The 67,527-nt window shown below is 47.2% G+C and overlaps 9 protein-coding genes and 4 non-coding genes across 16 annotated transcripts in view; 9 read left to right on the top strand and 4 right to left on the bottom strand.

Moving 5' to 3' along the window:
• Nucleotides 1-1,955, top strand: part of LOC117838458 (uncharacterized) — a 4,439-nt gene extending 2,484 nt beyond the window's left edge. Inside the window, exons 5-7 of the mRNA XM_034718499.2 lie at nucleotides 1-11; nucleotides 742-806; nucleotides 936-1,955. The exon at nucleotides 1-11 is cut by the window's left edge and continues 108 nt beyond it. Coding sequence (XP_034574390.1) covers nucleotides 1-11; nucleotides 742-806; nucleotides 936-1,648 — 789 coding nt within the window. The 3' untranslated portion in view covers nucleotides 1,649-1,955. The remainder of the gene's footprint in view (nucleotides 12-741; nucleotides 807-935) is intronic.
• A 217-nt stretch (nucleotides 1,956-2,172) lies between these two features.
• Nucleotides 2,173-4,099, top strand: LOC117838459 (large ribosomal subunit protein uL15c). The gene is made up of 3 exons (XM_034718500.2): nucleotides 2,173-2,657; nucleotides 2,858-3,009; nucleotides 3,718-4,099. The coding sequence occupies exons 1-3, from the start codon at nucleotides 2,219-2,221 to the stop codon at nucleotides 3,937-3,939; spliced, it is 813 nt and encodes a 270-aa protein (XP_034574391.1). The 5' UTR covers nucleotides 2,173-2,218; the 3' UTR covers nucleotides 3,940-4,099.
• Nucleotides 4,100-8,278: 4,179 nt separating this feature from the next.
• On the bottom strand, nucleotides 8,279-10,565 carry LOC117839347 (3-ketoacyl-CoA synthase 6). The gene is made up of 2 exons (XM_034719657.2): nucleotides 9,589-10,565; nucleotides 8,279-9,445 (listed from the first exon to the last, which is right to left on the bottom strand). The coding sequence occupies exons 1-2, from the start codon at nucleotides 10,297-10,299 to the stop codon at nucleotides 8,672-8,674; spliced, it is 1,485 nt and encodes a 494-aa protein (XP_034575548.1). The 5' UTR covers nucleotides 10,300-10,565; the 3' UTR covers nucleotides 8,279-8,671.
• A 9,709-nt stretch (nucleotides 10,566-20,274) lies between these two features.
• Nucleotides 20,275-23,472, top strand: LOC117838198 (homocysteine S-methyltransferase 1). 3 transcript variants are annotated; one of them, XM_034718127.2, is made up of 8 exons: nucleotides 20,275-20,420; nucleotides 20,574-20,780; nucleotides 21,743-21,799; nucleotides 21,987-22,192; nucleotides 22,327-22,456; nucleotides 22,576-22,779; nucleotides 22,914-22,985; nucleotides 23,074-23,472. In XM_034718127.2, the coding sequence occupies exons 2-8, from the start codon at nucleotides 20,628-20,630 to the stop codon at nucleotides 23,221-23,223; spliced, it is 972 nt and encodes a 323-aa protein (XP_034574018.1). In that variant the 5' UTR covers nucleotides 20,275-20,420; nucleotides 20,574-20,627; the 3' UTR covers nucleotides 23,224-23,472. The 3 variants fall into 3 exon arrangements, with proteins under 3 accessions (XP_034574018.1, XP_034574020.1, XP_034574019.1); XM_034718129.2 differs by having other exon boundaries at nucleotides 20,312-20,414; XM_034718128.2 differs by lacking the exon at nucleotides 20,275-20,420 and having other exon boundaries at nucleotides 20,432-20,780.
• A 226-nt stretch (nucleotides 23,473-23,698) lies between these two features.
• Nucleotides 23,699-30,981, bottom strand: LOC117838197 (uncharacterized). Its single transcript, XM_034718126.2, has 14 exons — nucleotides 30,581-30,981; nucleotides 29,765-29,951; nucleotides 29,343-29,674; nucleotides 28,629-28,831; nucleotides 28,493-28,541; nucleotides 28,116-28,197; nucleotides 27,470-27,827; nucleotides 27,304-27,396; nucleotides 27,175-27,223; nucleotides 26,964-27,086; nucleotides 25,651-25,755; nucleotides 25,485-25,576; nucleotides 25,234-25,387; nucleotides 23,699-24,342 (listed from the first exon to the last, which is right to left on the bottom strand). Exons 1-14 carry the CDS (start codon nucleotides 30,593-30,595, stop codon nucleotides 24,061-24,063), a joined length of 2,124 nt encoding a protein of 707 aa, XP_034574017.1. The 5' UTR covers nucleotides 30,596-30,981; the 3' UTR covers nucleotides 23,699-24,060.
• A 7,187-nt stretch (nucleotides 30,982-38,168) lies between these two features.
• On the top strand, nucleotides 38,169-42,232 carry LOC117839986 (glucan endo-1,3-beta-glucosidase 3). Its single transcript, XM_034720438.2, has 3 exons — nucleotides 38,169-38,514; nucleotides 40,519-41,775; nucleotides 41,878-42,232. Exons 1-3 carry the CDS (start codon nucleotides 38,448-38,450, stop codon nucleotides 42,054-42,056), a joined length of 1,503 nt encoding a protein of 500 aa, XP_034576329.1. The 5' UTR covers nucleotides 38,169-38,447; the 3' UTR covers nucleotides 42,057-42,232.
• Nucleotides 42,233-43,976: 1,744 nt separating this feature from the next.
• LOC117841189 (small nucleolar RNA U31b) lies at nucleotides 43,977-44,061 on the top strand. Its single transcript, XR_004637215.1, has one exon. It is a non-coding gene; the product is annotated as a small nucleolar RNA U31b (small nucleolar RNA).
• A 95-nt stretch (nucleotides 44,062-44,156) lies between these two features.
• Nucleotides 44,157-44,260, top strand: LOC117841236 (small nucleolar RNA Z103). Its single transcript, XR_004637257.1, has one exon. It is a non-coding gene; the product is annotated as a small nucleolar RNA Z103 (small nucleolar RNA).
• Nucleotides 44,261-44,361: 101 nt separating this feature from the next.
• LOC117841238 (small nucleolar RNA Z103) lies at nucleotides 44,362-44,466 on the top strand. The gene has a single exon (XR_004637259.1). It is a non-coding gene; the product is annotated as a small nucleolar RNA Z103 (small nucleolar RNA).
• Nucleotides 44,467-44,547: 81 nt separating this feature from the next.
• On the top strand, nucleotides 44,548-44,651 carry LOC117841239 (small nucleolar RNA Z103). The gene has a single exon (XR_004637260.1). It is a non-coding gene; the product is annotated as a small nucleolar RNA Z103 (small nucleolar RNA).
• A 3,463-nt stretch (nucleotides 44,652-48,114) lies between these two features.
• Nucleotides 48,115-50,720, top strand: LOC117835790 (G-type lectin S-receptor-like serine/threonine-protein kinase At2g19130). Its single transcript, XM_034715111.2, has one exon. It carries the CDS (start codon nucleotides 48,198-48,200, stop codon nucleotides 50,643-50,645), a length of 2,448 nt encoding a protein of 815 aa, XP_034571002.1. The 5' UTR covers nucleotides 48,115-48,197; the 3' UTR covers nucleotides 50,646-50,720.
• A 236-nt stretch (nucleotides 50,721-50,956) lies between these two features.
• On the bottom strand, nucleotides 50,957-59,714 carry LOC117836752 (uncharacterized). Of its 2 annotated transcripts, none has more exons than XM_034716238.2 (11): nucleotides 59,270-59,710; nucleotides 57,913-58,170; nucleotides 57,563-57,805; nucleotides 57,288-57,437; nucleotides 55,503-56,929; nucleotides 54,449-54,522; nucleotides 54,178-54,259; nucleotides 53,974-54,105; nucleotides 53,747-53,853; nucleotides 53,191-53,345; nucleotides 50,957-51,401 (listed from the first exon to the last, which is right to left on the bottom strand). In XM_034716238.2, exons 2-11 carry the CDS (start codon nucleotides 58,135-58,137, stop codon nucleotides 51,165-51,167), a joined length of 2,832 nt encoding a protein of 943 aa, XP_034572129.2. In that variant the 5' UTR covers nucleotides 58,138-58,170; nucleotides 59,270-59,710; the 3' UTR covers nucleotides 50,957-51,164. The 2 variants fall into 2 exon arrangements, with proteins under 2 accessions (XP_034572129.2, XP_034572130.2); XM_034716239.2 differs by having other exon boundaries at nucleotides 51,124-51,348; nucleotides 59,270-59,714.
• A 3,870-nt stretch (nucleotides 59,715-63,584) lies between these two features.
• On the bottom strand, nucleotides 63,585-64,343 carry LOC117835789 (uncharacterized). The gene has a single exon (XM_034715110.1). The coding sequence runs from the start codon at nucleotides 64,341-64,343 to the stop codon at nucleotides 63,585-63,587; it is 759 nt and encodes a 252-aa protein (XP_034571001.1).
• Nucleotides 64,344-67,527: the final 3,184 nt, after the last annotated feature.

Genomic DNA, 67,527 nt, shown 5'->3' with positions numbered 1-67,527 from the left:
CACTGGCACAGGTATGTATATGCATATGCACTTCATTGCATATTTGGTGTTACTTGCCTACTAGGTAAAATTAAGAGTGCATCTGATTGACCACAGAAATCTAAGATAACAGTGGATGTTTTCAGCAAAGAACAGTGGCTTGATTCTCTTGGGCTAGGGGCAATATTTATTGCCCAATAGAATACAATGACAGACACATACTGGCACATGTTTGACATAGGCTTTATACATGCAATGAGGCAACTGTTGATCTACATTTTAGTGGCAGAAATAGTCAAGTTCGAATTGAGTAGTTGTCTAGCCATTTCTTAAGTCATTTATTCATACAGGAATTCGATGGATCCTCGAAAAAAAAGAAGGTCAAGGGTTAGGATGTATACCAGGTGTAGACATCTAGACTCAGTTGGATCTTAATGCATCTGAACTCTGAAGTCATGGTCTCCCCCAATTTTGTAACGGAAGAGGTCAAGAGAAGCAACATGATTGAGCTTTGTCACCTAACTAAATAAAGCGTTAGCAGGATATGTATGGAGTTATTGGTTTAGGATAATAGTTCAGCTGTAGTAATTATAATAGATATCCCGATTTGGATAACATCAAGTCCAACAACTATATTTGGGTTATATCAAAAGTATAATAACAATTTGGATTTTAACACCTTATCAAATAAGGATGTGTCAGTTTCATGCTTTGAATATTTTAGACTATCCATATTAATGTATTTGGATGTTTGGCTTGCAGACACAAGCAGCAGTGCTCGGGTAGCTATTGTAGAGTTCAAGAATCATTACCTGGAGGTCCAAAAGGTAATTAACTTCAGGCCTACGTGTTTAAATTATAACATCATATTCTGTTATAAAGTAAGTCAGTTTGCAAATCTAAAATGTGAGCTCTAGTGGAGTTGCTAAATTGCTAATTGTTTCTGATAATCTCAGCGGAAGAAGCACTCACCGAGGGCAAGGCTGACGAAGCTGTCTGCAAAAGTTGGCACTTCACACATACATCAGATCAGGGCAGAAGAAGCAACAAAAATGAGCGGGAAGATGCCTCTGCTGGGTTCCTTCATGTTACTGATAATGCAGTTGGCTGTTCAGGACTGGATTCCTCTTCAAGAGATAGGTCTAACAAGAAAATCAAATTTTCAAAGGATGTTTGCTTTGACCTTCAAATGGCAGAAGCTGTTCATGAGGCACCAAAACGTCCACGAACAGCTGTACTAGAGAACCAAGAGTGCAGCAGACGGAAGAAAAGGAAACAAAGCAAGCTGGATGGTTCATACTCGGTAATAATTGAGTGGTTGAATTACTATTGTTATAGTGAGTCGGATGAAGATGAGGTGCCATTGGTCAATAAGCGAACAGAAAGAAGACGACGGCAAAAAATACATGAAATTTCTATAGCCAGGGAATCCCGCAATTATGTTGAGTCTGGACACTCAACTTCTCACACAGGTGGTTCTTGCTTGCAAGATCCAGGGGACAACAGCAAACTTGAAATTGTGCCAGCTTCTCAGCCTGAAGAAATATCCTGGCCAATTCATTCGGTGGGTAGTAATGGAGTTGCTGGAAATCAAGCTGGCCATGAATCTGTGTCTTCTCCATTGGATTCACCAATTAGAGGTGAAATTGTTGACATTTCAGATGGTTGAGTGCAAGAGTTTCTTGTTAGTTCATTATAACTGAAGCCTGGATATAGTACAATGTTAATGGTTGTAAATACCAGTGTTTTAAATCTCCGGCTATGGGGTTTAGTAGTAGGAATATAAAACAGCTAATAGTGGAGCTAAATGATGCTGCTTAAATTGCTATAGCCGGAGATTTAAAACCTTGGTTTGTGTTATGCACCTTTCAACTTCTAGACGGTAGACATCGCAGACTGCTGAAGCCGTCCTGTGCAGCATGTGTCTGCCTTTGTACATGAGTTTTCTTTCCATTAATTTATACCTTTGTATATAAGTTCTGTTTGTTCCTTTTGCATTTCACATTTTCACCGCTTTTCCTGGTTGTAAACGTTTCGCAAGGGTAACCCGTAACCCATATCCGTTTGGAACGCCGTTTTTTTTTTTTTGGAGAATTTCTCGCGTTCTGGGTGGGCCAAGGCTATTTGATGAGCAAGCCCAAAATAGAAGGGAGAGAGGCCCATGGCGTCCTTATTATCTCTGTCCCAAACCGCAATTATCCGCTTCTATCCACACTCGCTCGCCGCTCCAACGGCAGCCATGGCTTCCATCACCCTCCTCTCCCTCGCTCCCACCGCCACCTTCCTCCACATCCCGGCCTCCACGTCCACCTCCTCCCCCTTCGCCGCCGCCCCCGGAATCCTCACCAGCCGACGGCCTGCGCCCCGCGCCCTCCCGCTCCGCGCGCGCCCGCCGCAGCGCGTCACCGTCGTCTGCAGCGGCGCTGCGGCGGCAGCCGAGGCCTCAGATGCCGCGGCGCCCACGGAGAAGTTCCGGCTCGACAACCTGGGCCCGCAGAAGGGATCCCGGCGGCGGCCCAAGCGGAAGGGGCGCGGTATCTCGGCGGGCCAGGGCGCGAGTTGCGGGTTCGGGATGCGTGGGCAGAAATCGCGCTCGGGGCCCGGCGTCCGGCGCGGGTTCGAGGGAGGGCAGATGCCGCTCTACCGCCGAATTCCCAAACTACGCGGCATTGCCGGCGGTGAGTTGCTCGATTCAAGCTTCCCTTAATCCGCTCAATTGAAGCCACTCTCTGGTACAGGCAAATACTTGTTCAGCGTCGACATTGCCCATACTAAATTCAAGGCACATAATCCATTGTGTTACCTGATGCGAGTTATTTTTGTGGAAACGGCGGTAATTGAGAAGTTGCCTGACGCGAGTTCCACCATGCCTTTTCAGGAATGCACATTGGGTTGCCGAAGTATGTGCCATTCAATTTAAAAGACATAGTGCGTGGTGGGTTCAAAGATGGTGACGAGATATCACTGGAGACCCTGAAATCCCGGGGTTTGATCAATCCATCAGGCAGGGAAAGGAAGCTTCCACTGAAGGTATATATGATGATTACTCTTTTGTTGCTTTCTTAAAATTTGTTTTGTGGAATGGTATTTGTGATGCGAATTAATGCATCCCAAAATACGAGTGCCTTCAACTTTCAAGGGTTTAGTTTAGCTCTTGGCCAGTGAGAACAACGTGTTGTCCGAACCTGCTGTCCAGGATGACCTTATTGTACCCACGATTTGAAGCAAAGAATCAAAGTGCAGTCAGAGTTTTATTTGTATTTGTTGTTGGAGCGAGTGATCAGTGTTCTTATTTTTTTACTTCTTAAATGTTGCTGTATCTTTCCTGAATTCACCTGTGCTATTGTTTTACTTCTTAAATGCTGCTGTATCATTTCTGAATTCACCTGCGCTAATGGTATATACAAAGTTTAGTCACTTAAGTTAGAAGTCATCTGCTAGGACTTAAAGTCCTGGATCAATTTTTTATCTGCTTGTGTTAGATGAGTAGTTGAGTACCCCTTCTAGTGTTGAATGGCTTTGTTGGCACAGTTTGGCAATAGTCCCATTGGCTATTTGTAGGATCTACAATAACTATAGTCTTCCAATATCTGCTAACATTAACATGAAGTAGTATCTGGATTCTGGACTTCCAGCAAACACATGTGCTATAACATTACTCTAGTATTTTTACCTGGTTACTTTTGCAATCGGATTTTGTTTGGCCTGCATGCTTACTCTTTGTTCAACTGTCTGTAGATTTTAGGAGATGGTGATGTATCAGTCAAGTTGAACATCAAGGCTGGAGCATTCTCAGCAGCGGCTAAAGAGAAGCTCGAGGCAGCTGGTTGTAACCTGACTGTACTGCCTAAACGGAAGAAATGGCTTTCACAGAATTATCTGAAGAACCAAGCCCGTGCAGAGGAGTACTTTGCCAAGAAAAAAGGCAGCGCTATTGAATCTGATGGCGCCTCTGCATAGATTCCTATATGATGTACTTCTCTTCTTCCCTTTCCTTTAGCATATTCTTATTGCTCTCTTTTTCTCTTGGTTATTCGTATATCATGAATTTTGTATCTATGCGATATGTGGTTATTTTCTGCCCCTTTTTGTGAAATGTGAACAACATCGCTGTGTGATATGCCCTGGTGCTTCTGGAGATCTTTTTCAATGAAAGCCTGTAATCATATGTGTAAAAAGAAACCCATAGATCAGGCTGAATGTAAATCCACTTCCAAAAAGATAATCTATAAAACCAGAATCCTTGCCCTTAGATTTCTAGATGCCTGTGGCTTGATGGCATTAGCTCAACATGCATTCAGCTGTCCATAACAGCGAATGCTAATGCTGATGCACCTTTCTCTCTGCTTCTATAAGTATGGTTGGCTTATACTCCTCTGGTGTTATGTCCTGATCAATGTATTTTTTTTCAAAGAAAATACATTTCATTGAGTTAGAAGTCCCTTTAGTAAAAGAAATTTGTATTATCTGATCATAAAATAAAAGGAACATCATTTTGGCATCTTCATTGATACCTTGATGTAAACCAGTCTACTTTTTAATCCTGCATGTGCACCTTTCATGATTTCTGGACAAAGACAGGCATGCATGCTGCGCTGTTCATCTTCTAACAAAAATATCCAGTTATTATACAGGGACATACCACACATCATTCGGTGTGCATTTAACAATTCATGAAGACTACACTTCAACATAACTGATCCACAATGATGCGTATTGGAAGAAGCTACTTTAGGATGGTGCTTATAGGTCTATAGATTTATTGAGTTGCCTGTTAATTGAGAATGTATAGCTAACATGTTCCATGCAATAGTGATTTTCTGTAGCACCTCTGCACTATATCACTATGGTAGGGTCTACAACTGGTACTTGTTTGACTTAATCTAATTAACAGCATGTATAACACGGTCACTCTAGAAAAGAATTAAGCCTTCCTTTTTTTTTTGAAGCCTCATGGAAATAGGGTTATTGATGAATTATAAACAGTATGCTTGCACAGCCACTGGGATACTAAGTTTTTCTTTTCAAAACGCAGTGCATTGCCGACGCTCACATACACGCATGCACCCTCACCCACTATGAATAATCCTTACCAGTTGAACGTGAGTTCCCTTTGGGATATTAAAGTTGTGGTTCCGTGCCTTTGTTTTCGTAAGATGTTATTGATATCTCCATAACCATTGTACTGATCTACTACAGTACTCTCTTTTGTTGAAAAACTTCTCTGTTATCCCTTTCCCTTCTTGACATTTCTAGTTATTTACTAGTTTATCGGTCTGTTCTCTTTTTCATTTGCTTAAATAACTTGCTGAATTATCTCTCAGTCTGTTCTACCCGAGATCCTGTTACTCATCATTTCTTTAGGAATCATTTTTTTGTGCTGTCCAAGTCAAAACTGGAAACAGACCTCCTTTTAGAAAATGCAGTTAGTCATTACTTAAAGTCAAACCATCTAATAAATCTGTTCCACTGATTTCCTATTAATGTTGTATCGATTTATGTCAACACTTTGACCAGTATTGGTGTTTATTTAATCCTTAACAGTTTAACACCAGATTAACAAACTACGAATCAACTTTGTAACACATTTCTTAAGCAGTTGAAGTCTAATATAGCTGCAAGTATTTGAATATGTATGCACGGACCTGTGGAGACACTTTGAAGTTTTATCAGAAGCATCCTTCTGAAATCTGAAGTCTGTGTTGACTGATGGATGCAGTACAACGGTACTAGAAACAGATAATGCTGGGAAATTGCAGTGCAGTTACAGGGATATCATGATATCGTATTGAAATCATACTGCTGAACCCATGCTTATCAAGTAAGGTTTCCTTTTGACTGCATGTGACAAATTGTTTCTTTCCTTGTCAGTGCGTCATGCTGGTTTGGTGTCAAACGAAAAATGTTGCATGCCACTGACGAGGAGATTCCCCAGCCAAAAGGGACCATCTCTTTCTCATGAACCTTGTGTGTGAGAAGGTAGAACACGAATGCTCACTGCTGCCACGTCCAGCAAATTTTGCGGCAGGAAGTTAGCATTCGTTGCTTATGCTTGTCAACTGTTGCCCAGAATCTTTTTATAGAAAAACCGGGAAAGTTAGCTTTTTGTTTGCTTAGGCACAGTGATCTTTGCACAGTAGAAGCTCATCATCATCATCATCAATCCAAGTGTTGCTCATGCTTGTCAAATTTATCGTGCAATGCGTGTGGTTCACAAAATTGAATTCAGTGTTGATCGCGATACTTCAAGGTGGAGAAATGATGATCTGGTTTCTAGCTTGCTCTCACGAGTTCATCATAAATGGGGCGCAGAAGTACGAGCGGTTCATCGCAGAGTCTCGTCACGGACTCACGGGCATGGCACCATCAAAAGTACGTGCCGCTGAAGCAAATTAACGTTTAAGAGTTCGGTACTGCACTGCAGCTAGTACCTACATTGTTGACAGCTGAGTCCCTCCGTTGACAGACACGGCTGGAGAATTCGGATGAGAAGATGGGAGAGGGGAGAAAATGTTAGTTACTAGTGGCATGAACCATGAAGCGATGCGTTTACCGTTTTATTCACTGTCACTGCTGCTATTTCGGGGTCCGAAATTCGTACGGTTGTGCTCATCCAAAGTTAATGCTTGACAGCGCTGTTTCTCCGATAGGAGTTGCTCACCGAACAGTGTGAATTGAGTACTCCTACGGGTCCTGTCCATGTCAACCGATCCCGGCCTGGCCCGGCTCTACGTGCCACACCACCACCGCCGAGCCGAGCGCCGGGAAAGGGGTCTCGTCGCCCCGGTTGCCCGTCTTCCCTTCCCCTTGCCAAGTTGCCAGCACAGCCTCCACGGCCCCCGTCCAGCAGCGGCAACAGCGACGCGCTCGCTGGCTCCGCCCGCCTCATAATAACTCCCGCTCCCTTTCGCGCCAACCGAACAAACAACACCCCCGGCCGTGGCGCGGCGCGGTGCGGTGCGGTGCCAGGCGGGAGAGAAAGAGGAGGAAGAGGCTGGCGGCTGGCTCGGCCGCCCAACCAACACCAACCCGGCGCCAGCCAACGCATTTAACGCCTCCCAACCGCGACGCGACGGGAGCGAGCGGCCGAGGCGGTGCGCTAGAGCTAGCTGCCCGCCGGGTGACGCTACGCTACCCCCCACCCCACCCATGGCCCTTGCCCCCACCGTCTCTTTTTAGTATTATTAAACTTGCTCGGCCCTGGACGACGAGCGAGCACCGGCCAGCGGCTAGCCGATTGCGGCAGCGCCGTGGCCACGCAATCGGCTAGCCGCCGAGGCCGAGCCTCCTCTCCTGCTTGGCACCTCCCGTGCGATGGCCGGCCGGTGCCGGTCGGCCATTAACTGCCACCCCAACCCAACCACAGACACCACGCGGCTTGGTTGTCACCAGAACACAGCTGCCCGGCTCGCCTGCCAGTGCCAGCCCGTGCGCATGCGCACCCACCCACCCGCCGTGCGCCTCGCAATCAGGACCCGATCAGCCCGGCACGCGACATGGATGGCACGGTGAGGATGGCCGCGTGCCCGAGCGTGACGTGAGGCCGCCCTGCGCTGCGGGATGCGCTTCAGGCGAGCGGAGCTGCTCCTTGTCATGAATGCAGAGGAGCTCCGAGATGTTGTGAGGTGGAGCAGGAGCCAGGAGCACTGGAGCAGAGGTGACCCTGCCCTGCTATTCAAGGAAGAACCTGTTCCGGGATGGTTGTCGCCATGCCAACCGCATCCGCATTGCATTTAACTTGGGGTTACCAGAAAAGAGGTTGGACTTTTCTTGGTAGTACAGCAAATTCGGACACTAAAAGGGAGGCTCAAGGGATATAAAACGCATGTGCAGCCACATCCAAGTCAGGATCAGAAATCATTTCCATTATTATTCTTCTCGTGTAAAATAGGTGCACGGAGTTGTACCAAGTGATGAACTGATGGCCTTAAGTTTGCCTCACATCGGTCATGCAAAAAAAAAAAACTTCCAGTATCAGCGTGAAGAACAGCAACAAAAAAACTCTGACAAGTAACCATTTGAATTTGAACTGCGTAATCGATTTAATCAGCGTGCAAGCGCCAAGTGGTCCTAGTGAATATATGACCCTTTTTGTTATAAAAAATCGATAGATCATGAGTAGCTCGTGTTCGCGCTTATAAACAACTGGCAAGCAAATGCCAGCAGCTAATAAGCATTAATCAGCAGCGCTATCTCCCAACAGCAGCTCCACGTGGCAATCTCAATGATACTCCAACGCATCACTTGATCCCAGTCGATATCACATGATAGACTATTTCCACAAGCAATTGACAGGAAATTAGCAAGCGGGGATGATTGGCTCCAATAACTATCAGGAGAATGCATGTATCCCTTTCACCTGTTACAACATGGATTACAATTTACAAGTGCTCGGTTCGTTCCCATCCAAGTTCAAAACCACCCAATCCCTGGCATAGGACAATTTTGACAACACGCATCCAACAACAACTAATTTAATCTCCTGTGATGATCATCCCTTGTGTGACACATCCAGCGACCAAAGTATGGATCTTTACCCTTTTCAATAGCCAAAAAAAAAACGAAGAGAAGAAGAGAACGAAGAAGAAAGAACAAGAAACAGGACAAAGCTTCAGATTTTTAAGCGAAATGCTTCGCGGGACGTACAGGTACAGTACGGCGGTGGCGGCGGTCGAGCTCGCTCCCTCATCGGTCACAGCTTGACGACCTCCGGGATGTCGACGGGGTAGCGGTCGATGCAGTCGTCCCATGGCCCGTTGGTGGGCGTCTTGATGCTGCGGAGGCACTTCCAGACGGCGCTGTTGCACTTGAACCCGCTGCCGAAGCCGATCTGCCACACGCGGTCGCCGCGGCGCATGCGGCCCTTGGCCTCGATGTAGGCGAGCTCGTACCAGAGGGAGCTGCTCGACGTGTTGCCGAACCGGTGCAGCGTCATCCGGGACGCCTCCACGTGCCGCGCCGACAGCTGCAGGTTCTTCTGGAGCTCGTCGATGACGGCGCGCCCCCCGGCGTGGATGCAGAAGTGCTCGAACGCCAGCTTGAAGTCCGGGATGTAGGGCTTCCACTTCTTGTTGATGAGCTTGCGCCCCACCAGCCGGAAGAAGAAGAGCAGCTGCTCCGACATGGGCAGCACCAGCGGGCCGATGGTCGTGATGTTGGACTTGAGCGCGTCGCCGGCGATGGCCATGAGCTCCTTGGACAGCGAGATGCCCGAGAACCCCTGGTCGTCCTCCTCCTGGTACACGCACCGGTACGCGCGGTCGTCGGCGCCCTTGTGCGTCCTCACCACGTGCACCAGGCGGTACTTGGCGCGCCGGGCCTCGCGGCGCCGGTTCGACAGCAGGATCGCCGCCGCGCCCATCCGGAAGAGGCAGTTGGGCAGCAGCATGTCGCGCCGGGTGCCCTGGTAGAAATTGGGCGTGATGATCTCCGTCGACACCACGAGCGCGTTCGAGTTCGGGTGCACCTAACAAGTGATCAATCAATCGGACGATTAGTTCTGTGTGGTTTTACTCACTTACTCCGAGTCAAGCTTTATTAGTGATAAAGAACAAGCAAGATCAGCTCGGAATTGAGTATGATTCGTTGATTAATATATCTAATTATTACCTGGAGCATGTCGCGGGCGAGGTCGATGGAGATGAGGCCGGCGCTGCACCCCATGCCGGAGAGGTTGAAGCTGCGGATGTTGCTGCGGAGCTTGTACTTGTTGATGATCATGGCGGAGAGCGAGGGCGTCGGTGAGAAGAGGCTGCAGTTGACGACGAGGATGTCGATGTCCTTGGGCTTGAGCCCCGTGCGTCGGACGAGGTCGTCTATGGCGGAGAAGATGACGAGCTGCGCCTCTGCGCGCGATGCCTCCATGCTGGGGTTGGGCGGGATGTAGTGGTTGGCGGGCGGGAGGCACGTGTCCTCCCCGAGCCCGGAGCGCTCGAGGATCCTGGTCTGGAAGCGCACGCTCTTCTCATCGTCGCTGATGAGGCGCGTGTGCTCCATGAAGGTGGCGAAGGGCACCCGGCAGCTGGCGGGGGGCTTGTAGCAGGAGTAGTCCACCAGGTACACGGGCCTCGGGCGCGACATGACGTAGACGGTGCCGACGAAGACGACGAGGAACGCGGAGCAGAGGATGTGAACGAGGTCGAGCTCCAGCGACCGCCACAGCGTGAGCAGCTCGCCGGGGCCCAGGCGCGCCAGCTCCAGCGCCGTCGCCGCCATCACCGGCACCAGCAGCAGCGTCAGGAAGTGGTTCACCAGGTACTGGTACCCCAGCTTCACGTACTTGAGGTTCACCGACCCGGAGAACACGCCGCCGCCCGGCATGGCGCCCCCCGCCCTCGCGCGGCGCGGCTCACTTCACTAGTCGATCGATCACTCTCCCTCCCTGCCGCTCGCTCACGGCTACCCCTGCCTGGCGCCTCTGGCCTCTGCTCTCCGCAGGGAACTCGCGGACGCTGCTGCAACCGCGTGCCGTGCGTTGGGCGCAGTGGGAAGCTAGGGAGAACCGGGGCGCTGCGTCGCGGTGTTTTGTGTGGGGGTACGTTGGCCTGGCGAGTTGGGGTGTTTGTTTGCGGAGGAGACGTGGTGCCGTGGTGGGGTCTTAATATAGTGGGCGAGCCGGGAAAGGGGGCGCCCGTAATTAAATCCGGGGCAGATGGGTAGTTTAAATGAGAGCCCGGCTACCGCCACCAACCGGAGGAGTTAGGGGTTGGCCACTGGGGGCGGGGGCCTGCCTGCCTCCGGCTCCGGTGCTCCGGCGCTCGCATCCGCCTGCAGCACTGCAGCTTCGGGCACGCGCGCGCACGGGGTTTTGGTAAGCAATTTCGGGAAAACAGCGAGGATTTAGCGAGGGGTGAGGAGACGACGGTTGAACGTACGGGTGCGTGACGAACTGTAGCGCACGCGAGGATCGGTGTGCGACGATCAAGTGGTGGGGATGGGTCGATCAGGTTGTCGTCCCGGTGCGCGGAGGAAGCCGTTGGTGGGCAGGAACGGGAAGGTACTCTACGGCTTTCGCGGCTTGCCTGGCGCAGCTTGGACCGGCAGTTAATGGCGATGTCGATCGGCCATTTGCCAACGGCCAAGGGTACGACCGCGCACCGTGTTGTTGGTAGCATTAGCAAGGCCGCACTGTTCCGTCCAGGGAGAGGGAGACAAGTGTTGGTTGTGGTTGTGAATTGCGCCACTCCAAATTGTTATCGTCAAAACTCAATTGATGAAAAAAGGAGTAGCTAAATTTCAGAGAGAGCAGTCGAATTCCATCAGCTGCCAGGCCATTTGTTGGAATCCTTCATGATCATGCCGTTGCCATGCTAGCGGGAGTAGCGAACTGATGCGGACTGGTTGAGCTTCAGTGGTTTGGGAAAAGGAAAAAGGCACGAGAGAAGGGAGGGAAAATCGGTGATGAGCAAGGCTCATATGAAGTAATCGTTGCATCTGAATCTCACACCAATCATACCAAGTACATAATCAAGGTACAGCCGTTTGCTTGAGATAAAGGGGGCAGAGAGGTGCAGATGAACACAGCGCATATTTCCCACACATTGTGGCCGCACCCAAAGTTGGATCAGGCCTCTCAGCCTCTGCACAATTCATAAAAACAAGTAATCAAAATAGTACTTAGTACAATCTAATAAGGGGAAGGGAAATTTGTCTTTCTATAGTTTCAAAAATAAAAAGAAGGGGGTCCCTTCTAGAGAGATCGGAGCACAGAGCATTGAGGGAACTGGCAGGACTCCTGCCCTCCGTGTCCTTTTACCTCTAGCAAGCATCACAGTCTGCAGTCATGTAGTACATCCGGGTCAGTAGTACTTCATATGACTGCGGTTAAACTTTCTTGTGCATGTACGGCAACACATGCAATGGCTGGCCTGATTTGGCTACCTTGCTCGTGCCACCAAACCGGGTCAGAACGATGCGATAGCAACGGCTTCAGAGCTTCCACATGTGCAAATCAATCCTCTGCTGGTACTGGTACCTTCTGCTTGCACAATTAAAGCCCTGCTGTGCTGGATCAAGATGAACGCTCCCGCCCGATTCTCGCACAATGCACAGGCAAAGCACTGAACTGTTTCCCCTCATCTGGAGAGGTTAGAGGATTGAGAAATGGCGAGATGTCGTTCACCTGCCCTGGAAAACCATCCTCAGCTCGTTCTCAAAGCCAAAAACTCATGATCAGGCTGGTTTCTGGAAGCAGCAGTAAAACTTCTCTTCTTGTTGTTGATGTTTTTTTTTTGTCTGTTCACGCGTGCTGGTATATAGGACAGATTTATAGATGGAGCCACTGCAGCAGTCGCGTGTGTCGGGTCGGCATCACAATGCACCTGCAAAACCTTGAATGCTTGGCCTCAGCTCGATCCGATCGATTCGCTGTAGCACGATGCGCTGCGTGCTCCGTTTGGACGAAATCTGTGTCACTGGCAAGTTGCTCCTGCTGGCCAGTCATCTTTTGATGGCTTCAAGTACGCGTGCTTTGCAGATTTGGAAATGCAACCCTGATATAGCACTCCTTTTCCTTGTACAATATAGAAATGGAGTGGTTCAGACTTCAGAGGGCAATGCTGGAGGACTGAACGAAGAGTTAGCTATGAGGAAGGAGTTGAGCTCGCAAATAAAGGAGTACGTTGAGATCCTGACAAAAGCCGTTCCATGACCTAAGCCAAATTCAAAGCTTTTTGGAAGTGCAGGTGCTGAAGAATGATAGATGGAGAAAGCGAACAGCTGCTCATCTGTACTAACCACCCTATCTCCCAATTTCTCGGAGCAGATAAACACACAGTAGCAATGTGGTCCGCTTCGGGCCAGTGCAAGCATTAACGTACTAGTCTGAAATGGGCCAATCAAAAGCTCAGGACCAGGAAACGTTTGTCTACGTGGTGTCCAAACCGCACTGTGACAATTGAATATTTACGTGCCTGCGTCAACAGTCACTTTGGCCATGGTTTGGACTTCAGACTTCAGAAGAGAATCAGAGTAGACGAAACGAACCCCAGCTGTGGCCGGCGCTGCTTTTAGTTGAGCCAAAGCTGATAGCGTCACCAACAGCTCAGGCATGAATCTTTGCTTTATTTTTTTCTCCAAAAGACCAAAACTATAGGACAATATTTCAGCCTCGTGTCTTGGTTTCATTGTTGGCAAATAATGGCGCAACATTTGCAAGAACAAGAATACAGCACGCCTGCTCCCCGCGTGGAGGAACAGTAGTATGAGGTGCAGTAGCCGCCGAGATCGGATTTTCAAGGTCAGGACGCGTGGCGATGGCGAGGGCTGTCTCTGTTTGGAGTTGGGGGTTAGGAGGCGTCATGCACGAAGCTAACGCTCTGAACGCGTCGTCCGTCTCATCCGTCGGCCTGGTGTGTATGTACGCCATTGCTGGGCAGTCACCGTCAGACCTCATGAGATGAGAGCTGTACCCACACCGCCATTTATGCGGCCTGCAGGTGCTATCCTGTTTGGTTGACGTCTCTGCCGTGAGGTGAGCCAGCAGCCGCCCTCGCGTATGATACGCTATATCTGGACCACTGCACCTGTTTTTTTAAATTTCCTTCCGAACTGTTCGTAGATAATGTTATATGCTACTTTAACAAATAAAAATAAACTATTTTTATTTAAAAGAGTTATATATGACAATATTTTTTTGAAAAAGGGTATACAAACCAATAAAGGTTCGGTACAGAGGGGGCTTAGACGACGATGCTAGGGTTACTAGCTTACAGATGAGTACCTAGATCAACAGTTTATATATGACAATAGTTGGTTTTCAGGATGAATCAAATAACATCACTTTTACGTTATAATTTTTTAAAATTAATAGTGAAAATTAAGAATGTTTATCTTAAAATGGTAAACTTAGAAATGCTTATATTTATGGATATTTGTGGATAGAAAAAAGTACGGTGGACTGAGTTATTTGGGCAACCATCAGCGTATAAATGGCAACTGCTAATCCAAACCGATTTTGGCGTGCGTAGACGTTGTGTGTTACCTGCTCTCTCTCTCTCTCTCTCTCTCTCTCTCTCTCTCTCTCTCTCTCTCTCTCTCTCTCTCTCTCTCTCTGCATCTTCCCCAGCGAAGTGGTTATGAATGGCAATCGGGACAAGCCCATACATATGTTACGGATGAAACATATGCATGCGGTTATCAGTTAAGCATGTCTTAACGCGCGCTGTACTAATTTTGCATGAAATATCCTTCAAGCTCATGCGAGATTTTGGTTGGATATACTTGTTTCTCGTGATTTCACCGACAAAATTGATCGCGAATCTGTCGAACCTCATTAGCCGTCAGTACAGTGCTATCAGCGTCCGCCATACCAGCAAGACGACGAAGTGACTCTGACAACACAGTAGTAGCAGACCAACTTCAACTTGACAACACCAAGGGAAGCAGCTTGACTTGCTTCTAGAAACGAAAGGAACGGCAATGAAAGCCTTGACTTGTTTGTTTGATGGGAGTCAAACATGAGTAACAAGCCTCCCCACGTGGACGTGGAGACATCAGACTCGGAGTGAATTCAGGTCAAAGTTTGGCTGACATTACATTCGTCAGGCTTATCCATCTGCATACGAATGGTTCAACGAACTCAACTGTGCGTGCAGTGCACCCCCATTCGCAGTTTCCTTTTCATACGCGTGCACTCGCGGTGCTACGTGACACGGCCGTCAGATCAGATTTTTTTTTTTTGAAAAGGAGTCAGATCAGAATCAGATGCTGCCGGAGCTGCACGACAGCGACTACACACGAAAGAAAAAGGCATCTGCCGGCCGATCCCGCCGTATCCGTCCGCCGCGATGAATTGCAGCCTGGTCCGGGTGTGGTTGGGCATTGGTGAGTTTGGTCGCCGGTAGGGTGATCTAATCGATCCCAAGAAAAAAACACTTCGACGACGCCTAGATTCTTCAGTTTTCAGCTTCACGACGGCACGCATCGATCGCCTCGGCTGGTTATAACCTTAAGCCGTATCTGGCAGCAAGTTAAGTTTGGTGCCGGATCAATCATCAATCGTGCATTGGGTCTTGAGACCACGCACGCACTGGCCGAGGTAGCTGTGTCAGCGAGCCCAATTGCGTTTGATAGCTTTGAGAGACCTGCTGCTAACAGCCGGCCTGATCAAGTGATCATGCAGTCTTGTACGAAGTATATGCATCGGCTCTGTGTTTGCGTGCTCGGGACGTTTCTTTCAGGAAACGGGGTGGTGTACGTTGGGTTGGTGGATGGGTAGATCTGCAGAGGCGGAATGAACGCTCACATGCATGCATGTTCTATTGGAAAATTTGGGCGAGTGTGTATCTGTTGTAGAGCTTCGCTTTCAGCATGTGATGGTTCTGGTCGATCGTAGTGTGCACCAGTTGTTCAATTCGTACGAGAGATGTTTGTTTTTTTTTCTCACCTAGTAGGCCGGGCTATAGCTAGCTATAGATATATGTATAGTTGTGGTTGAGTCATTTTACCGATCAGATTTCGTACCCAAAAAAAAAAGAACATGGGTCACAGGCTGACATGGTATATAGCCTTGGCTCTTGGGAGACCCCGGCTGGTGATCATCTTACCGTGCAAACACAATTAACAGCGGCATCTGGTTCCAAAACGGTTAGTAGCTAGAGATAATACAAGTGCCATAGCTCGCTCACTCTCTCGATCTTACCTCGTCATCTGACTATAAACACATATGTTCGTACGAGGAGTTCTACGTCAAAGGCTGGTACGTACAGTATTCAATGTTTTCCTTTTCTCAAGACTTATACAGCTACCTGTATTTCAAGATCTCCGCATCTGAACTCTGAAGTACTCATAAACTGGACTTATTAGGAGTACCACCGTCCGTACGCACGAGGACATCAGGAAAACGATGCCTTCCAGACCTGATGGCCCTGCATTGCTTCCGGTAGCTGAGCACTTACGAACTGCATGACGATGCAGCTAACCAGAACGGAATCGACGTACGGCTCTACACTCCATATGGATCAGTACACAAAATAAACACTAATCATCAATCGTTGTTCAGAGAAAACAAACACTGATCAAATTAAAACAAATCTATCGACTTTCCTTCAAAAAAGAAAACAAATCTATCGACTAGGTCGATCGGTCTCAACTCACGGCGTCGCTTTCGAAGAGCTAGCGCGCGTCAGCTGGATAGAATAGATGATGTTGCCGCGGTTAGACCCAACTGTTCAACCAACCGTTTCCTAATCCGTCTTTAAGATGTCCAGTAATCATCGCGTGCAGGTGAGCCGACCTAGACCGGCCGATAGGCCCTCGCGTACACACGCAAAGCAATCTCTCTCGCCTTGTGGCCGATGACAAGAGCTTTCCACCACATTTTATACGGAAAAAAGTCCTATTTACTTAAGGAAGAGTCGAGTCCGCGTTTCCACCCTAGACTCGAAAAACCGTCCATTTTGACCCCTAAAAACCAGACATATGATCTCCTCTATCCGAATCAAATCTGATTTTGTCCGACGTGGCGCCACATCATTCTTACTACGTGGCAATAGTACGGTGGACCCACGTGTCAGCCTTTATCCTCTTCTTGTATTTCTCTTCCCGTCTTCTCTCTCCCCCTCCACCCAGTAGCTCACACCGGCGCTCCCGCGGCGGCAGTGGCAATGCTACCGGCGTGCCCCACGCGCCTACCCCTCAGATCCCACATGCGCCGCTCCTCCGGCGTTGCGCCGCCGCTTGCCGCGCCCCACCCGATTTGACGAACTCTCCCGCCGAGTTAACGGCCCGGCTGGAGCACACTGCGCGGACGCGCGGCTAATCTCCCTCAGGCCAAGGCCGAGGTAGGCGTACCTGAGTGAGAAGAGGATCCAACGCAGCAACGCGTGTCGGAACCCTCCTCTTGAACAGGAAGAGACACGGGAGGCTCTCATGGTGGTCGGCGCTGATGTCCCGGACGACGTCGGGAGAGCCTGAGCGATGCTGCTCGTACAAGTATCCGAAAGCACGCTAGCATCCCAAGTTCCAATTTCCTTTCGTCAATGCACCAATGTCCAACTCTTTCCTCGATCTGTTCATCTCAGTAAGCAAGAAATTCACCAATCTCTTCAAATCAAATCCACCGAAGCATGTCCCCCATGCCACTCCTCTCCCCTGAATCCGTCTAACACAAGCACGTAGCTCTCCCTCAACTTCAATCGTCAAGCAACCAGCAGCTGATCCAATTTCACCAACTAGCATTGTTGCATCTCACCGAATCGCACATGCAACAGCAGCTCGCCGCCCGCCGTTGGGCCGAGCTAGGAGCTAATGACTAGCCAACATCAAGTCGGATACGTTGACGTGTCCCCGGAGTAGCTCGAGTCGCCAATGTGCCTGGGGCATCGACTGTGACGGACGAACCTCGTAGTACCTAGTATGCCGTGAGCTTCGAGATGGGGCCGAGCATTCCTCCCGCGTCAATTGTTGTTGCCGCCGCTCCCGCGTCAATTGTTGTTGCCGCCGCTGGCACTTGCAGGACCAGCCGCCTAGGTTGCAGCTCAAAGCGGGTTAGAAGAATCGAGAAAGCAGCATGCCGCCATGAGTGGCGGTGGAGGAGCATCGAGATGGCCAAGCGTGCAGGTGGGGGAAGAGAAGCGCAGGGAGGAAGGAGAAGTGATAGAGGCTGACAGTGGGTCCTATTGCCATGATGTGGCACCACGTCGGATAAAACCGGGTTGGATTCCGGTCGAGGAGGTCACGTGTCCGGTTTCGTGAGTACGAGGAGCCAGAACGGACGGTTTTTGGGTGGAAACGGAAACTCGGCCGTACGTACGCGGGCTACCGGCTCGTCAGCGGTTTCAATGGGCCAGTCAACCAGATTTGGAGGCCGGCCCATTAACGAATATGTCAAGACATGGCCACCAGCCCACCCAAGGAAATTCAGCATTGCGATTTGTGATGCTTATTAATCATCGTCATTCAGAGGCGATGACAGTTGAGGGAGACGATGAAGCCTCAACGCAGCTATGGCTAACTGCATATTAATAAGGACAGAAACCTAATTGAAATAGAAACCGACTCGGACCTGCTACGGGCTGCACATTAACTGATCATCGTTAGCTCCCCCTCGGCTCATTCATTACCCTCAATCGATGTTGCTTCTGAATTTGAGGCCACAAATACGACTATCACAAGTGACTCTGGAAGAATCTTGCAGAAGTCTAAAAGAATCTTGCAGGAGTGATTTCAGTGCAAATGCTAGGTCGTCGATGCTTGTCCTTTGGGTTTCTGAATACCTTCACGGCTTCACCTCCCACTTCAAAGTGGAGGAATTACGCCCACGTTACGATTAAGCTCCTGCTAGCTCACTTTTCTTTTTCAATAGGCTTGCGCGTATAGTTCTCGAGTGAGCATGGGGCAAGGCAAACAAAGGTTTTGCGTGGTGGGGCCTGACCTGAACGAAGGAGCGGGAAACCTCACCAACCGATGGGCATGGACGCAACACAGACGACGGGCGCATTTGCTCGCCGCGGAGGCGGAGGGTGCGCTGGCTGGGTTTGACAAGCACCAGTCAAGCCGCAGCGATCGATCGGTTCGGGGCTCCATCACATCGCGTCCCCGCTGGCAGAATTTATGGTGCAGGTCAACGAACGAACGACCCACGAACAGGCCCGGCAGGAGCAGGAACGACTCGTCGAGCGACCGGCAGCGAAGGAAGAAGGGTCAAGGGTCGCTGTTGTGCGTTTCGCTTCGTCCAAGGTGCGGTTGGGCGTTGGGGGCCTCTTCATTGCGAGATGCGACGGCGGCAGTGGCAACAGCCTCGCCATTGCGCCGTGACATGCGCCGACGCCGAAAGTTTGTCAGCTCGTGGCCGGCCGACTGGAAGAGAGCAATTCTGATTCGAGATCTGGAACGGCCGCGTACTCAACCGCTTCATTGTCTTTCCGTTCGCGGTTAGAATCATCACCACGTACGTCATCTGCACTCGTGGTTTTCTGCCGCCGTTGTCCGTCGCTGCTGATCTCGGCAGGCGGCCGCCGGCCGGTCTATGTTCGCGGCTGCAGCGGGGGCGGCGCGGCGGATCTACGGCACACGGAAGCAAAAGGCCCGGCGTGTTCCGCAGTTGCCGACGCGCGGCGCGCACGGGTGAGAGACGACGACGTACGACGGCCGTTCCGGCACGTTTCCGCAGCCGCGGCCCGTGGAGTCGTCGCCGACGGATGACGTGCGTGTAACCGCACCGCTGTTGGGGGATGGGGGGCGTTGGGATCGGATCGGCGGCGGCGGTTCTCGGCGTTCCGCACGTGAGAATTTCTTGTCCTGCGCTTGGCACGGCAGAGTGGTTGGGCAGGTGGTGGTGTTGGCAATTTGGCAGGGACGGGAGGCGGGCCTATTGGCATAATGGGTCCGAGACGTTTCGGCCCAGTTGGTTTGGGTATATATTCGATCTTCCATTTCCGGCCTAAAGAGAAAGGCCGAAGCAAAGTCCAACCAAAACAGGACTTTGTTGTTGGTCCAAAGTCCATGCCTGCTGAAAACTTTTAAGTCCAACCCAAGAGAGAACTGAAAGTTCCGAGTTCCGACTGTCTCGTGGGCTCGTTGTTCTAGGGGTAGGTTCAGTTGAGCGTTGCCCGATTCGTAGTGTGGAATGAACCGATTACCAACCCTTCACTCTTTGGTGGTTGCACCGCGCCCAATTCTTGGAGTGGACTGAACTCGTCGTCGGTCCAACGCGTCACGTCTAAGCAGGTGTTTAGTTGATTAAGCTATTAGTTCGTATCGTATCGAATCTTCGGAGGATAATTAGAAGGACTAAATATAAGTTAATTATAAAACTAATTACACAGATGGAGGATAATTCGCGAGATGAATCTATTAAGCCTAATTAATCTATCATTAACAAATGGTTACTGGAGCAGCACATTGTCAAATCATGGACTAATTAGGCTTAATAGATTCATCTCGCGAATTAGGCTCCATCTGTGCAATGAGTTTTGTAAATAGTCTATATTCTAATTAGTATTAAACATTCGATGTGATAGGAGTGTAGGGAACCAGACGGGACATTCTTCTTGAAAACATTGGCCCGGCTGCACTTGCAGCAGGAATTTTCAAACTCCGGAGGCTCAATTCTTGCTGTCTGCATCTGACTAAGATTCCTGAACCCAATAAAAAAAACGGTGTCCCATAATCTTTTCTACAAATTCAAGTCGTAGCAGTAGATGGAAGCATCGAATGATTGAATGCACAAAGGCAGACAGGGTCTTCTCTGTTGTGCTGCCTCACATGGAAATACAGCAGATCGCATCAGGCAGACTTTTTTTTTTTGAAAAAAGGACATACTACATTTGATGGCCCTTAACTCCGTGCTACGCCTATATCTGTTAGCGTTACTACGCATTTGCGCTGCGCTGGTTCAATTCAAACTTGAAGCAAAACCATCGTGGATTCGTGGTCCTGGACATCAAAGCTGACCTGCGAGCGCACCTACCCCAGGAACCCGTCCGCGTTCGTTGGTATTGGTAATCTCGTTCGCCTGTTGGATTGCTTGGCTTGCTGCCAAATTTAGTCGTCCTTTACCTACCCAAAATCTGCCATCGCATTCTCATCTCAATCTCACCTATAAATCTCTCCACCTCCTACCCGCTCCTCAGTTGATCGCGTCGCCGTTACAGGTCTCCGTCGGCTGCTCTGCGTCCTGCGTATAGCTGCGCGTGAATCTGCGGGAGATGGGCGCGGTGGAGGAGCTCGTGGCGAAGGCGGGCGGGTGCGTGGTGATCGACGGCGGCTTCGCCACGCAGCTGGAGGCGCTCGGCGCCGACATCAACGACCCGCTCTGGAGCGCCGCTTGCCTCATCGCCAGGCCGCACCTCGTCAAGGAGGTAACTGCCCTGGCCGCCCCGCCGACGTGCCGGCATGCGCGTAGTAGATTCTACTAGCTCACCACGGCAACAGCTGGCGAGCATCCAGCCACGCCACCGCTTGCTTGCATTGCGCACCTGCGAGTTGCGACGGGTAATGGACACTGCACATGATGCACCCGTCACATGCTCGATGCAATGCCACAGCAGATAAAAGTATTTTTCTTTTCACCGTGGGAAATAAATAATCATTGCGCTATATGCCTGTATGTGACAATGCATGCATTGTTTAGGCAAATTCAATCCTTCGCCCAATAGCAATCTAAGTATCCTGTTTCTTAAACAAAAGTTAGTTTCTTCCAAAAAAGCAATCTAGGTATCCTCGAAATGTATATATTCTGCTAAAGTCTTTTTTATGGGGGTAGTTAGTTTCAAAAAGTTCTGTCTACGAGCCTGTTGCTTAGGTCAGATGAACCAAGTCAAGGGTGGCAGAGGTTGAATTCTCGGCTCCTTCGGGGACGGTTGGTGACTGGTGACCAGCACAAGAATTCCCCTATCTTTTACTCTTTTATTTTCTGTTTTGGACGGATACCAACCACATAGACCATTCTCTGTGTGAACATTCCGCCTTAGACTTCCTTTGTTTTCCTTAAAATTAGCAGGAGGGGCATCTGTTTCAACACTTTATGTATGCATGTTTTTTTTCCCTCGAACATGCAGGAAAGCTATCACTATATTAAAAAGAATTATTGCCTGTATGCAAACGTGGACATTATATATCACCAGAAATTCAGAATTGTAATCTTGTGCAAACAATTGTTACCATGTGTAGTGAACACACCAGAAATTCTGAATTGCAATCCAATTTGAAACACTAGCCGATAGGCCGTTGGTATTTAAGCTTTTGTAACGCCACCATGTGGTATTCAAGCTTTTGTAACGCCACCATGTTGACATCGTTCCTTTCTAATGTACATTTGCAGGTTCATATGCAGTACCTTGAAGCAGGTGCGGACGTCATCATTTCATCATCCTACCAGGTACCTTCTGGCTTTCATCTTCATCAGAACTATAGAAGACAAGACATAGACCAGATTCTGGAGGTTCATGGTTGCCTTTCATCTTTCATGTTGACATCAGTAGCTTGAAAAAATTGTCTGTTTCATGTTTCATTTTATAGAGGATCAGAGGTTACGAGTGTGGGAATTCATCTATCTTTCCCTGCAGGCAACTATCCCGGGATTCCTTGCTAGAGGAATGACTCTGGACGAGGCAGAAGATTTGCTGCAAACAAGTGTAAAACTGGCCCTGGAAGCACGGGATGAATTCTGGAAGTCTACACTGAGGAAGTCGAAGCCTATTTACAACCGTGCCCTAGTCGCTGCATCCATCGGAAGCTATGGAGCCTATCTTGCTGATGGATCAGAGTACAGGTAAAATGAGCATATTAACGATGAAGTATCTTTAGGAATTTTTATGTATTTTCATGATATCTAGTCGCACATTCTAGGGCATGTTATGTTATCTTAATGTACAATTGGTGATGCTCACATCTTGGATCTTACAGTGGATCATATGGAGCTGACATCACAACCGAGAAACTGAAGGACTTCCACAGGCGCAGGCTGCAGGTCCTTGCAGGTGCCGGCCCTGACCTGATTGCATTCGAGGCCATTCCCAACAAAATGGAGGCACAGGTCCATTCCGAATCAGAACCCCTATGTGAAATGAATTGCTGTTTGTTGTTCAAGAAACGCAGATTGAGATGAGGTTCAACACGTCCCAGACTGAAAATGAATAACCCTTTCGCGTGTAGGCATTGGTTGAGCTTCTAGAGGAGGAGAACATCCAGGTTCCATCTTGGATCTGCTTCAGCTCCGTGGATGGCAAGCACCTGTGCTCTGGGGAAAGCTTTGCAGACTGCCTTCAGATCCTGAACGCAAGCGAGAAGGTTGCTGTTGTAGGAGTGAACTGCACTCCTCCTCAATTCATCGAGGGCATCATATGCGAGTTCAGGAAGGTCCGCAAGCTCCTCTCTGCGAAGCAGTTCCTTTCTGACCTTTTTTCATGCCGGTTTTTCAGTTGTCTGGACATGATGACGTTATATATGCTTGATGCTTCTGTTTAACCCGTTATCCCTCCTGTTTACATCAGCAAACGAAGAAAGCGATTGCTGTTTACCCAAACAGCGGAGAGGTCTGGGACGGGATAGCAAAGAGGTGGCTGGTGAGTGGACATCACATTTTTGCGCCTTCTCCTGAACAAAAACCTGCAGCTTTGCTCGCCAACTGACTCTGTGTGCATGGCATGGCAGCCGGCCGAGTGCTTGGGTCACAAGAGCTTCGACGCGCTCGCGAAGAGATGGCATGAGGCCGGGGCCAGCCTCATCGGAGGATGCTGCCGTACCACGCCTTCGACTATTCGGGCCGTTTCCAAGATCCTCAAAGGCAGGGCGGGCCATTGATTTCTTCAGAATTGAGATGTTACACTGCTGCCGGAATAACATTCAAAATATAAATTCCTGCAGTTATGTTTTTCTCTTTCAATTTTGAACTCATCGCATGAAGGTTTAAACAGTTTGTAGTGTTGAGGCGCACTAGTTGATTCCCCAAACGAGTAGTGTTTAGTCACAAATTCAGGTATGATCTTGACAGAGCTGATGTTGTTCGGATACGATGCTCTTCACCATATCAAGATTAGCAGACTGCAGGAATCTCTTGTCCAACTAGTAAGTCTTTTGAAGAAAATACTCGACCTGTACAATGTGTACTTTTGCAGACATAACATAATGGGCTTAAAATTAAAATTTCCTTCTATTTCGACATACTCCTCTGATGAAAATATAAGTGATACGCTAGACAAATCCATCGTTGTAGTGCTGTAGGTTATCCAGAAAACTCCTACGGAGTAGAACCAGCAACCTACATTAGCTTGACAGCTACAAAACTGCAACTTCCTGGAAAAACTACTCACGAATGAATTCAGTTTACAAATACACAAATACATCAGATACAATGTACAAATATTCAGGGACCTCCGTACTCCATACCACTATAACCCACCCAAGTATATTCAACCAGCCTAAACCGGCCTGGCAACAACTGTTATAAATATCACTATGCACCAAACTACAGAGGTGCACATGAATAGGCTACCCCCCATCACTAGTCAAGGTCAGATAAAAATAACTTGGTGAAAGTTACAAGTCTACTTTTTTACAGCCCAAAGTTTATTTGGATGCATTCAGCACTACGTACAACAAACTACCAAGTACATGTTGTACCTATATACAACAGATCTCTCAAAAAGGATCCTCCAACTTTATATCAACCTCAGCATCCCCAGTAGCTTCCAACAGATCCGCTACGTTCTTCGGACCATGAATTGTGATTGATTGGCCCTCAGCATAACCACTCATCAGAAGCTTCCCTATCTTCGCCTTCCAATCAACGACGCTTCTCTCCATCCACCTGTCATGGACCACACGATCGCGGTAGTTGACCATCGTGCCTAGCCCAGTGTTTCTTATCCAGCCATATTGTTGCAAAACATCAGCCTCACCTTCTGATAAATCCTCACCAACCTGCAACATATAATGGAAGCAGAACTAAGTAACAAGACATGAATTCTCATTTATCAACCTAGCACACCTGGTTGCCAACCCATTGGTCTAGAGTAATCATAAACATTGAGACTTGGACTCTCTTATAATGGATAACTAAAAGAACTCATCTTAAGTATTAACTACTTTACAGCATGAAATGGCAAGGAGCAGGGGCCTTATATTTTTGTATTTGTGTTAGAGATGTCAAGGAGCCAAAGAATTCTCAATACTTTGTTTGCATGAGGAGGCTGCATACGAGGGCTAAGCTCAACCAGGATTCAGAAAATTGGTAGAAAAGCCACATTCCAGTTCACCCACCAAGTCTTTACTGGTACATATAAGTTTAGCATATCTAAATATATGGCAACCATAATCAGCAGCACAAGATATTGTGAAGAAACTGAAAAAGAAAAATCAGTGGTCCTACTAGGCCATATACTTGGCATTCCACATGGAGAGGGTGCCCCTACTTGTTACCACCTAATCGCCAGTTAGGTCACACAATCGGCCCAGTTATACCAGGCATGGTATGACTTGGCACGGTGTTCCAAATAACATTATGACCATTCATTTATCTTATATTATATTGTGTATGGTTATAAATTTATAATCATTGAAAAGAGTATAATTGATTACGAATCCAACCATATAAAGTTTACATTATAAAAATAAAGAATTAATAGTCAAATTATTAGTCAAAGATTGCAAAGTTTGAATCTTGGTATACGTGTGCGCCTTATAAATAAAAACGGAGGGAGTAATCACTACTAGGTAGGTGACTAGCCAGTAACCAGTTTTTTTAAGCCTTGAAAAAACACATTAAAAAAAGCCTTGAAAAAAGAAAATGCACCCTGAAGCAAGAAGTCTTACCATTAATGGCCTGTTTTCAATAAGAGCTGTCCTTCCACAGCCACTTAGCTTCATTGCAATAACCAGCCTACGGATCTGCCATTCTATTGGCAGTGATTGGACAACCTCAAAGAAGTATGTCGCATAACCATATTCAGGACGTTCAAGAACAATCCTGTGTAGCGAGATGAAAAGGGCAACCATTAGAACAAGCCTTTCAACCAACTTTTTGACAAAAAAGTATAAGACAAAGATTAATGGATAAAAGGTACCTATTATGGCTTCTAAATACAAAAATGAAGGACTGCAGGTCCCTGCACCATCCCCATTCCACAGGGCAGTCACGGAATTGAAGGTATCGTGACTGCAAGAGAGAGAAAAAACTCTTAAGTCCACGTGAAATGGAATGGCTAGAGTGTCTGCATGTGAGAAAAATACCTGCTCAATAAGAGAAATTAAACAGGATAAGCAGTAAATAGCCTTTTCCCCCTTTTCATGCCTAGCTACTGACAGTTTCAACAGAGATGCTCTCTTTGGGAATATCTGCACATTGAGAAAATAGCATTTAGTCTGTAACACAAAAGTTGTAACTACAGTCCCTAGACAGGGCAATCAGGTACAAAGTTTATATATTCAAATACAAGAGCTATGCCGGTCTACTAACTCTTGCATCGGTTGTTAAACGGCAACACACAGTGAAAACTAGATTACAGAGTAGCATAGAGTGTGCAATCTCAAGAGGGATACATGAAGAACCGCACTCCAGTCTAAACAGAGGTATAGATTTAACCATGTGTATATGGCTAATATGATACTCTTATTGGCAACTTAACTATTTCCAACGGCCATGTTTTGTCCCTTCTAGCATAATTGATGTTCACTCTAGTAGTTATTTAAGCTGCTAACGAAGTCCAAACAGTAAGTGGCAGCCTCTGGATACTTACCAGATTGCTAGCAAGTATCGTTTTCTGATGCAAAGCTCCCATTATTAGAGGATAGTATATATAACTGAAATAATTTTTACACAACAACAACAACATAACCTTTTAGTCCCAAGCAAGTTGGGGTAGGCTAGAGTTGAAACTCAACAAGAGCCACAAATCAGGGTTCGGGCACATGAATAGCTGTTTTCCAAGCACTCCTATCCAGGTCTACATCTTTGGGTATATTCCATCCGTTCAAATCTCCTTTTATTGCCTCTTCCCATGTCAATTTTGGTCTCCCTTTGCCTCTCTTCCCATTACTGTCATGCCTTAGGGTTCCACTACGTACCGGTGCTTGCGGAGGCCTTCGTTGGACATGTCCAAACCATCTCAGCCGGTGTTGGATAAGTTTTTCTTCAATTGGTGCTACCCCTAACCTATCACGTATAACTGATATAATTGTTAGCATATCAATTTTTATGTCTACAGAAAGGCTCGCAGCAGATAACCAATTTATATCAACAATTACAAAAAAAATGATATTAAACTATTTCTTCAATTTATCTGACAGGCTTACAACATATTTGTAAAAAACCATTTAATCTGCTTCCAGTTATGCTATTCCAACTGTTAACATTTGAATTTTCCTACCAAACTCAGCACAACCGCTTCACAGTCCGCAGCCATATTTGAATGTTACCGTCCTAGTTTGCGACTCGTTGTCTAGTTGCGGGATTAAAATCTTTCAACAATTAAACTGTCATTTGTTTCTCAGAGATGAAATTATCCATCTGTTGTCGTACTAAGCACCACTAGAGAGCATCTTACATTTGCAATGACATTTTCAAGATCTTCAAAGCTACTTTCTGTAGAATCTGGAAGCATGTCACTATCTTCTTCAGCGCCATAAAGTTTGATTTCTTCAACTGATATTCCTCTGTTCAGAAGAATCTGCAGGCCAAAAAGAAAATGAAGCACAGAGATCACAGGGAGAAAGATTATTAAATTCATATATAATATATATGCAACAAATAGTCACCTGTAGAAGCCCAGGAGCATCCTCATCAAGTGCCGTTTCGATTGAATCCCTGCACATCATTTTGGTAAGCATAGTACCTCAAAAGAAGTGTAAACCCTAAAAGAAAAGGCAAGTTCTAATGCAGCATACGTGGCCGTTTTCTTTCTCCTTCGACGAGAACAGTAAGAACCACCCTCATCATTAGTGTAAGCATCTTCTTCAAGCGTTTTTTCAGTTGAATAACTGCACAGATGCTATTCGTAAGCATGGTCTACAACATACAATAAAAATGGAACAAGTTATTCTTGCAGCATACCTTGCTTTCCTTTTTCTGCATTGTCGGAAACTGAAAGAAATTTTCTCGCATATGCCAGGTAACTCAGACTCATTTAATTCATCTTTTACTCCTAAAGATGGTACTGAGCCTTTAGCATGAGTAGAATTTTCTCGAGGTGATTCAGACGGGCCAATCTCATAATCTTCTAATGCAGGCTCCAATTTAACATCAGCCACAAGGAGGCACTGTTTTCTTACAACCAGCTCACTGTGTTCACTCCCACAAGTTGCACTGCCGCCTACCTGATTTTCAGAACCCTCCAGTGGATCACAAGGGCATCCGGCTTCACATAGGGATGGGTCGGTACGAGATGATGTGACAGAAATACTCGAGAAACCTGAGATGCCAGCAATAAATTGTTTAGCACTACTCATTGCAGAACTATTATTATCACTGTTTTCTTGGCATGTAAATACATGCTAGGCATGATTGATCAAGGACACATTGCAACGAGCATCATGAGTTAGTTGACATAGCCCATAAAGTTAAGAAAATCATTACTGGTGTTTCTAGGATCATCAAGAGAGCAAGATACTACACAGTATGCACAATTCAGGGTGGAGCTGTCCAGGGCACTATGGTATAGTACTTCCAACAAAACATTCCCTAAAAGACATTTGGGTACCTGGATCATTTTCACCAAGCAACCTGCTGTTGTTATCATCCATGGGATTACTCTCTATAATAGGAGGTGCAGAAGAAATTTCCTGTATGAATTTTTTAAACAAAAAGGTCAAGGGACCAGGTCCTCAGAGGTCATAAAGAGAAAACAGAACCTCATGCTCACTAGATGTGATTATATAATATACAATACCACAAATAGGCAATGGTATCCATATGGTTCTAGGTAAATAGCACTAACACTAAAGTGATGCAGATACAATCGAGCTAGTTAAGCACGTGAGAAGTCCTCATATATACTAAGAAACATGGAAATTTTCACACATGGTCATAACAATAACAGCAGACATCAATCACATAACCAAGAAAAGTGGATTGGACCTGCAACATGCTACATATATCTTCTTTGCATGCTGTTCCCTCATTATTTCTGCAAGTGGCGTCAAGGGAATTATGTCATTCACACAATAAACCAAATCATCATCCTCCATAATTAATCCATACATTGTCACACTACCTTTTGGAAGATGTTCTACTAGCTTCCACACCCATAACAGACTTCCTAGCTGATGCTGTATCAGGGCAAGAACTTTTATCTGCTAGAAGGATCCTGTAGCGCTCTTTCAGAGATATATGATCAAGCTCATCAGTCTCAGTACAGATTCCGGGGTTAAAACATGCGGTGCACTCCTCTCTTGAATCATCAGGTGTGGAAACATCCTGCAGAGGTTCTCCAGAGACAACCATCCGTTCAGTGTCAAACTCTACAAAACTAACTCATACGAAGCTTCAGGAAACAGCATGTCTACTAACCTGAAATAGTTAATTAATATGGACTTGAAAAAAACAGTTGCCAAGTCAAAAGGATAGAGAACAGGTGCAAAGAGGAAACAAGGAAACATAAAGCAACTACATAACTAAAATAGAAAATCGTTTTTTAACATAATTTCTAAAAAAAACTTCGAAAGCTGTTCTATTTTAAGTGTATCATTTTACCTAACAGAATTATTGTCTGCATTCAAGATACTGAGCTCCGTAAATAAGGTAGTGACAAAAACGGTTTCTAAATCATGTCCTTTTTTCCAGCACTAAAATCTAGCATATTTCAAGTGTCCTTTAGTAATGATAACTGATGAGTCAAAGGAGGTGAGACTTGCCGTGAAAATGTAAGACAAGTATTACAAGAAATTTAGTCTTGTCATAGGAATGGACATGATAAGAAAATAGTTACCTGTTTGGCCTCAATAGGAGTTATCCCAGCCAATTCAGATGGATTGTTCCTCGATTCAAAAAATATTTTTGACACCACCACCTCTCCCTCATCCTTCACTGTATTCCTGATATGAAATTGATGTAATCTCCAATCAGTTTCCTGAGGGCTTTTATCACTCATCATGTCTTCATATAGGACAAACACCTCCTTGCAACCTTGCAGTGTTCCATCAAGGATGATTGATCTAGAGGCTCCAATTTTCTTCCAGCTGTTATTTTCATCACCCTCATTGTTGTACGACTCAGATCTTCTATGGAAGAAGTATGATGGACGTCCATCGTGCCTAACACCTGCAAGATTGAGTTAAAGCGTGAAAGGTGCTGACAGACAAGTCAATGATACAAGAACAGGTGTGATGTTACTTCAACAAGATTACATACCAGGCATATCTCGAGGATGAGTGGGATGAGTGTAACTAAATCCTCTACCATCATCCACAGATTTAATGAACTCGTTGATAAATGGATGGCGCTCAGCGAGACCATTCCCAGCTTCTGCAGCTAGATGCCACAGAAGATCACTATCACTGGGATTAAATTCTACACCCCTTGGTAGCCCTGGCCAACTCTGCAAGCACAATAGTACAGTAAAGACCTATTGCTTCGCCTAAAAAAAGAAGAGCGAAAACAGTAAATAAACGTTTTTGCTGCTTAATGACATTCATTTATTTGAAAGATGAGCAAATCTACGCGTAAAAGGTATCTTTAGGACACCTGACTAAAGTTCAAATGATAGTACCTTGACTATACATCAGTAAGGTAAGATCCTTGTGCTATCAACGTGGTCATAGGGTAAAAATAATGTCCTTTTAGGATGGGACAATAAATAGGATATTAGGATTTGACACAAATGTGAGAGAAAAGTAGCTGTCAGGAAAGCTGCGATCCCTTTTGCTTGAGAATTATTCAGAGAGAAACAATCTAGTGAAAGGCAGATAGGGAGATTGCAGGTAATAGGTATTTCCGTATTTAGGTCCCCACATTGGTGGAAAACGGCAATGGGTACGTCAAACACTTAGATGATCAAATGGGCATAGTCATATTACAAATTTTTTCATCGACATCCAGGGGCGGATCCAGTATAATACATGTATATAATTATAACTGTGTCAGATCCGAATAAAATGCCTTACATTAGGCTTTGGGGGGCTCGATTGCGACAGCGGGAATGGAAGGGGTTGGAATGGAAGGGCGTACCTGGTGGGTACTCATCGCCGGCGCTGGGCCCGGCGAATACCGCGTAGGATGCCGCCGCTCGCCCAGCTGTCGCTGCCAGGAAAGAAAGGAAGAGAGAGGCCGATGCGTTTCCAGCCGAGGGAGTCGCAACCGTGAGCGGGCGCCGCCAGGAGCAACGTCGCCGGGAGAAGGGGGGCCACCGAGTCGCGAGGCGAGGGGGCTCGCTCCTCAGAGCGAACCGGTGCCGGCGGCTGAACCGTGCTTCAGCGACGCCCGTCGAGGGGGCGGTGGTCGGGGTCGAGGCGGGAACACGGCGAGCCGATGCCCAGCGGCATTAGGGTTTGAGCGGGACGATGGGAGGTGGTTTAGGAGGGGGATTTTGACGAAGATGATACTGCTTGGCTGTTCGGGTTCCGCGGCAAACAACACACTGATCTTTTTTTTTTTTTTTTTGAGAGGAAGGTAGGCAAACAACACTGATCTAGATACATGAAAAAGAAATGGCCGAACTCGGCCCGGCCCAGAACGTGAGGTGTGGGCTGATGCAATGTATCTTCGTCTGGTATATTTTGGGCTTATTAGAATATGGGCTTGTCCAATTCACATATCAGACGCTCCCTCATCAAGTGCTTGAGCCATTGTTTCACCGTGTCATTTTGCGTCCGATGCTTAAGAGATGGATGATCGGTGCTTGAGCCATTTAGGTACTCGTTTGTGTTATAGGGATTAGCTTTGTCTAACTTTGTCTAAGTATACATGGTCAATTTTCTCGTCGCTAAAATGTGGCAAGACTAGCCTTATGAGCCATTTGATTTCTTTGCTAAGACTCGCCTCTTTGGATCATGGGTGAGCTGTTTCGGGCCCTCTAAACTCTAAGGGTAAGATTTTACCTTACTTTTAGTTTTATGGGAGAGTATATTGGCTAGCCTCGCTGAACAACGCAACCGCCGAACGAACGTACTAAGGGCCTGTTTGGTAGGGGTGTGGCTGTGGCTGAAACGGCTGCGGCTGTGGCTGCTCTGGTGAAGCTGAAGTCATTCTGAAAAGTGTTTGGCAAAACGGCTTCTCCTGTGTTTTTAGGAATGGCTTTGATAAATCAAATGTCATAGATGCCCTTAACTATATGGATTTTTTTAATAGATGAAAATAGATGTACTCACGGTTCATAAATAGATTAGTACTAGCGAATGCTAAGCTGATTAATTCCTCAAAAAGGAATTGAATATTTGAATCACAGAAACATAAATTGAAAGCAAAAGAGGACTTTCAGAAATCAAAATCTGAAACAAGATTTGTGTCATTGTAGTTTGAAACAGACAGGGCAGCAGAATAATTTAAAATCTAAATATTTGAAACAAGATTTTTTAATTTTTCTTTTCCTTAATCTGATCCACGCCCTTCCATTCAACCATATAAGCTAAAAGCTAATAATAGCTATGATCCTTACATAGCATGCAACCATATAAGCTAACTTACATACTCAAGATGATCTAGAAAAGAAGATTGCTCTAGCAAGATCATCTCGGAATTTATCCATGATCCGATCATCTGTTTCCATGTTGGATGTATCTCCAGCATCTTGAGAGACATAGTGCTTCCTATATCTTGAAGGTATAGTGGGCATATAATCGGGATTCCGATCGCATTTGCGGAAATCTTTATCTTGTGTGTGGTTTTCACGAATGAAGTTATGGAGACACATGGTTGCGGCAACTATCATCATTTGCTTCTCCATTGGGTAACTCGGCATCTTGAGAAGGATTCTCCACTTCATTTTCCACATACCAAAAGAGCGCTCTACCACATTGCGAATACTTGAATGCAAATGGTTAAAATGTTCTTGCTCACCATTTGGAGCAGGACCTCTCCTCCAATCTGGCACATGATACCTTTCACCCTTGTATGGTGCCAAGTATCCAGATCTATTTGGGTACCCGGCATCAACCATATAATACTTTTCTAAATACACATGTAAAAAAATGAAGGTTGTGAGCCACATGCATTCATGTATAGACATGAGAAAAGATAAGGTAGGTAATCCGACATACCTAGAGGGGGGTGTGGAAAGGTAGAGTGATCATGTCGAAGTGCATGGAAGAGAACATTAGTATCATGCATAGACCCGGGCTGACCAATAGATGCATAAGTGAACCTCATGTCAAAATCAACAATACCAAGAACATTTTGTGTCGTTTTGCCACTCCGACCAATGTACCTAATCTGGTCCTCAGGACGTGGTGTCGCTGAAATGTGAGTGCCATCCAAAGCTCCAATGCAATCTTTAAAGTGTGGCATCATCCTACGATCATTACTAATCCTAGGATGTGTAGTAGAGAAATTAGGGTCAATTGGCTTTATGTAGTCTGCACTCATAGCCACCATACATATCAATACCTCCTCAAATTTTCTACTAATTGTTTCTGCAGAGTGCTTGAATATACCATGTACACCACTGGTAGAAGTACCATGCCCACACACAAGTAGGAAAATAGCCAATGATTCCATAGAACTCATATGAAGAGATGATTTTAGTCCATAGTTACCCACTAACAGATCATGCAACTTGTAAAATAGAGATGCATTCATTCGGAATTGCTTATGACTTTCACCTGGAGTGTTCAGCTTCTCCATTGTCCAACCGAATCCACTTTGTGCCAGAATTCTAACATCATTCTTGTCATGGTAAGTCATGAAGTACTTGCAAGAAATAAGAGCAGTGGCAAATTGACAATTTTGAGCAGACCGCAACAATCCTAGAGTGTTTTTAACCCATTCATCATGATCAGACATCTCATCATCAGAAGATTCATATCTGTTCATGATATAAATAACACTCATGAATTGCAAAGTAGAATATAGATTCAAAGTAGCATACATAAGATTCAAAGTAACAACACTCAAACTACTTAGGCATATATAGAATATAGATTCAAAGTAGCATACATAAGCATACATATTTCAGAGTAGCATAGAAATAGAAATAGAATCCAAAGGATACAAGCATGCTGCACAAACTACTTAGGCACATCATTTCTAGTCATCCATTCATACTTCCTCTTCAGCCAATCAAACCTCTCCTCAGGTGTATCCAAAGTCATAAACATCTCTCGTTCAGCCCTCTTGGTAAAAACTAGAGATGCAACAAAATGTTCATTCGTCGAGGGAAGAGCCCCACAATTCTTGACCAAAGCCATGACATCCTGGATGGAACAACCAGATGTATCCTCCCTCCTTGCAATAGATTCACAAGATGCAGTTGTCCTCTCATTCATCTCCACAATCTTGCCCATTTGTTCCTGAAACCAGTGACCTGTACTTGTCTTGGGTTTCTTTCCCTTCATGTTACTAGCCCCTCTACCTCTCTTTGAACCTTGCACACTCCTAGGTGTCACCTCCTCCGGCTCACTGTCCGAATCCACTTTGTCTGCTTCATCTTCATCATCAATAGGAATTGGAGAGCTTTCACGAGACAAGTTTGCTGAAGAAGGTGCTATACCACTAGAAGCGGATCAATGTTCATCACCAGTATTTCTGAGGTCTTCAAACATAATGCTTAGTTGTTCTTCATTTTGTAGTCCTTTCAGCTTGAATCTGGTAGAGCCCTTTATATCCTGAAATGCAATAGTTAGATATTAATATTTTTACATATTGTAAAATGAAAAATTTGAAACAACTGCAACTTGTAAATTTCTACTTACTTTTGCTGTTTTCTTCCACCAAGCCTCTGACATTACAATATTCTTCCCAATTTCATCCCATCCAATCCCAGTCTCCTTATTTTTCAACTGCTTCCAAATACCATAATCTTGCTTCGACTTATCCCATTTATTCTTGAATTGCTTTCTAGTATACTCAATCCCAGTTCTCTATTTAAACCTTGCTATCACATTCTTGTACCCGGTCTTACTCAAATGAGTACTTGATCTATTTCCTTTTAAAACTTCATCAGCAAAAATCTCACAAACTATCCTATTGTTCTCATCACACCAATCAGCAAAGCTGTTGCCAACAAAATCAGTTTGATAAGGGAAAAGCATCAAGTAAAGTCTACTGCACATATTGACACTGACATTTTGCTTGCTGGCAGTAATTTATGGGAAAGTTCAGGCTATATGTAGCAGTGGCAGTGGCAATGGCAGTAATTTATATTCAGGATCAGCACAAAATAAAAAACAGTAGCAGTGGTGCCCATTTATAGTTAGTAGGAACAGTAGGATATATTCAGAAACTATAACCAATCCAGAACAATTCAAAAACTGAAGCAGTGCACCAAGCAGTAAGCACTGGAACTATTTGACACTGGAGCACTATTAGGACATGATACAGGGAACAGAGCAGCACCAAGAAAGGTATGGTCCCAGAAAGGAAATTTCTCGATAGTAGCCTTGCCCTGCTTGCATCAATATCCTAGCACGTTTTGAAATTCTGGAGAGTACCACCAAGTACTCAAATTATTTTAGCTACCAAGTAGATTGGGTAAACCATAAGCCTTAGCATGCCAATATATAGTATAATATATAGAGGAGGACAGATTATTTTACAAAGACTTAGCATGCTGGGGCTACTAGTTTACAAATGTAGAAATATATAGTCAGGTTAATCTAAATGGGCATTAGTTTCATTGTTGAAGTATGCAAAGGCAAAAAATGTTGGATGGCAACCGCAACTATATAGTAGATTATGTAATGTAGCATTGCTCGATGATTGGAGCATTGCAAAAATAGACTGTACAACGTATAGGAATCAGCCTCTATTACTAACAGATCAAATGGTGAAACACTAACAGAACTAACAGATCAAAAACAAACACTAACAAGAATCAGCCTCTATTAGATCAAACACTAACAGAACTAACATGAATAAATGGTAAGGTAACATTGCAGTCAATTGGTGGGAATTCAAAGACCATTTGTCAATTAGAAACCAGACACTATCTATAATGAGAAGGAAAATGCTTCAATACAACCCATTTACGTAACACCGTTACAAGTTTACAACTCAATGATTCAAGTGATTTAAACTATTTGATCATTAAGCAACATCTCTCAATGACAAGGTAAAACAACTACACACAATCATAGTATAATGACTTGAGCTCTTCGCCTCTTCCACAATTAAAACGAGTAGAAAGCGTAAATACTCTTAGCTACAGCTTACTTAATGAAGTATCAAATTCATCACAACACTGACATGCACAAACACTTATATAAAAGAATAATATCTGCTCCAAACATCTCGATCAGCTTTGAAGAAATCAAATCGCTTCAACAGCAGCCATCTCTTCCAGAATTTGAGCCAAATGTAACAATACTAAAATTTGAGCAATGGGCAATGGCTACTGTGGAACCATATCATGGTGTTACCATGATACCAGTATACCACTAACATTACTTGTAGGCACATAGCAGAAGATGATAGCGTAAACTCAGCTACCCAGCTTGAAGGCGTCCACGAAAAGGCCCAGACATACGCCGGCTTTCCAGTAGTTCACCATTGAAACAAGGAAATCACTTTAATTCATATGTTCTTACCTTGGATCGGTGAGGTCGACGTCCACAGATGCAGGAGCAGTAGCTGTCCTAGCCGCCGGTGGTGGCCTAGGTGCGCGGGTACCTCGCCGGCGAGTTGAGGAGCTCCGAACCGGACCAGAGGTGACCCGAACCGGCAGCCGCTCGTCATTGCCTCCAACCTCCTGTGAAGCTGTCTCCTGTGAAGCGAGTTGAGGATCGGCACGGAGCCAATCCGGCCCTAGAGCCGCCGCCGCTGCTCCGGCCCACCACTCCGGCCATCCTCCGGGCATGCCTGTGCTTGCAGGCATGGCGGCGCTGGGGATGCCGGGCCACGCGCCGGCGGCCAGGCCCGCCGCGGCTGGGATGCCTGGTTGCTGCGCCGGTGGCTGGCCCGCCGCGGTTGCTGCGCCTCCAGGCCATGCGCCCGCCACCATGCCGGGAGGCACTCCCACGGCGGCCAGGAGGGCACCCAGGGGACCCGTCGGCGGGCCTCCCGGCCACACGAACGGGGCGCCGCCAGCCCCTCCGCCGGACACATATGGCGCGCCGCTGGCCCCTCTGCTGGCCGCATCCTGGAGCCCACCACCGGATCTACCCCTTTTGACCGCCAGATCCAAGTTTCCCGCCGCCGGAGCCGCATCCATGCCGCCCGCCACCACCAGAGCAAGACCGGCGGCTGCCCCTCCGCTACCAGAAGGAGAAGGAAAAGAACGGTTCGCGAGAGAGGGAGGAAAAGGAGGCGGTGGCAATTTGATGTTATTTTGGCGAAGTTGAAGGGTAGTTTGGTAACATGGGGGGCGCGGATGGAGGGGAAGCCGCGGGGAGCTGGTTTTTTCGGCTTCTCCTCCCCAGTACAAATTGGAAAACGGCTTCACGGGTGCTTCGCGAGAGAAGCCGTTTTTTGGAAGGGCGTTTGGTACGGCTTCTCCAGAAGCCGCTCGAGAAGCCGTCCAATAAGCCCTACCAAACAGGTCCTAAATGTGCCCTAGTAGCTTTAGGCAAAAATGTGCAACAAACTTATTTCTGAACCAAACATGCTATCCAAAAATCTTAGAATCTCATGCACCTCAGCACGTGTGTGACGGAAGGACTTTATTATTAAAAAAATGACGGAGGGAGTACAAATGAGCATGAACTGATGCTTCCCTACAAGCTACTGTGGCACAGTAGCACTGCACCGGCTGCTCTACGCCCATACCGATCATCCAAAATCCCAAGCAAAAGGTGAAAAGCGCCGCGCTCCGGCAACTGTACGATGTGCGTGCCGCCGGGACGACCTCTGCGAATGCGAAGACGACCGTTGGGGACGAAAGCCAAAGCAGCCAGTGAGTGGCAGTGAGCATCACCGCCACGAGCTCGCCCGGTCAGGCAGTCACCCGAGCCGAGCCACATGGGAAAAGCGAGGCAGGCGACCCGCGACGGCTGCCTGGCTCGTTTCTTGCTGCATCAGCAACAGCCGGTCGGGGCGCCCGCGAAATTTGACCGTTGCCGCGCCACGTCAGACCCCGTCCCTCCCCCTCCTCGCAAAGCGTGCCGGCGGCCCCCACCCATCTGCGGCACTGTCCCGTGCGCCTGCCCTTCGCTGTAGCTGACGTGTGGGGTCCGGCTCCTGGCCCACGCGTCGGTGGCGGTGGCGACCTTCCTTGGGGTACGCTTGTTTCCTTCCCGTTGTCCCAAGCCTACGTCCGCTGCGTCCCAGAGGTGGGAAAGCCGACCAGCCGTTACGCGTACGGAGACACTGACAGGTGGGTTCACATTTTTTATCGCTCGGCGTTCTCCCCAGTACTGGGTCGGTGCTGGATGGGTGCGCAAGAGGAAGCCAACGCCACCCGCCTCGTGGCGCTGCGAGATGGCGTTGCAGCCGTTGGATGCCTGACATGCGCAGCGCGATCCGTGCTACCGCCACCGGCTAGACGCGCTGCTCCCGAAGAGGGAGCTTTTTCGCTGACACGTGGGTCATATATCTCGAAGGGCCCATATGTCAGTGGAAGTGTGTGACACCGGGAGTGCCCATCGGCTTCATCCCCATGATGGGCTCCCCCGCCCGTTGGGCCCCGCCCCGTTTTTGTACAAAAGACCCTCCTTTTCTGTATTCTCATATTTATAACCCGAACTCACCATCTCGCATTCACACCGCTGCCTCTGCCTCCACTCCACTTCCTTCCTTTCCATCTCTTCTTCCCCCTCTTCCACTCCTTGGCTTGCTCTTCTTGGAATCCTTCTCGGGTTCAGGCCGATTGGATGTTGCAGTAAAGGCGGTAGGTGCTTTGCTTCTCACCCGTTGGGAGAGGGACGGAGCAGTTGAAGACCGATAAAGGTTGCAGCGACGACAGAGGAAGGGAGACCTTGAGGGGCTGCAAGTTCTTGGGAGCGGCAACATGAAGAAGCTGTTCTTCGTCTTCTTCCTCTTCCTGCTGACCGGCGCAGCAGTTCGTGGCGAAGATGGTGAGATTCCTCGTGCTCTTACTTTTGATCTGTTATGCATCTTTGGATGCATGTGCTTCATGCCTGATGCCTCAATCTTACTGTTCTTGGTTCCGGATGCATGGATCGATCTCCCAGTTCTTGTTCATTGCCTCCCTTCTCCCCTGCTGCGCTGGCACCTTCTAGTCTGTATTCTGTAGGCTTGTTTTCTCCTTGCAATCTTGGAGCACACACACACTGCGATTGAGACCAGTTGATTGAGTGATGTCCCTTTCCTTTCAGATTAAGTTTGTCGTCTTGTGGTCTGCCTATTAGTTCTTCCATTATCAGTCTGTTTAGCAATAGATTAATGCCAACAAACACCTAAGCATGGGAGGTTAACAATGTTTAAAAGGAGCTTGTTCAGATACTAGAACATCCTATGAGCATAGTTTACCAGCAGGTAACTTTTGGTGCTTGGATTTGACTGGACATCCTGCCCCCCATGCTCTGGTTGTCCACTTCGTTCTCCCTGGGATTCCTTCCTTCCCCGTGTTTGTTTCCCCCACGCTCAGTTCTCGTCCCTTGCTCCCTTCACGTGCGCCGCTTTTTTATATGGGTTTATGCGTTTTGGTAGGAACATCCACTGTCATTATCATATTGTTAATCAGCCTGGCCCTGGAATAAGATTTACTTGCTGCCAAGGGAAGGGATACTGATAGAAGTAGCAGTAAAGTACTCTTGGCTAGCTGTCCTAGCAACGGCTAAACTGATGAACGGCTGCTATCCCCAATGAACTGTACTCTTATTTAATCCAGCTTTGCTTTGCTCAGGGAAAAGTTTGCAACAGCTTGGTAGCATGAATCTTTGATCGCTTTGTGCATAAGTTTAGCCAGAAGAGGGTCGGCTCCGAGTTTGCACAATGCCTCATCTTTAGCACTAGCATCAGCCTTTCAGGGCCCTACATGTCTGCCCTACTGCCCTATCTTTTTCTTCCCGCTGATCTCAATGCCAGGCAATGAGGCAAATGCCATGGGTTGCCAAAGGTCCTGCAAAGTTCGTCAGTGACTCAGGCTGTGTCACTGGTAGCGAGGGCGTCTCCAACAATCCACTCTAAACTAGTGGAACTAATTTTTTATTTATTGAATATTCAAGATCTCTTCTTTAGATTCTTCAGCTTAGAGCTAGTGGTAGTTCGTACCATCGGAGACGCTCCGAGAGTAATCACTTGCTCTGGCAGAGGCTCCCTTGACCGACCGCCCACTGCGGGTGGCGTGGCTGGATTCGGTGTTCATCATGAGCTGTGCTCAGAGCGTTAATGACCCGGTGATTAGCATCACGCCGTCACAGATCACCTGTTGATTGGCCTGCGAGTTCATAGCCAGTGTGTCCACTACTCCACTGTCCCCATCGTGCAGGGGCAGTGTATCGTTTGACCGCTGGGTGGACGGGCGGCGTTTCCGGGACCACCTGGCAGCGTCTTGTTCTGGGGCTTTCTGGCCGTGCCGGCCCCCCGCGCAATTAAACAAGTCATGTCCTTCGCCGATGCGGTAGGAGTAGCGCTCATCACTGAGATTCACTTTGGCCACCGCACAAAGCCCAGGATTTGGTGTGGACGGCCGGGATGGCGCATGGAGGGCGGCACACTGCGCGGCGTGGTGGCTCCTGTTTCCAACGTCTTTCTCCGTACCCAGTTGCTGCCCCTGTCTTGTGCTTTACAGCTAGCTTGGGCGTCCTGTCCCAAGTCTCGATTTCTCTTTTGTGCTCTTTTTCTTCAATATGAAAACTGATTGTATCCTGCATTTTGGTCCTTTGTTGTTTTGTACTGTAGCGTGCTACTGTACATTTCTAATTCTTATCTTTGGTTCAACAACTCTGCTCAAAAGAATGTTTTTTCCAACCTGGATTCCTGCCTTTCGATGCACTTCCTGTCTTTTGCATTAATCAAATGAAAACAGAAAAGAAATGCACTAATGTTTATTTGCAATAGGAAATTGAATACGCTTGTTCCCGCAGTAGAATTTCTGACATTTTGATGGCGTGCAGGTGCGTACATCGGCGTGAACATTGGGACGGCCATGTCGTCGGTGCCGGCGGCGACGCAGATCACGACGCTGCTCCGCTCGCAGAACATCCGCCACGTCCGGCTCTACGACGCCGACCCGGCGATGCTGGCGGCGCTCGCCAACACCGGCATCCGCGTCATCGTGTCCGTGCCCAACGAGCAGCTGCTCGCCATCGGCAACTCCAACGCCACGGCGGCCAACTGGGTGGCGCGCAACGTGGCCGCGCACTTCCCCTCCGTCAACATCACGGCCATCGCCGTGGGGTCCGAGGTGCTCTCAGCGCAGCCAAACGCTGCGCCGCTGCTCATGCCCGCCATGCGCTACCTCCAGAACGCGCTGGTGGCCGCGGCGCTGGACCGGTACATCAAGATCTCCACGCCGCACTCCTCGTCCATCATCCTCGACTCCTTCCCGCCGTCCCAGGCCTTCTTCAACCGGTCACTGGACAATGTGCTCGTGCCCATGCTCAAGTTCCTGCAGTCCACGGGGTCTCCGCTCATGCTCAACGTGTACCCCTACTACGACTACATGCGCTCCAACGGCGTCATCCCGCTGGACTACGCGCTGTTCCGGCCGCTGCCGCCGAACAAGGAGGCCGTGGACGCCAACACCCTGCTGCACTACACCAACGTCTTCGACGCGGTCGTGGACGCCGCCTACTTCGCCATGGCCTACCTCAACGTCACCAACGTGCCGGTGATGGTGACCGAGACTGGGTGGCCGCACAAGGGCGACCCATCCTCCGAGCCCGACGCCACCTCCGACAACGCCGACACCTACAACAGCAACCTCATCCGGCACGTGATGAACAGCACCGGCACGCCGAAGCACCCCGGCGTGGCCGTGCCGACCTACATCTACGAGCTGTACGACGAGGACACCCGGCCGGGGTCGACGTCCGAGAAGTACTGGGGCCTTTTCGACATGAACGGCGTCCCTGCCTACACCCTGCACCTGACGGGCTCCGGCGTGCTGCTGGCCAACGACACGACGAACCAGACCTACTGCGTGGCGCGGGAAGGCGCTGACCCGAAGATGCTGCAGGCGGCGCTGGACTGGGCGTGCGGCCCCGGGAAGGTGGACTGCTCCGCGCTGATGCAGGGGCAGCCGTGCTACGACCCCGACAACGTGGAGGCGCACGCGACATATGCCTTCAACGCCTACTACCACGGCATGGGGATGGGCTCCGGGACGTGCTACTTCAGCGGCGTTGCGGTGATCACCACGACCGACCCAAGTAAGACTTGGATCGCTCAGCAACCATGGCTTCCAGCTCTTGCCATCGTGTTTCGATTCACATGCTTAGACTCAATCTGCGCCGATTGCTCTGTTTTTGCAGGTCATGGATCTTGCGTCTACTCTGGGAAGAACGGATCTGCGTTGCTGAACGGAACCTCGCTGGCGCCGTCGTCCAACTCCACGGATGGGAGTTCCGGCGTGCACCGGGGGATCGGCGATGTCTCGTCAGTCGCCCGCGTCGTCTCCACCGCGCTGCTCTTGAGCCTCCTCCTGTTGTAGGCAGTAGTTTAGTAGCAGTAGGCACCCGCAATTATGCAAAGACTTGCAGGGTTAGGCGTTCGCGAGAGGGATGATTCTTTTTGCTGTCAAGTGGGATTTGGCCTGGGTGTTGGTTTGGTGGAGGTGGACTATTGTCACTCCCAAATGGAACGGGATGGGCTTCTGTTGCTCTAGCATCCGCTGGTCTTTTGCTTCTCTGGTGTTGGTTTGGGACTGACATGAATCGGGTTGCAGGTTGCAGCCCAGCGAATGCTCCATTGTGCAGGTGCCTCACTGCTGGCTGGCAGGATGCGACGAACGAACTGAAAATGTTGAGGGTTCAGTAGAGATAGTTCTCCATTAGCAACAGCTTGTTCGTATGTTGTCCCTGAACTATCAATGTAAAGCTGTGCCCCAAACGCATAAGGGTGTTTTTGATCGGAAATCAGGTTTCCCTCGTCCTGCTTTTTGTTCAATACCGGCTTGTGTTCAATACCATCCAGTATCGATTTATCCAAGTTCAAAGCTAACCTCAACAGACTATCCAATTTAGGTTTTTAAAAATTTCTCTCCATATTAAGTTGGTCATTCCAACAGACTATCTATTTCTCATGCTCCAAATTTCAATAGTTAGGTTTCTCTCTAAAAATCTACACTCTTCATCCACTTCAACAATATCTCTATTTCACACTACAACGGACTTTTCATTTTGCACTTTCCATTTCACACTACAACGAACTTTCCATTTTGCACTCTCCATTTTAAACTCTAAATTTGATAAGCTAAACCCACTTGCCAAATTTGGATAGCAATTTTTCAGCAGACCAACCGAATACCATTCTATTCAAAACAGCAGCTGCCAAGTACCAACAGAGATCCATGCAGTACATGTATATCGGCGATGGGCCTGTCGCATCTCCTCTGTGTCTGAAAGGGAGATGCGACAGGCCCATCGTATTTCCAGTCCAAGCTCCAACAGAACGTTAAACTCCACCGGCTTAGGCCGAACACAACGACATCTTGGCCCATGAGGCTGTAAGGGTATGAATGTAATTTATCCGAGCAGCCGTGCGCACGCCCTAGCCAAGGCCCTATATAATGATGCGCTACACCAACCTGATTGTTCGCCCTCCCCGCCGCCGTCGTCTTCGTCCCTAACTTCGGATCCAAAGCACCAGGCGCCGCACGTATTCTCTCTTTTCGTTTTTTTTCGCGAATTTGCTCTCGTTTTCTCTGAGATCCGCTTTGCTGAGCATTCTTCGCGTTTAGAAATCGCCTGGGTCGCCGCCGAGCGGATCCTTGGCTTTGTTTGCGAAGAGATGCCAGAGCATACCTTTGGACCTCTGGACATGCGGCTTCTTCCGATAGATTCTCGCATTTTCTCGTAGGTCCAACAATTCGCCTCTCTTCTGCTAGATTTGTTGATTTCTTCTATTTTCATGTCTGTTATCGGTCAAGAAGTTTTTGTTGAATTGATTGCTGTGCTATTGTGCTGGGATAACCAATCGATGGCTCGATGATGACTATTCTTGCTTTAACCACACTGAAACTAAGGCCGGAAGAAGGGTGCGTTCTACCTTCCCTTAGTCTTTTCGCTCTTCTTCTTGCCGATTCCTCGTGAAATCTCGCTCTCTTGTTTAAGAACTCTTTTATTCTTAGGCAAGAGGACGAGGTAGAAGGATTCGGTAAGATCGGGGAGCGTGGCAAAGGGGAGGGCTGAATGCCTCTTCCGATGGATCTTGGCTTGTGGAAAACCGTGGCCTTTAACCGAGAGCTTGTTCCCTGTAAGCGCAATCGATGCAGCGTTTAACGTCTCTTCGACTTTACTAGTTAAACTGCAAATATCGTATCAGTCATTATGTGAATGTTTCTCGTAGATTAGATATTGTTCTCGCCTTCTTGGGAATCTTGCCTCATCCCTTCTTTGAACATGGAGAATTCGAGGATGATGATGTGATTTTGTCGCCCCAGTCTTAGGTCCGCTCTAATCGCGGCCTTTGCTGATTGACACTTTTGAATCTGACTCTGCATATTGAATCAACCTATGACAATTTTTTTTCGTCGATGTTTGTTAGTCGATGGACCATTAACTTATTTGTTGTTTCCGGTTAAGAAATCTGGATGGAAGTGAGGATCCTTTCCCCAGCTGATCGACTATGATTATACTGTGCGCACATGTAATCCGTTCTCCAAGGAGTAGGATTCAAGCCAGAAATCTGATCCATCAAGCATTCTTAAAATTTGTTTCTGTAGGATGATTTCCGTTTATATCTGTTTTTACTCCTGTTTTTCTGGGCCTAATTATTTTAGCGATTAAAGATATTGATTGGAAATGACGATCCTTTCCCCAGATGATCGACTAGGATTATACTGTGCGCAATTGTGATACCTTCTCACCGGAGGAGGATTTCAAGCCAGAAATCTGATCCATCTAGTAGTTCACCGTTTCGTTTTCCCCCCTTTTTGGCTGAACTTTCTAATTTTTTGGTTGTTTGGTGAATACGGATATTGAGTTGATATGAGGATCCTTTCCCCAGATGATCGACTGTGATTAAACTGTGCGCAATTTTGATGCCTTATCTTCTGTGGAGGTTCCAATCCAGAAATCTCATCCATATGACTATCTTTGAGATAAGCAATTATCCTCACTTGTTTTTTTGGTTAAATGTGAACTAAAATTCGTAAAACAAAAATAATCGCATCTACCTACAATCCTAACTCTTTTCCCAATTGGAACGCAAGACGCTGTGCTCTACAAGTACCGCTCTTAAACGTATCGAGAAGCATGTTAATCTGGTGGACCTTCTTACGAACCTCTGTACATTGGTAATCGTTTATACTTCTATTTAAAATTACATAGAAGCAATGCGGCTAGAATTAGCACTGGAAGCTCATATTAGCAGCTATGAATTGGTTTTTTAAAATGAAGTATAAACATTTATATTAATTTCTGTTGTAGAATAACCTCGTCCTTTATCACTGTGTGCTTGGCCCACACTAGTCCGAATCGTTGACAAAGGCCCATCCAGGGCTGGCTTGCCTGAGCCCTTTCAAACTATGAGGCACGGTCATGGGTTGTCTCTTCCTAAACCCATTCAAGAGAATGAGGCCCATTTTCTTAACTAAACTCATTTCTTGTTGTGACAGCCCTAAACTCATTGCGAGTGTCCAGCATTTATTCTGGCGCAGTGATTCAGCGAATCAAATGGCACGGCCCATTTTCTGAACTAAACTCATTTCTTATTGCGTCAACTCCTCAACGGGAACATGCCGAGATGTCCGGAGCACAAAATATTGCTACAGGAGGACTCAGACTGACTTCCTCCGGTGAGAAAACGAAAGCAGCCATGCTATCACTGTCATCAAGCAGTACAAAACGCTGCTGCTCAGCAACATGCATCGCTCGGATTAGCCTGTAGCTCACCGCGACATGCAAGGCAACTCCCAACCACCAGCAATTACCCATGGTGATTGTTCCAGCCTTTTTCCTCCATCGGGTCACATCAAATGCAATGCAATTAAGACCGGTAGCCGAGCTGGTTCTCCTCGATTTGAACCGAGCTGGGGCACCCACGGCCGGCTCCAGCACCACCCTGAACCTCCGAGGGGACGGACCAGCCGCCGAGCTGTTTGCTTCGCCGTTTGATGGCGGAGCAACTCAGCACTTGATCGGCCGTTCGGGCAGCGGCGCTCTTGGCGTCAAGGTGAGGTCCGTCGTTGCCTCGTTGGGTTTTCATGGAGTGAAACGACGACCGGCCTCATCATCATCGCGTCCGCGCGCGTGTATACCTCTGACGTGCCGGAATCGTCTGCCACATTTCCCCTCTGGAGTAGTAGGGCTACGTACTCCGCCACGTCCTTTTCCCATCGCCAAGGTTTTTGTTGCTGTTGCATTGATTGAGCGGGGACGAGGTCGCGAGGACGACGCACGTCTAAGCGTGATGAAGATGGAAAAAATATCCTCGCACGCAAAGGGATAACGCCAAACGCCCCCATGCGTGATGAAGAAATAATCTTTTGATCCGGTCCATCTCCCGTGGCCCCGTGGGTTCCGTCGATCGTCGATGCAGGGCTTCAAGTTCATAGCGACAGGTAACCAACTGTAATAACTATAAAGCGCTGATGATAGCTTCGCGCTACAGCATGCAGATGATGATGAAAAGGTCAAAGGAGAGATACACGCCGGAAAACGAAAGAGATTATAGTAGGGAGAAAGGGAGGGAATTCCAAATTTCCAATCACACACCGCGTAGAGGTGGATGCTGCTCTTTTCCGGACAACTTCTATAAAGTTAAGAACACGACATATCGATTGCTGCATTATGACCCCGTTTGGTTCTTTTGTCCCTCCTAGAATTCATGTTACATCGAATGTTTGTATTAAACATAAATTAATTATAAAGTCAATTGCACGGATGGAGACTAATTTGCGAGACGAATCTATTAAGCCTAATTAATCTATGATTTGACAATGTAATGCTACAGTAAACATGTGCTAATGATGGATTAATTAGGCTTAATAGATTCATCTCGTGAATTAGCCTCCATCTGTGTAATTAGTTTTATAATTAGCTCATATTTAGTCCTTCTATTTGACCTCCGAATATTCGATGTGATATAAATTTTAGTCCGGACTAAAGATCCAAACACCCCCTATGGCTCATTGACGCGTTCTCTCTACTAATCTCTTCTCATATAGGACTAGCTTAACGAAGACAACGATATGATGCCGCATGCTACAGCTGGGCGACGAGGGCGTAGTACGTGCTCCCTTCCAAATTATAAGTTATTCTAATTTTTTTAGAGTCAAAACATCTCAAATTTGACCAGATTTATACAATAAAGTACTAATATTCATGATACCAAATAAGTACCATTGGTTTTTTCATTAAATATATTTTCATAATATATCTATTCAGTGCCATAAATCTTTGTGATCCTCTCTATAATTTTGGTCAAAAATAAAATGGTTTAACTCTTTAAGAAAATTAAAATAACTTATAATTTGAAACGGAGGGAGTAAGAGCCTACTGAAAAAAATGCTTTGAGTTTTGTTCAACACATTATAGTGACTACAAAAATTGACGGTTAACTTGAATTTTGAATGTTTGCATCAGTCTTTACTTCTTGAGGCAGATTTGGATGTAAGACAATGTCAATTGCCACTCTTTTTTCTTCTTCTAAAGTATTGCCCTCCCTTAGTCATACTAGGATTTCGAAAGTCTTAATTTTTTTTACTAATAAAAGCTATATGAATAAATTCGTATTCCAAATGTCCTCGACACTGATTTTGTAGCAGGTGATGATATATTGTAAAACAAATTGATGGTCAAAGTGTATCTCTAAAGATCTTTTTAAATCCTACATTGATTATATCGACTAAAGTACTTCCTCCATTTCATTTCAAATTGTAGGTCGTTTTGATTTTTTAGTGCATCTAGATATATAGTTATATCTAGATGCATAATAATGTCTATAAACCTAGAAAAGACAAAACGACCTACAATTTGGAACGAAGGGCCATCAACCTCCTATGTCGTTATGATGTTTAAGGCTGTCACAGTTAACCTAAAAAAGATCTGGTGCTAATACTTGCTTTGTTACCCCTTCTTCTCATGTTCAGTGAATTTGCAAAGCTCTTGCCATTGTTTTGCAAAAAGCCTTGGTATTTCAACAAGACGGGAATCTGTTGACTACCAGTTGTAGCGATTATATACGGCATGGAACATCTGGAAGTAGAGGAATAGGAGAGTATTTGAAGGGAAGAGCATGAAACCTGATCAAGTCTTTGCAGATTCAGGAAGATGTCAGCTTGCCTTAGGGCGTGCGGTACCCATCGGTGGGTTAGAGAACTCTCATTATTCTTATGTTATTGTTGTATGAGCTTATCTTATTTATGTAATATTGAACTTATTGTAATTTGGACCTTCTTCCCCATTCTTAAATGAATTAACAGTGCTTGTGCTCCTTTTTATTTAAAAAAAACTGTTGACTGTTGAGGAAACAATCGAGGGGTCCCACGGCTGCCAAAAACAGTGGAATCCAGTTCAAGTTGCGTCAAGCTGTACATATACTTGCCTCAGCCTACTTCTTGTATCTGAAACAACAAAATAAGACCAACAATTCTTAGCTCCTACTGTAGGAGCTGCAACTGCAAGCCACCATGCTCATCCTCGTTTTCCTGCTCCTCTCCAGCTTCAACCTCCAAACAACCGGCGCCATCGACACCCTCACCTTGGGCCAGTCCCTCCCATGGAACCAGACGCTGGTCTCCAAGGGCGGCAACTTTGAGCTCGGCCTCTTCTCCCCCGGCAAGTCCAAGAAGTACTACATCGGCATCTGGTTCAAGAAGGTCTCCAAGCAAACGGTCGTGTGGGTGGCCAACCGAGAGCGCCCGATCCTCGAGCCGTCAGCCTCTCGCTTCACGCTGAGCGACCGCGGCGAGCTCCTTGTCGTCCAAGTGACGCCATCGAACACCTTGCTGTGGTCGTCGAACGCGTCCGCCACCTCGTCCCCGCGCGCCACCGTCGCCACGCTCCAGGACGACGGCAACCTCGTGGTGCGGAGCAACGCCACGGCATCGGCGTCGGGCCCCGTGGTGTGGCAGAGCTTCGACCACCCCACGGACACATGGCTCCCCGGGGCCAGGCTCGGCTACGACAGGGCCCGCGGCGTGCACAGCTTCCTCACGTCGTGGACGGACTCTGAGAACCCGGCGCCCGGCGCGTTCTCCATGGTGATCGACCCGCAAGGGCAAGCCAAGTTCGACCTGCTCGCCGGCGGTGTCCACCAGTACTGGACCACCGGCCTGTGGGACGGCGAGGTGTTCGAGAACGTGCCGGAGATGCGGTCGGGCTACTTTGTCGGCGTCCCCTACGCGCCGAACGCCAGCGTGAACTTCTTCAGCTACCACGACCGGAAGCCCATGGGCATCGGCAACTTCGTGCTCTACGTGAACGGGCAGATGCGTCGGCGGCAGTGGATTCAGGGAGGGGACTGGGTGCTCTTCTGCTCCGAGCCCCACGACGCGTGCGACGTGTACGGATCCTGCGGGCCCTTCGGCGTGTGCAGCAACACCACCAGCCCCGCGTGCGAGTGCCCCGCGGCGGCCTTCGCGCCCCAGTCACAGGGGGAGTGGGCGCTGGGGAACACCGCGTCGGGGTGCGCGAGGCGGACCGTGCTGGAATGCCCCAGCGACGGGTTCCTCAAGATGCCGTACGCCGTGCAGCTCCCGAACGGCTCGGCGGAGGCGGCGGCCGGAGCACGGAGCGACAAGGCGTGCGCGGTCGCCTGCCAGCGAGACTGCTCGTGCACCGCGTACCTCTACGACGGAGCCAAGTGCTTGGTGTGGAACGGCGAGCTCGTGAACCTGAGGAGACTCCCGTCCAACGATCAAGGCGACCAAGGCGTCGCGGGGGCCGTGCTTCACCTCCGTGTCGCGGCCTCGGAGGCGCCACCGCCTGCGACGGTTGCGCATTCTTGGAGGAAGTCTATGGTGATCCTCAGTAGCTCGGTGTCGGTCGTGGTCCTACTACTGGCGTGCCTCATAATCTTTGTCGCGGTGGCGGTGGTGCTGCGGAAGCGGCGGGGGAAGGGCAAGGTGACCGCGGTGCAGGGCTCGCTGCTGCTGTTCGACTACCAGGCCGTCAAAGCGGCGACGCGGGATTTCACGGAGAAGCTCGGGAGCGGCAGCTTCGGGTCGGTGTACAAGGGGGTTCTCCCCGACAAGACGCTCGTGGCCGTCAAGAAGCTCGACGGCCTGCGGCAGGGCGACAAGCAGTTCCGCGCCGAGGTGGTCACCCTCGGCATGATCCACCACATCAACCTCGTGCGACTCCGTGGCTTCTGCTCTGAGGGGAACAAGAGGGCTCTCGTGTACGACTACATGCCCAACGGCTCGCTGGACGCGTACCTGTTCAAGAACAGCTCGGGCTCCAAGTTCCTGAGCTGGAGCCAGAGGTTTGGCATCGCGGTCGGCGTGGCCAGGGGCCTGGCTTACCTTCACGAGAAGTGCCGGGAGTGCATCATACACTGCGACATCAAGCCGGAGAACATCCTCCTCGACGAGGAGCTGGGCGCGAAGCTCGCGGACTTCGGCATGGCCAAGCTCGTCGGCCATGAGTTCAGCCGCGTCCTGACCACCATGCGGGGCACGATGGGTTATCTCGCGCCGGAGTGGCTCGCGGGCGCACCGGTCACCGCCAAGGCCGACGTGTACAGCTTCGGCCTGCTGCTGTTCGAGCTCGTCTCGGGCCGCCGGAACAACGGCTCCTCGGAGGAGGGGGGCCGCTCCGCCGTGTACTTCCCGGTGCACGCCGCGGTCAAGCTGCACGCGGGCGACGTGGTCGGCCTGCTGGACGAGAAGCTGGCCGGGGATGCCTACGTGGAGGAGCTTGAGAGGGTCTGCAAGGTCGCGTGCTGGTGCATTCAGGATGATGAAGGCGACCGGCCGACCATGGGGCTCGTTGTGCAGCAGCTCGAAGGTGTTACTGATGTTGGACTGCCGCCGATACCGTCGCGGCTTCACATGCTGGCGACGGCTAATGGGTGCGCCGGTGGGGTTGCCGAGGACGAACCAAAAAACGGTAGCAAATTAGCGACAGAAGTGTAACGTGTATTAGTTACTGCACTGGTGTAAGACCTGTAATGCTAGTTTCAGTGTTTCAGCATGATTTTTCCTTTGTTACATCAAGAGTGTAGTACGAGTACTATGTAGAAATCATAGCAGGCAGCCAAGCACCCCGGCAGGGTTAGATCCTCTGCAACAGGAGCTGCCAATGATTTTTTTTTTCACTTTGTCTATGTCCTTTGAATTCCTGATCAAGCCAGTACAATTGTCTTTTCAGTCCATCATTGCGACAATATCCAACACCCGGACCCCAACACCCCCCGAGGTTCTGAAACTAACGTTTTCAAAACCGCTTTTGCCAAAATTGCAACCCCATTCATTTACACTCACTTCTAGCACTGTGCTGTACAACTTCAGGGCGGGAAAACTTTCTATACTAACTACAAAGAATACATCGAGCACAAACCTAGAACCTAACTATCAAACTATACAAATCAACAGCTACAAACAGCCCCAAAAAGAACGAATGAAATCACTGCAGAACTACAAGAACCAACATTATCAGGATATACACTTAACAGGTAAAGATGAAGCTGCTGCTGTCGAGTAAAGAGCCTTAAGTACAGAAATGAACTTCAGAAGTGCTTCTTCAGAGAACCACTCAAGTTTCCATGTATGTACCGCATCAATTTCATCAGACTGCTTGTTACTCGGATTCTGGATGCTATTGTGAAACTCTTCTTGCCTATGATTATCCAAAATCAATGTCAAACATTTGCCGTTGCGCTGATCCATGACCTGAATGTATACATTGCAGTAAATATCAACTTTTTGAATGATCTTGCAAAGTTTATGTAGCGGGAAAAAAAAAGGAAAAGCACAAGCACCTACATCCCAGCCATGAATAACAGCAGGGGTGGGCATTTGGTCAGGGCTGCAGTCCAGTTATTTTGGGTTTTTAAAAATTCGGTCAACTGAAAGTGTTACCCGAACTACTGCCAAAATTTTCTCTAACCCATAGTTCGGGTACCCGACTTTTTTGCTCGGTCTTTGGTCAGATCCAAACCGAGCCCACATCCCGCACCCCCACTCGCTGCCCTATCCAGCCCCCTGCAGCCCCACTCTCTCTGCTGCCCCTGTTGTCCACCACTAGCTCATCCACGGTCTGCTTGCTCGCCCCCATCCTCTCGCAGAACTTGCTGCCATGGGGAGAGATGTCAAGTGAGAAGGGGCTTCCTGTTTGGTTTTGCTTCTGAGAGGAAAGGGTGGTGGTGGTGCTGTGAGCTGAGCTGCTCTGTCTGGGAGGCAGAGAAGAAAAATGAGATGTGGGAGAAGAGGATCGACAGAGGCGATGGGTGGCTGTTGCTTGCTTGTTCTGATGCTGCAGCCGCGGGAGAAAGAGGAAGAGATGACATGGGAAGAAAGGAGAGGCTGGCGGTATGGATCTGCAGTTCTGCGCTAGTTTGATTGAAGGAGAGATCCAAGAGAGAGGAGAGAAGAGGAAGGGGGAGCAGCAGCTGCTGGTTGCTTTGTGGAGAAGAGCACAGATAGATAAGGATAAGAAAGCTCATCCCCACGGCTCAGTCAGTTCGGTTAACGGATGGTGGTGACCTAACTCAACATAAATAAATCGGTCATCTTGGAGCAATAACCAAAATCAGGATCGGAGACCGAGATTTCAGTCTTTTCGGTCTTGGTTTTGGGTATTTTGGTTTGGGATTTGGTCACCAGTTTTTCTGTCCACCCCTATATGAAAGAGCCTTTAGAACTATGATTTCAAGATCAACTCACTAAGGTAAAAACTAAAAGAAACATTCTTCCTTGACCTTTCTTGTAAAAGTAAAGCTTGTGTGAATATAAAAAATTTTCTTAGCACTAACAGCTGGCCATGGCCCCTAACTTTGTCATCTCCGAATAAGCAATTTACTTCTTGAGAAAAATGTGAAAAAAAGATGCAAATTGATTTCATTTGAAGAAATTGCATGTATCCCCAAAAACCTCCATTATGTACCTAGAACCCCTTTTTTTTAAAAAAAATATTGCTAACCATATGGTTATACCGGTTGCATCAGTCTGACAGGTTTACCTTAAATTGCATTCTTTTATCTACATCCAACATCAACGAGCTTTGCAACCATATAGCTTACGGATGGCAACAAACTATAGATGTTTTCTAGCTTCCTCTTTTAATTTTAATAATGATTAGGCAAGTAAGAGTAGCAACAGTTGAAAATTTGAGTCGCATAGCTAAAGTGAAAGGTTATATTCCTCTCAGATGAGAAAGCTATCAAGTTTTTTTTCCCGAAACAGGGTCACCCAGCTTTTATAGAAAGCATATAAAAGTTTGTAGAAAGCTATCAAGATTCCTCAGTATGAAAATAATCAAGACGTAAAGTTTGGAACCATAAGAGTGCTTCTTATTTAGTGACTGGCTTAAACAAGTTATTTCTGCTAAACAGAAAACAATGCCCATGTAAATATTCAAAGAAAACAGAGTTAACAAAAGGTTTATGAAAATAAAAATATTGCAAATTATCATGGAGTAAACCAGATAAATTGTAATTGCTAAAAGCCAAGCACAACTTACCACTTCTTGAATATTGTTAATAGAACAAGATGCATCAAGAGAAAAGTATGGAGGGTCTGAATCATCAGGTACACGACCAAACTGATCTAGGTCCTCAATGCACACCAATATTGATCCTTCAATGACAAATATGGATCTGATAAAAAAGGAGTCGTCTGCAGAAGAAAAATGGTCAATAATGTTTCAGCAACTTGTAAGAGCAATCAAGAAGATACAAGTGCAGTAGGAAATGATCAATTGAAGTTAGAGTGAAATTTGGGACATGCAACAACCAAGAGTTCATGAGGAAAGTTCACATGATTGGATTTGTATATAAGTTTACGGTAGGTACATCTACTTGATTTTTACTAAGATTTAGCCAACAGTGGCTTATGTTATGACTTAATATTGAACCTGAAGTTAACATAAGGCTAAAGAAGAACTGAAGAAGTGCCCAGTGTTTGCAGTATATCCTATTTTGTTAGGATGCAAACTATAAAGAATGGAAAGGTAGTTCTGATGTGTTCCATCAACAAAATGCTGTGATGTTTCATCACCCATCACCAGACCATGGTACCTTCAGCATCATTCCTCCAGAACATCAACATAGAGTAGAGAAATATTCCCTTCTTTGCAGATCCACATATACATTTCTCGAACAATTTAACTTGGATGTTCTCCCAACTGCCATTTAAATTGCACAAACAAGCATAATAAGAAAAATGGAAAGAAGCTGCAACAAACAAAATAAAGTGTTCGTTGGCTCAAAAAGAAGTTTGTTTGTGGTGATTGCGGAAGCCATACCTTTGCAAATGTATCTCATGGTTTAATTTGGGGAAGTTGGTGTTGGTTACACTCAAGAGCCAAAGTACATCTTGTGCTTCCTTGGAAGTCCGTGTGAAGAATAGATGAGTTGTATCGTCTACCATGTGTACCCTGCGAGATTGCAAAACAGAAAGCCTCATGTAAGCCATGCCACCATTGCTATCGATCGATATGCTAACTGACCTCAGTGCCTGTAGTCCCAGCCCAATTGAAACCTTTTCCAGACTTTCCAGAGTATAGCTGCCCAAAACTCTTGGCTTGGTTTCTGTAAATTAATGAGTATGTTAGAAATTATGGAGATAACAAAGGCCTGAAATAGAGATATGGGGAATACAAATTTCTATCAGGCATGTCTATGTAAATGACCAGTTACAATAGTCAAACAAAAAAAGGAAACTGGAAACAAGATTCAGATGGGAAAAATAAACAATATGTACAAAAATAAGTAGTTAACCTTTTCCATCACAAACCATATCAAGTAGCAGGACATACAATTTGTTTTGAGAACTTTGCAGCAAGGCTACCTCTCTACAGAAAGCAAGAGAACAACTGTCAGAGTATTGTGACCGTAGAAAAAAGGGAGGAGGGATGGTGATATAGATTACAGGCTGACTGCACATCCAGGAAATTTCCAGTTTCTTCATATCAGTAACTTAAAGTGTGGCCTTTAAGAAATGTGGTCCAGGATTAAGTAGAACATGAGCATTACTATAACTTATAAATAAATAAAGCTAGCATTTTTGCTTCGAACAAGTATTGGTAACTGCTCAATGCATTGAAGAATAAAAACAGCTGAATGCAAGTTACCCGATAATATGCAAGAGAATGGGTTAAGCACCTACAGCGAAAGAACACGCCAAGTGTTGCAACATCAACTACTGTGATGTTTTATTTCACTAATTCACCATAAGAATTTTGAAATTTAATTATCTCACAAGCACTTACATAAAAAAATTCTACACAGTAGTAACTCAAAGAACTGCATTTTTCTAAGTGTCACACAGGTGTCTTTGTCAAATACAAAAATAGCTATGGCAGAAAAGGCGGTGACTACTGACTACATTCATCTGATCTGATGTACTCAATCCTTAACATGTTAAATTATACAAACAGACTCCCTGTATCCAACAATGTAAAGTGTATTTGATTTCATCAGTTTTGACCACAAATTATAACCACACGTAGTACAAAAGTTACATCAGTAGATTTCCATTTGAAGTTCTTTTTAGTACATTGTAAGAGAAATTGATGGTCACAATCTACTTTTGAAGACTTATCCATTTCAAAATACGCCTTATAATGTTGGACAGAGGGACTGCTACATATTATCCACAGGAGTTCTACAAAATATTACTCCCAAATCTTTTAATGATAATCATTGCGAATGAATACATTACTCAAGCCATTAATCTGGTACATTCTAGTTTATTAGCCAATGCAAAATCTGTTCATCAATGTTAGCTTGTAATATTTCTAGGGTTGGTGAACACAGAGAAAATGGTTCTCACCTTTGGACTAAAGCGCCCGCTTCCTGAAACAGGTATGCACAACAAGCTACTTGTTCACATGTTTCAGACTTGTCATTTTTTGCTACTTCCAAGTTGATGAAATCCTTGACGATCATGTGTTCCCCTGTCGTACAAGAAGTTATATTTGTGCTGACATTCTTAGGCAGAATTCTTGAGTAATGGCTTTCAGAGCCTTCTTTCTTGGGAGTACTTTTGCTCGGGTCGCATGTCAAATGGCCATTTCCTTCAGCTAAAACATGCTCATCCACCTGATCGCCATTCATTTTAATACTTTCTATTTTGGTACCATTATGATTCTTCAAAGCAAATATCCTCCTCTTAAACCTCTGCTTGCCTTTTTGTCCAACTAGATGGCCTGAATTCTGACCTAGATGACCATTCCTCTGGTTACTGTCATGAAACTCCTCAATATCAAACTCTCTGTGATCTGTGCGAATTGGTTCATCTTCTGCTGAATGGTCAGATAAACTTTTCTCCGCTGAAAAGTACTTGTTTCCCTCATGATCACTATCTACAAAAGGAAACAAAGCCACCTGTCCATTAAGAGCCAACTCCATCTTTGTCTGCATTGCTGCACAATCATCTTCCGAATTGCATGAACAAAAATCATCCGAAGAATCATCACTGCAGCTGCTATCACTACCGAGTGAACCAACAGAATGAAGATGTCCTGAAATCTGCAAAAACTCTTCCTCCAGAAAAAGTCTGCGGTGTAGAATGTCCTCCTTGTATTGTGGAGGTGACTGAGGACTAGGATATGCATTGTATGGACTTGATTCTATCAACTTGCTCATTGTATTGGATGGTGTTCCATTTGCCAGCATATTTCTTGAACCATCTTCCAACTCAGAGAAGGGGTCAGTATGTGAAGTACCTACTAACTCAAGGGGAGGAGGTCGTTGAAAATAATTTAAGTGCATCGTTAGATGAACTTGGTTTGCATTCACTTCATTCGAGGATTCTTTGACGATTCCATTAGAACCAGAATGTGCATTATCTGTGAAAGATGAGTCCGACTCCAAAAGGTTTGAGCTGCTCCCACCTTCTGATACATGTACCAAATCCGACATGTTATTTGAAGTCTCCTTGTGTGCTTTCTGCCTTTTCTTTTGTCTAGCATAACTTCCATTGCCATAGGTGACATCAGCAGATAGGTTTTCACCATCTGTTTTGTCTGCATTGTCATCCATCCACTCCTTAAACTCACGGAGCCAGTCACTTGATTTTTCTTTCTTCAGCAATTCAGCGGTGTTTATCAATGAAGCAATTCTTATGTCATGATCAGCACCTGCAGTTTCATCCTTCTTAGAACTGTCACTATCACAGGGGGTGGACTGCTGGTCTGTACCATCATCAGAGAGATTTCTCTCTCCCTCCACTATGCTGGCAAGTCGGGAAATTTTTCTCTACAGTATAAGAACGAGAAAAGCAATGTCAGTTAATCATCGAAGTAGTCACGTATGGACTATAAGAATGTATGCGGTCTCAGGATAGTACAACACTGTTTCAATCTTGCAAATAAGTATGGAAGGCGCATCTTGAATTTCTAAAAATGATGATCACATACACAGCCATCTTGAATGAATCAACCAGAAACCAAATTTATGGAACAAAACACAGGTCACAACAATATGTGTGCTAGATTATCTTTACTGCAAGAGAATAGTAACACAGAAAATTTCCAACCAAGGAATCTCAATATTTCATGCTACATCCAATTTATCAACTTAGTTCAATTGGTGCGACAGAATAACGGATACCTACCATCTTCAAAGTTAGCGTGTCCTCATCTTCATGATCATCCATTGCAGGGAAATAAAATCCATAACCAGCAGGTTGATTTTGTCTGCATGCAAACAGTACTTGCTTTTCCCAGTATTCTTGCGTGTTCATACCTTTATCATCTAACTTCAACTGAACCAGAAAAGGCCAGGGAACATATTAGCTGTCACTTTACTCCAATACTGCGGAACACACTATTATGATGGGGAAAGTTATAGGAAAGAAAGAGAGTTGGATGTTTGAAGTTAACTACTTACATTTTCTGGATTACGAAAAAAACTGAACACATGTGCTCGATACCACCGAGCACAGCAGATAGGATTGCCTTCCAACCAGAGGTTCTGCAATAAAGATAGCGTGCCAAGGATTTCCAACTCTGAGAAATTTGAGATGATATTGTACGAAAGGTCAAGCCCCATGAGTGACTTGAGATTCTCAATCCCATGTACTGTAGTTAAAGCGTTGTTTCTCACAACAAGTTTTACAATTCGACTGGAAACCTGCAAGAAAGCAACAGGTAACTGAAGATACCACTAAAAGAATGTGACCACAATAAGCTAGACTGTGCGGCAATGCTGTGGAGTGGGTATAAAGGTAATGCAATTACCTCACTCAAAGATGAAATTGAACGCAAATGATTAAATCCAAGATCCAGATTTCGCAACTTTGTACATTTCCGCAGATTGTCCACCTTTGCAAACTTGTTGCGACTGAGATCCAGGGTTTCAATTGCAGGCAACAATTGCAGCGATTCATCCATGAGTACTATGCCATTAGATGCACATGAGACATATGAAAGTTTGCTCCATACAGGAGAGTCCTTGATATCCATGATTCTACTAGCGAAGACATGCCTAAGAGCATCCTGCAGTAGCACGAAATCAACTATTTGAATTTGGCTAAATATTCTAATAATATGGATTCAAACAACTGATGAAGGGGATGATTAGTGCTACTTATCTCTCTAAATGAATTCTTTGGTGCTAGCTTTTCATTCTGACTGTATACCATTAAAGATTAAAATATGGCAAGCTAAATCAAGTTGCATACACCATAGCGGCAACCAAACACTAGAGTTTTCCATGCATGCTCAATTTTCGTTGCATATTCCATCTGCCAACAGACCACACCATATACAATGGTTGGTATCTGATACTTGTGCAAGCAACATGGAACAGCAAAGTACATTAAAGCAATACAAAGAGATGCTATTAGAAATCCAAGAAGCATTATGCCCATGGTAGTTTCTAAGATCACTGCTAATCTCAAACTCGCATGAACAGTAAATTCCAGTTAAAATTTTCTTCATAGCTTAAAGAAGGATGTATTTGAAGATGCATGCACTATACAGATCACAATATGTTATGCCTGTTAAAAGACCACATGACTGGACAAGTTCTTAGTGCCGAAGCTAGCTAACTAGACCACAGAATAATACAGCAAGCACGACAGAGATGATTGTTACAATTGCATATATGGTCTCAGCAGCACAAGCAGTAGTATAATCCAATGTGTGACCAGAATTTGAGCAGCTCTGCAATCCATCTACTTCAAAGAAACTACCGAGGACTACATTCATTTTGATGATGATTTCAAGACAACATTACATTAAACCCCGCAAGCAAGATCCGAATGAAACTTCAATAAACGTATGAAGAGGCATCTTAGCACGAGGATCCAATTGATTAACAAAATGGCAGAAACATGCTGAGTGAACAGAATTAATGAACAGGATTGGATCTAGGACTGAATCAAAAGGTGTGGACCTAGCATTGCAGCAACGGGGCTAAATAATGGTACTTCACTAGCTGTTGATGAACCAAACCATCAAACAATAGGTACATTTGACAGCCCAGAATAGCTGACGGTAGTTGAGGATCAGAGCAGAGCCTGTGGTCACCACCCCGCGAATCGCCAGAGGCAAGGAATACAAACGAATTGTGCTGCGGATGATAGAAACGCACCGTGGAATCGTAACAGACGAGCTTCTCGAGGGTGTGGCGGAGCTCGAGCAGTCCCCTGGCGGCCGAGGTGGAGAGGTCGCAGCCCCGCAGCTCGAGGACGCGCAGGCGCGCGAAGGGCAGGAGCGAGAGCGGCGCCGGGTCGCGGCCGGGCCCCGCGGCGACGACCTTGAGCGAGGTGAGGAGGCGTAGGATCCGGCGGAGCTGCTCGAGCGCGCGGTGGTCGCCGAGGTCGGCGACGTAGGCGCGGAGGTAGTCGACGGGCGCGCCGGCGCCGACGGCCTCGAGCTCCCGCAGCGCCTCGAGGCGGGAGGCGACGTAGTGGAGGCCGACGGGGTGGAGGCGCAGGGTGACGGTGCCGTCGAGCAGCGCGCCCGCGTTGCGCGCCACGTAGCGAACCAGCAGGTCGAGGTAGCGGTCGCCGGTGACCGGCGACCCCCCGCGCGGCGTGGGCATCGGGATCGGGGCTAGGGTTTGGGGGCGGGGGCGCGCCGGCGCATCCGCGAGCGGCGGGGCGGGGTGGGGCGAGCGCGGGAGGGGAGGGGAGGGGAGGGTGGAGGCGGTCAGGCGGGGGAGGGAGGGAGGAAGCGGACACGGCCGCGGTTGTATATACGTATGATTGGGGACACGCGGGCTTAGCTGTGGCGCGGTGCGGGGGAGGGAACGGAAGGCGACGCGACGCGGATCGGCAGATGCGCGAAGCAATCGCGGTTAGCGAGCACCAGGTGGGGGGTTTCGTTCCGCAAATACTTTGGTTTGTTGGGGCTAAAACGGACGGGGATCGCGCGGGTCGCTCGGGCTGGTGGCCCCTGGGGTTGGGCTTGGGCGTTTGGCTTGTGCTTGCGGTTTCCGGCGCTGGCATTGAGTTGTGCGCGCGGTTATGGCTGTGCGCCGTGCGCGCGTTGGCGTTTTGTTGCTGCAGGCAGTGAGGGCACCAGCAACAATTATTGCCAACTGCTCTCTATAGTATCTACGTGTCCCTGCCACCTCAACTTGCAGATAGCACCAGCGGCAACCGCTTTATCGGTTCATCTCTAACAACACTGCCCAAGAAAATTGTGGGCCTAACGTCTTGACAATTTTACTCCTTCGTTCCCATCTCATACGGAAGAACAAAAATCTCTTCCCGGTTCCCACCAGGCCACCATCAGAATACCTCCACTAGCAGCACCGCCGTCCACCGCGGCTGGACCGAGCGCCACGCCGCCATGCGTCCCCGCAGGCCAGCACAGCATGCTTCTTCTTCTTCCGCTTGCCGACGCCCGTCCCGCCCTGCTCCCGGCAGCGCGCTCCTCTCCACTGTGCTCCGCCCCGCTCAAGGCCGGCGACCGTGCGCCACCTCGCCCCGCTCCCCTCCTTCGTCTTCCTTCAACATCCTCAGCTCCAGCAGCGGCGGCCCAGCTCCACGCCGTCCGCGGCCGGCGACTGTGCGCCACCGGTCACGCCCCCACCCTTGCCCCCGCGCCTCGACAACAGTGGCCGCGCTCCGCCCTGCCCCGGACCGCCGGCCGTCCTCCCGGTGCCCGCCCGCCCGCCCTCGTCCCGGCGGCCGGCGCTAGCTCCTCTCCCCAAGCCGTCCGACGAGCAGCGACGCAGGGGCCATGGCGACGATATCCTAGCGGATTGAGGCAAAGAGAGACGAAGGGATGAGAACGGCGTTGTCGGGCCCACGAGCGTTGAACTGCGTGCTAAGTGTCGCTGGGTTAAGCGAGAGCACATTCTCTCTCTTACCTCCCTCTCCTACGTGGCTCTCTTATAGATAGCATAACGGCGCCATTGCGGGTGCCCTGAGCGAGCCCGGGCGTTTGGTGGCTTGTTCTGCTTGGCTTTCGTGGTGGCTTGGCGCTTTGTCTGGGTCTAGAGTCTAGACTATGGCCGGCTCAGACTAGACCAGCCGGGTTACGGGGCTGAGAACGGTGAGTTGTGCGATCTGGCGCCAAAGGTGGCGCACCAGCCGTCTTCCCCGGAACGTTGGCTTGAGTGCTTCATAGGCAGGGTATCTACGGTGGAAAATGGGAAGATGCCGGCGAAGTTTTCTTTAACAGTTTGTGTCAGTAGTCAGTACATGGCACGCACACCTGTGACGTGACCATGCGCTGTCTAGATCCGGCGCCACCTGTTGTTCTACAGTGTCCAAATGGCACCATGTTCTTCGACACTGCAGCACGCACATGACGCCGGCCATACGACACACATGTGGCGTTTGGTTATTGGGATATAGGAGGCGGGGAAGGGAAATGGAGAGTGGTGGAAATCATTTCCTTTGTTTGAGTTTTAGAATATGGAAATGTGGTGGGAAAAGAAATAGAAAATAATAGCCTCATTTCACACCGTTTCTATCCTATCTATGGAGGTGGATTATGATCGGGATGAAATTGACTAACACGTGTGAACATGGTTAACGCAGCTGGCGTAGCTGTGTCGACGACCTTGCCGGGTAGGGCGGCTGAGGGAGATTTGCAAGAGCTGGATTGGGGGCGGCTGGGATGGTTGCTTCAAGTGGCGCCGTTGCGTGGTTGCTCTGAGCCGTCGCTCACCTCGTACAGCATCGTCTTGCGGGCATGATATTGGTTAGCTTGTTTCTTCTTCCCCTTTTATTCATGTTCCCTGATTCTTTGATTTCTGTTTCCATGCAGAATAAATGGTTGTAGCTTTGGCTGATGGCTCTGCTCCGCCTCCTCGTCCAAGGTCAACCATGCTGTTGGTCCCTCATCAAAGCAGCTCGATTTTGATGCTAAGTAACTTGATTTCGAGCAGAGTAGGTTCGATTTGGCTCCTTGTTTGCCATACACTTGCTGCCGAACTCATCGCCAATCATGCCATGGTTGAAGGCTATCGCTTGCCTCGCGCACAGGCCGCCGGAGCCATCTCACACATTGTCGGGGATAGATCTCCAGTACCCGCAAGGAAGGAAGAAGACGGACTCCTACTAGGATTCCTCTGTAATCCTACTAGGATTCATACCATGTAATCCTACTAGGAGTTCTACCTTGTAACCGACTAGTAATCCCACCCCCTAGAGTATATAAAGGAGGGTAGAGGTACCTAGTCAAAGAATTGGCGGAACTGCAGTTGCCTATCTTGGCATAATTGTGTGTTTATATAGAGGAGTTCTAAAAGACTCCAAAGAGATTACAAGATAAAGTTGTTAGAATCTGGTTTTGTTGTGCATGGATACATCTTGTAGATAAACTATCAAACTAATCTATCTATAACAGAACCAGACTCTAAACAACTCATTCATTTGTTACATGTGATAACAATATCTTTAACTAACACCCTCTCTCAATCTGAAGCTCCTGTCAACTTGAGATTTAGATTGCGCACAAAGTTCTCTATCTGGCGAACAGGTAGTGCTTTGGTAAACCCCTCTGCTAATTGATCTCCTAAAGGAATAAAACGAAACTGAAACTGTTTATTCATAACTCGTTCTCGCACAAAATGAAAGTCAATTTCTATGTACTTTGCTCTAGCATGAAATACCGGATTAGCAGATAAATAAGTTGCTCCCAAATTATCACACCACAAAATAGAAGTGTGTTCAACTTTAATCCCAAGCTCGGCTAGCAATGATTCCAACCAAATTATTTCAGCCGTTGCATTGGCCATAGATTTGTACTCAGCTTCAGTTATTGATCTGGAGACTGTAGCTTGTTTTCTAGCACTCCAAGACACAAGATTAGTTCCAAAAAATATTGCAAACCCACCTGTAGATCTCCTATCATCTACACTACCGGCCCAGTATGCATCAGAAAAACCACTAATAAAAGTAGTCATAGATTTCTGAATTTTAAGACCCAAGTTCATAGTATACTTAATATACCTCAATATTCATTTGACTGCTGTCCAATGTAAAGTAGTGGGTGCACGTAAAAATTAGCAAACCTTATTTACTGAATATGATAAATCTGGATGTGTCAATGTCAAATATTGAAGAGCTCCGACAATGCTTCTATACCGAGTGCTATCTTCAGGACCAAACACTTCTCCTTCATGACTTGAAAGTTTTTTTGAAGCTGATAATGGAGTAGTAGACGGTTTGCAATTAGACATACCAAATCCTGCGCATATTTACCTTGAGAGAGGAGAATACCATCTTTTTCTTTCTTGACTTCAATACCCAGGAAATAATGCAGGTCACCAAGATCTTTCAATGCAAATTCCTTCTTAAAATCCTCAAGTAAGGCCAACACAGCTTCTGGAGATGAACTTGTGACAATGATATCATCCACATAAATCTATACCTAATATTAAAGTGCGGTTGTTTCTTCCAACCGTCATGGTTATTTTGCAAAAAAATCCCTCAACTTTTTCGTAATCAACCCGCAGTCCTGAGAGTTAAACTGCCGTAGTTCGTTGATGATTTGCAAAAAAAGTCCCTCAGTTTTTTCATAATGAGGTCCCTGCTCTTGCGCATGGTGGTGAGGCCCTTGTAGTTCTTGAGCATGGAGACGACGCTGGCGAGGTGCCAGATGACGCTGATGTAGACGAGTGCCACGAGGTAGGCGACGATAAGGAGGAACGCGAGCAGCCCTGCGAGCCCCGACCCGTTATCCGCGGTGACGAGGAGCCCAAGGAAGACGATGACGAACACCGTGTGGTACACGAAGAGGAGCGCGAAGGCCGCGAGGAACATCGCTGCGAGCCTCCTCCATACTTGGGGCACGACGGAGAGCACCCACAAGAAGGTGAGCACGTCGTACTTGGCAGAGTAGACGAAGGCGACGGAGAAGACGGCGGTGGTGGTGGCGAGGAGGGAGAAGAGGAGGAGGGAGAGGAGGTAGGCGGCCTTGAAGAGGAGGAGGGCGAGCCAGTCGGATGCGAGGCAGAAGAGGAGGCAGCACTGGGCGTCGGTGCTCGGGACGGAGGAGTCGAGGGCGGTGTCATCGGTGTTGATGTGGGTGAAGAGGGTGTGGGAAATGGCGATGTGGAGGAGGAAGAGGGTGGAGAGCAATAGGACGAATGCGGCGGTGACGCGGACGAAGAGAGGCCTGTGCGGGCCACGGAGGATCGATGCGGAGGCGGTGTAGATGCCTGCCGCCCCCAGGAACTCCAGCTCCTCCGGCTCGCACTCCATGGTCTCGATCTGGGGGGGAGGATTGGTTTGGTTGCTTGGGGTGGGTGGGAAAGGGAGAGAGGGATTAGGGAATTTCCTTCTGGCTGGGGGGAAGGGAGGAAGAGGAATGGGGATGGAAGGCTCTGGAGGATGGAAGCAAGGCGGAGAGATAAAGAGAAAAAAGCCACCTCAACTTGAAAAATGTCCCTCAACTTGTTTGTAATCAACCCGCAGTCCTTGGAGTTAAACAGACGTAGTTCTAGATGATTTGCAAAAAGGTCCCTTCCTTCCTCGCCTACTCGTGTGCTCTGCGGCCCGCGATGCATTCGCCCCTTCCTTGATTCCCACGAATCAATCCGTCATCACGCGCTATCCGCCATCCGCCCATGCCCCACTGGCCTCGCCGTCCACCGCCGCCAACCCCCTCGCCATCCACTGGGCTGCCCATGCCATAGCCGCCACGGCATCCACGCGTGACACCGCCTGCCGACCAAGCAATACACCCAAGAACAAAATAGAGGACAAAGGAATACTACTAACCAACAATAACAAAATTTGACATCAGCATCTAGACGTCAATCATTCGCAGCTACAACACCACCACACAACTCCTCCTAGCTAGGCAGCGAAGGCCGGATGCAGCAGATGACAACGAATCTATCTAGTGGCAAGGAATCACACGGCAAACAATCGACAACACAATAGTGGGAGAGCAGGTTAGTGGTGGTGGGGATGCAACGCAAGAGGCTGGTGAGGAAGCAGTGACAGAGCGGGAAGACAATGGGGGTGCAGTGCAGGAGCCCAAAGAGGAAGCGTGCGGCAATATAGAAAACCAACATTATAAAATAAAACACGAGGGAATTGATTAGTTCTTGATCTCACCTAATTAGTTCTTGATCTTGCCTGATTAGCACGAGGGAACTGCGTGGTGGTTCCCAGACCGGTGAGATAAAGAAAACAGGCACAATGCTTGGGCTTTGGGATAAGAATAACGTGCTAATCAATTTTTTAAGCCTATGGGACCTACATCAAACAAAAACCAATGTTATAAAAGAAATAAACTTGGGTCCTGTCAACGCGAGATCACGTAGTGAGGTCTCGACGACTATAGGAGAGTGGGTTTGTTGGTGGGCGCTGCGATAAGGCTTTCGGTAAGGCTGCCGTTGTCAAGTAGAGTTGTGTGGTCTCGTTGAGGTCCCAATCCGACCGGTCGGCTTTGGCGGTTGAGTTGTGTGTTACCTGTGTCGATGTTCTAATCCAACCAGGCAAGTATAAGCTGTTTCTTTCTTTTCTTTTTTATTTTCCTGCCTATGGCCTCCTACGACCATAGTCTCGTATTTTTATACTATATCAATAAAAACTCACAATGTAAACTCACAATGTCTGGTGCAGTTCGTTAAAAAAAGAAACAAACAACAAAGATAAAAAATAAAGGAAGAAAAAATTATATTCAATAATTTAGGAAGAAAAACCAATAATTAAGAAACAAACATCACATTATCACCCAAGTTTTGCGTGATGTATATTGGGGCTTTTTTCCTCCCGTGCAACGCAAGGGCATATTTCCTAGTAAGCATATAAATTGTCACATGCCCCTTTTTATAGATGAAAAGTGAAGTTTGAGGATGCAAAGCCAAGAGTAATCAACTTTGAACTCAATCTTGAGTACCACACCCTAGGCGCTTGCTTCAAACCATAAATAGCTTTGTCTAATTTGGAAACAAAATTTGGATTACTTGGATCTTCAAATCCTGGCAGCTGATTCATATAAACTTCCTCTTCTAGAACACCATGTAAGAACGCGTTCTGTACATCAAGTTGTCGAAGACACCATCCTCTACAAACAGCAATAGATAATACAAGCCTGACAATAGCTATTTTGACAATAGGACTAAAAGTGTCCTCATAATCAATGCCATAACGTTGTTTCAAACCTTTTGCTACTAGCCTAGCCTTGTATCTGTATATACTTCCATCAGCTCTTTTCTTAATTTTACAAACCCATTTGCAATCAATTAAATTTCTACCTGATTCTTCAGGAACAAGATGCCATGTCCCATTTCGTATTAATGCATGATACTCCTCTTGCATTGCTTGGCGCCATTTAGGATCTTCAAGTGCTTCTTGTACGGATTCCGGTTCACTAGTAGAACAAAAAAAATTCATAGCGTATCATACCATCATACATCTTTTTAGGCCTGACTATCCCACTCTGCAATCCGGTTTGCCTTCTTAGTGGTGTAATTTGTACCATTGGCTCCTCAGGCAAAAGTTTAGATGAACCAGCAGGCGTAGAGGATCCGCCTGGGAAGGAATCCACCACAACAGATCCGGTCGGAGCACTTGTCGGCGAGATAATGGTGGAGGGGGCAACAGGCACGAGCGCAGGCGCGGGAAAGACAGGCACGTCAGTCGGGGAAGATCCTGCTCCCCATGCGTCAAGCGCAAACTGGAGCTAGGCGCTGGTGCGAACGCGGATGTGGCAGGTGGTCCGAAAATCGTATCCGCTCCAGGATCGACACTGCTAGCTGCGCCAGAATCTGCGTGGAACTGTGCAACCAGATCTTCTACGGACATCGAAGCGTCACACACCCGGACAAGAACAAAGGAAATTACACCTTGACTATTAGCTTCTGCCGAATTTTCTGCCTGTGTATCATCACTAAGACCAGGGGTATTAGTAGCATTAGTAACATTGGATGCAAAACAATTTTCATCCACTGGATTGCAGAGAGAGTCAGGGAGGATGATAATTTCCTTGCGAAGTTGAGCACCCACATTAGGATGAAGATTAGCAAAAGGAAAAACGGCCTCATCAAACATAACATTACGAGAGATGTATATGCGACCAGTAGAGATGTCAAAACATTTGAACCCCTTGTGCATTGAACTATAGCCAAGGAAAGCACATTGGGTAGAACAAAAAGAAAGCTTCCTAGCATTGTAGGGTCATAAATTGGGCCAATATGTGCAACCAAAGATGCGTAAGTTTTCATAGTTGGGGTTTTTCATGCAGAAGTCGCTCAATAGGAGTTTCATAATTAACAACCTTGCTAGGTAGAAGATTGATAAGATAAGTGGCAGTGAGAAAAGCTTGATCCCAAAACTTTAAGGGTACAGAGGCATTGGCAAGAAGAGCTAGACCGACCTGAACTACGTGCTGATATTTTCTTTCCGCCGCACCATTCTGTTGATGGGCGTGTGG

This window comes from Setaria viridis, chromosome 9 (genome assembly GCF_005286985.2).
Source record: "Setaria viridis chromosome 9, Setaria_viridis_v4.0, whole genome shotgun sequence".
Classification (NCBI taxonomy): Eukaryota; Viridiplantae; Streptophyta; class Magnoliopsida; order Poales; family Poaceae; genus Setaria; species Setaria viridis.
Note: the sequence above shows the minus strand (reverse complement) of the source record. Positions and strands in the feature narration are given on the sequence as shown.

Coding starts and splice junctions, on each gene's coding strand:
- LOC117838198 (XM_034718127.2), top strand. CDS start 20,628: ATGGGCGCGGTGGAGGAGCTCGTGGCGAAGGCGGGCGGGTGCGTGGTG. Junction 21,800..21,986: donor TCATTTCATCATCCTACCAG/GTACCTTCTGGC, acceptor CTTTCCCTGCAG/GCAACTATCCCGGGATTCCT. Junction 22,986..23,073: donor GGATAGCAAAGAGGTGGCTG/GTGAGTGGACAT, acceptor ATGGCATGGCAG/CCGGCCGAGTGCTTGGGTCA.
- LOC117838459 (XM_034718500.2), top strand. CDS start 2,219: ATGGCTTCCATCACCCTCCTCTCCCTCGCTCCCACCGCCACCTTCCTC. Junction 2,658..2,857: donor ACTACGCGGCATTGCCGGCG/GTGAGTTGCTCG, acceptor ATGCCTTTTCAG/GAATGCACATTGGGTTGCCG. Junction 3,010..3,717: donor AAAGGAAGCTTCCACTGAAG/GTATATATGATG, acceptor AACTGTCTGTAG/ATTTTAGGAGATGGTGATGT.
- LOC117838197 (XM_034718126.2), bottom strand. Junction 28,832..29,342: donor CTCCTATTGAGGCCAAACAG/GTAACTATTTTC, acceptor GAACCTCTGCAG/GATGTTTCCACACCTGATGA. Junction 25,577..25,650: donor TAATTTCTCTTATTGAGCAG/GTATTTTTCTCA, acceptor TCTCTCTTGCAG/TCACGATACCTTCAATTCCG.
- LOC117839986 (XM_034720438.2), top strand. CDS start 38,448: ATGAAGAAGCTGTTCTTCGTCTTCTTCCTCTTCCTGCTGACCGGCGCA. Junction 38,515..40,518: donor AGCAGTTCGTGGCGAAGATG/GTGAGATTCCTC, acceptor GATGGCGTGCAG/GTGCGTACATCGGCGTGAAC. Junction 41,776..41,877: donor GATCACCACGACCGACCCAA/GTAAGACTTGGA, acceptor CTGTTTTTGCAG/GTCATGGATCTTGCGTCTAC.
- LOC117839347 (XM_034719657.2), bottom strand. CDS start 10,299: ATGCCGGGCGGCGGCGTGTTCTCCGGGTCGGTGAACCTCAAGTACGTG. Junction 9,446..9,588: donor TCGCCCGCGACATGCTCCAG/GTAATAATTAGA, acceptor ATCACTTGTTAG/GTGCACCCGAACTCGAACGC.
- LOC117836752 (XM_034716238.2), bottom strand. CDS start 58,137: ATGGATATCAAGGACTCTCCTGTATGGAGCAAACTTTCATATGTCTCA. Junction 56,930..57,287: donor ACACGCTAACTTTGAAGATG/GTAGGTATCCGT, acceptor CTTATACTGTAG/AGAAAAATTTCCCGACTTGC. Junction 53,854..53,973: donor CATGAGATACATTTGCAAAG/GTATGGCTTCCG, acceptor TTTAAATGGCAG/TTGGGAGAACATCCAAGTTA.
- LOC117835790 (XM_034715111.2), top strand. CDS start 48,198: ATGCTCATCCTCGTTTTCCTGCTCCTCTCCAGCTTCAACCTCCAAACA.
- LOC117835789 (XM_034715110.1), bottom strand. CDS start 64,343: ATGGAGTGCGAGCCGGAGGAGCTGGAGTTCCTGGGGGCGGCAGGCATC.